This window comes from Acomys russatus, chromosome 5 (assembly GCF_903995435.1).
Source record: "Acomys russatus chromosome 5, mAcoRus1.1, whole genome shotgun sequence".
NCBI classification, from domain to species: Eukaryota; Metazoa; Chordata; class Mammalia; order Rodentia; family Muridae; genus Acomys; species Acomys russatus.
Window position 1 is genome coordinate 77,448,872 of NC_067141.1, and position 71,138 is coordinate 77,520,009.

General features: G+C 46.6%; 3 protein-coding genes across 3 annotated transcripts in view; all 3 read left to right on the top strand.

The window, feature by feature from the left end:
* The window catches only part of LOC127189913 (pancreatic triacylglycerol lipase), a 13,526-nt gene extending 2,309 nt beyond the window's left edge, over window positions 1-11,217 (top strand). The window contains exons 3-12 of the mRNA XM_051146971.1: window positions 128-250; window positions 837-971; window positions 2,063-2,174; window positions 3,271-3,390; window positions 3,507-3,626; window positions 4,391-4,509; window positions 6,636-6,765; window positions 7,173-7,281; window positions 7,888-8,052; window positions 11,093-11,217. Of these exons, the coding sequence (XP_051002928.1) occupies window positions 128-250; window positions 837-971; window positions 2,063-2,174; window positions 3,271-3,390; window positions 3,507-3,626; window positions 4,391-4,509; window positions 6,636-6,765; window positions 7,173-7,281; window positions 7,888-8,052; window positions 11,093-11,156 (1,197 nt within the window). The 3' untranslated portion in view covers window positions 11,157-11,217. The remainder of the gene's footprint in view (window positions 1-127; window positions 251-836; window positions 972-2,062; window positions 2,175-3,270; window positions 3,391-3,506; window positions 3,627-4,390; window positions 4,510-6,635; window positions 6,766-7,172; window positions 7,282-7,887; window positions 8,053-11,092) is intronic.
* A 13,620-nt stretch (window positions 11,218-24,837) lies between these two features.
* LOC127189914 (pancreatic triacylglycerol lipase-like) lies at window positions 24,838-43,842 on the top strand. Its single transcript, XM_051146972.1, has 8 exons — window positions 24,838-25,032; window positions 25,314-25,352; window positions 26,680-26,809; window positions 34,507-34,656; window positions 37,189-37,302; window positions 38,283-38,391; window positions 39,672-39,836; window positions 43,731-43,842. Exons 1-8 carry the CDS (start codon window positions 24,838-24,840, stop codon window positions 43,840-43,842), a joined length of 1,014 nt encoding a protein of 337 aa, XP_051002929.1.
* Window positions 43,843-47,493: 3,651 nt separating this feature from the next.
* On the top strand, window positions 47,494-60,310 carry Pnliprp1 (pancreatic lipase related protein 1). Its single transcript, XM_051147157.1, has 12 exons — window positions 47,494-47,542; window positions 48,603-48,757; window positions 49,120-49,245; window positions 50,511-50,645; window positions 51,802-51,910; window positions 52,942-53,061; window positions 53,152-53,271; window positions 55,040-55,158; window positions 56,253-56,382; window positions 58,140-58,248; window positions 58,721-58,888; window positions 60,199-60,310. The coding sequence occupies exons 1-12, from the start codon at window positions 47,494-47,496 to the stop codon at window positions 60,278-60,280; spliced, it is 1,422 nt and encodes a 473-aa protein (XP_051003114.1). The 3' UTR covers window positions 60,281-60,310.
* The last annotated feature ends 10,828 nt before the right edge of the window (window positions 60,311-71,138 follow it).

Below are 71,138 nucleotides of genomic sequence, written 5' to 3' on the forward strand. Positions count from 1 at the left end.
TGAATGGCTCACCTTTGCGGGCTCTCAGGAATCCTACCTTCCATCTCCGTCTACACACAAGTGATCGTAGAAGCTAGGCTCACTCCTAGAAGGAAGTTGACCGAGAACGCTTTTCTACCCCAAACAGCAAATCACTGCAGATGCATCAACCATCAGAAACTCCAACTTCAGAACAAACAGGAAAACACGATTCATTATCCACGGGTTCATCGACAAGGGAGAAGAAAACTGGCTCTCCAACACATGCAGGGTGAGCCGTGGCACTCTCCTGAGGGAAGGTGTCCAACCAGAAAGACACTGGCCGCAACTAAGGAGGACAAATGTTGGTCATCACCACACTGCAGTCTGAGACGGCCTGAGCCTGGAGCTGGGGGCGGGGGGTGGGCCGGGCCGGGGAGGTAGTGGTGGGCACAAGGGTCCTGGGACAGTTGGGTGTGGGGTACGGAAGTGTGCAGGGCTCTATGACATAGCTACTTAGTAACTGATGCAGAGATATTTCAGGTTTTACCAGGCATTCCACTTAAGTACAGTCCCTTTACTGTCCATGCAGAGACACACTGTCTCCAATACTTTTCTCTATATCAAATGTCTATGCAGTTGCCACAGCAGAAACCCTAAGAATCCAGATCCCCTAGTGGCTGTCCCTGTGGTCTGGAGCCAATGTTAGACTTGAGGAAGAGCAGCTTGCGCAACAGAGACCAGTCTCTGGCCATAGCCTTGGGTTAACATTGCAGCTAATGGTGCAGGCCAAGAAGAGAATTTCCCAGATCTTCAAGTATGCTGCTCACTGGTGAGCAAAGAACCTGAGTGACTTGGCTGTGTCTCTTCCATCACAGAACATGTTCCAGGTGGAGAGTGTGAACTGCATCTGTGTGGACTGGAAAGGCGGCTCCCGAGCTACGTACACCCAGGCCACACAGAATGTCCGGGTTGTGGGGGCAGAAGTGGCATATCTGGCTAATGTTCTTAAGGTAACTGACACTGCCATTGTGTAAAAGCCCCTAGGCACTGGTGTCTGGGCTCTCCTTCCAAAACAGATTTAAATATGATAATATTCCCCTTTAGTTAAAGATGAACTCCTCCCCACGCCCATCCCGACCTCTATTCAGGCTTCATCAATTACCAATTTATTTCAATAACTAGTTTTTATTTTTAGTTAAAATGAACTTAAGCAACTAGGTTAGTGATATTGCTTGAATCCTGCTGGTGTGTTTATTTCATTTTAGTTGTGGGCGGGGACCCTGGGGCTGCTCATGTTAGTCACGTACTCCGCTGCTGAGACAGAGCACCAAACTGTCGGGGCTCACTGTAATTTTGCCCTTCAGTATCAATTTGATATGCCGATATCAGCCACACATTCATGGTTGGTTTTTGTTGTTGTTGCTGTTGTTTTACTTATTTTCACTGTGTGTGTGGGCAGGGGTGGGGCATCCATATGCTCGTGTGGGTATGCAAACATATCTGTGCATGTGTGCGTGGAGTGTCTTCCTGGACTGCTCTGCATTCTGCTTTCTGAGCCGAGGTTGTCACTGAGTAGACATGGGCAGCACTGAGTTCCAGGACCTGCCTGTCGCTGCCTCTCTAGCCCTGGGATTGCAGGCATCCATTGTTTGTTTACATGGGTCTTAGGGATCCTAATGTGGGTCCTTGGGCTCTGCTGACTGAGCCATCTCCTCGGTTGTCATTCATTTCACTGAACAAAAGCACAGTGGTGACAAGCTAGTGTGACCGGGCACTGTAAAGTCTTTAACAACGTCAAACTCAAATGAGCTTGGCTAATTGCCTCATGGATTCCCGATCTACGTACCTGGGTCACCATCTCCTCCGATTATGAGTCACATGTCCTTCACGGGCTCTCTCTCTCGGCAGTGGGAGAAGGCACTGGGATTCTAGACCTAGTGGAACTCATTCCCATTTCCGCACAGTGATTATGGGGGGCTCTGAAGGGAGGAGCGCGTCTTCTTAGAAGCCGAGTGTCGGAGGCACTCCTCTTTGGCTGTCTGGCGTTTTGTATTATTTGCAAACATTTTAATGAAGCTCTCCTTCATTTCGTTTCCAACAGAACGAACTCGGATACTCACTGGACAACGTCCACATCATTGGCCACAGCCTGGGCTCCCACATTGCTGGGGAGGCTGGGAAGAGGACATTTGGAGCCATCGGGAGAATCACAGGTTGGCCCAACTGGATGACTAGACCATACCTACCTATCCTCTGAGAGGCTACAGGGAGGCACAGGAGTGAGCTCTGGGGCAGGGGAGGGCAAGGGGGCGCTCTGATCTCATCACACTTTCTGAATTGTGCCAGATGGTCAGAGCTCAGAGCAGTGTGACCTGGTGGGTTGTTTTCTTGCTTTCAGTATTCGGTCATCACCACATTGTTTAATATATAAACATAGTGCGTGTAACTAAAACATGAACTAAGACTACCCAGAAGCACTATGTCTATCTGTCCATTTTCAGACATCCACAACATTCAAATTTCTTTAACAAACATCATAAATAAGAGTAGACTTTAACCCATGGAGTTAGCGTATAACCAGCTGAATTCCATTTTAATTCTGGTGGATAGCAATCGTAAGCCTCATCAACTACAACTCCATTGCAGTGGGAGGAGGCAGATGGTCAGACTGCCTGGAGCTTCCAGTTCTGGGCCGGGCTAACTAGATCAAAAATGCCGTTTTCAAACTGCAGGCTGCTGCATTAGGCCAGAGCCACAGGCTCAGGTAATGTAACAAGGAAGACATGGCTGCCCTGGACGTGAGACACGGCCACCTCAGGGAACAACCAGTTCCCTTCCCTGTCTTACAACTTTCTGTGCTGTCTTAGTCTATATTTTGGAAAAGTTGGTCACACTTGGATTGATAAGAGCATCCAGAGTCTTCATTGGTTTATTGAAAAAGCATTCTTCCAGAATATTCTTTCCCGTAGTTTACAGTTGCTTACCACAGCCTGCTTTGCCAGGTGTACCAACACCAGGCTGTGGACTCAGTCCCAGGAAGGCCCTGCTTTCCTGGAAGATTAGAATCTGGTGGAAATCTTTGGCCTGAGGAGCCTTTAGTTCAGTGTTTCCTGGGGTCAGCCACTTGATGGGAACTGTTGCTGGTGAGCGAGGCTCTCGAAGGGAGCTAAAGTTCCATAATCAAAGGTGAACTGTCACTTCGCCTCTCGCCATGCGCGCTTTACAACAGTGGCCAGTACTTGTTGGAGAAGGGCGATTGCGCACATTGATATAACTGACATAACTGATAACGTGTCCTGTCTGCTCCAGGGTTGGACCCAGCTGAACCTTACTTCCAGGGCACACCTGAGGAAGTCCGGCTGGACCCCACTGATGCCAAGTTTGTGGATGCAATTCACACAGATGCTGCCCCCATTATCCCCAACTTAGGTGAGCTCTTCCACTCTGTCTCCTGGGCGATTTTAATCTTGGCATTAGGATGTTGTATGGTGCCTTGGTCATGCAGTAATAAAAAAAAACTTTCCATTACTTTTAAAACTCTTCAGGATTTGGAATGAGCCAAACTGTGGGTCACCTAGATTTCTTCCCAAATGGAGGACAAGAAATGCCGGGATGCCAGAAGAATATTCTGTCCCAGATTGTTGACATTGATGGAATCTGGGAAGGTAAGACCATTACGCACGCTGATTTCCGCTGTCCGTGGTTCTCATTGTTAGGTGTGCTAGCCACTCTGGAATTGTACAGAGCTCATACTAGTTTCATATAGCAAAGGAGTCCTATTGTGTCCCCGAGACTCAAGTTCCATTGTGATGAATGATCGTGAGAAAACTTTGGGGCAGCAATTATGTTTGCAACCCATTTTTTTCCCCTTTCTTTTAAAAAGATTTATTATTATTATTATTATTGTTGTTGTTGTTGTTGTTGTTGTTATTATTATTATTATTATTATTATTATTATTATTATTATTATTATTATTTTGTCTGTGTAACATATGTGCCTGCCTGGTGCATATAGAAGCCAGAAGAATTCAGATCCCCTGGAACTAGAGTCACAGATGGTTGTGAGCCACCAAGTGGGTGCTGGTCACTGAACTTGGGTCCTCTGCAGAAACAGCAAGTGCTCTCCACTGCTGGCCTAGCTCTCTGGTCCTTGCAACCCAGTTCCGAGGGACCTAATCAGGGCACAATATTACATATTGTATATCTATAAGGAGCAGTCTTCCCCTTCTCATGTTTTCCTTTTCGCTTAAGAGCCATTATGATTCTTAAGGGTGTTTAATTTCTTATTGCCTCTCACATCCTGCGTACACTTCGTGAGTCACCTTGTGCTGTGCCTTCCATGAGTTTGCCCTGACTACAGCACATGCTCTCATCATAATGTGACTTGGAGAAGTCAAATCTGGCACTGACGTCATGCCTGACTCCACAGGAACTCGCGACTTTGCTGCCTGTAACCACTTAAGAAGCTACAAGTATTACTCTGACAGCATTCTCAACCCAACCGGCTTTGCTGGCTTCTCCTGTAGCTCCTACAGTGGATTTTCTGCAGTAAGTAGCTTCCATCTTCCCTGTGGATTTCTTTTTATGTTTTTTTTTTTTTTCCTTTCATTACTGACGATCCAACCCAGAGCCACATGCATGCTAAGCTCACAGCTGGCACTGTGCCCCGTCTCTGCACCCCTACTTGGATTTGTGACTATCGATTCTTTTATAGCTATGGCTCACTGTGGTGATGTCATTTTCTGACCATTTATAGTTGTATATTTGTTGTATTAGACTCATGCAAATGAATTTCGGTAGCAGAAAAGCCTTAAAGCATTACAGAGATTTAGAACAATGGGCTTTGTAAGTGGAAATGTTTTACCTAATACATCTCTGACTCAAGTAAATGTTCAGACCTGTGGTGGGGCCAGGAATCCTAAACCAACACATAAATGCTAGTTTATAGCAATTGGAAAGCCCTGGCTAGAGGATGCTGGTGACCTTTAAATGCTGACCATTAAACTATAGAACTTTGGACATATGGCTATGTCTTTACAATCTCATATTCATCAGTAGTTTTAATTTGTCACATTTTCTACACTTTCATATGTATAGTATCAAATATGATATTTTTAGACTTCTGTTTTGGAAAATTGATTTTTCACTACAGCTTTTTCTTTAATCAAAAAATTTACCACTGCTGTGAACAAGGAAAATTTCAACTAACTAACATTTCATATAAGTCACAAGTACTAGAGATATACCTTAGCCATTAAGAACTTATTAAGAAGAACTTAGGTGACATCAGACAAAGTATTTAATTTCCCTAAGACGCTCCCTTTATCTAGAAATGTAATGATGTCAGACCCAATGCCCTTGGTAAAGCAATCAGTCACGTGACACACGTTAAGCAATTGGCCCAGAATAACAAGAACAAAAGCGTAATAACCAAAATGCGCGAGAGGGGCGCACACTTTGTTCACAGTGAGTTTGCCATCCAGTGCGAGCTGAGCCCCCTCTGGGTTTAATCTTAACTTTACCTTCCTGTAAACAAATGGTCCAAAAATATTTAGGTCCCATACAATGAAAACAGACGATTCAATGACAAAACGTTCTTTTGTAAGACACCCGTCACTTTTGTAAGGAAACTGTCACAGTGTTCACATTTCTACGCCTTTGGACCCCTTCCTCTTGCTTCCATCCTAACTGCTGTGGGCCCACGCATGCCTGGCAATGGTCCAGCTCCTGCAGAGGGACTAGCTGTGGCCCCTGGGTACATGGTCTCCTGGTCCCTTTGGAATCCAGGTCACATTCCTGTCTGTCTTATGGATGGACATCCTTGGAGACTAAGTTGGGGGCTTTTGTAGTCTTCTTGGGAAATGCCCACAGAAAGCCTGCCGTGCTTCTCCCTGGCTGACCTAGTCGCTTTCAGCTTGCTGGATGTCTGACCCTGAGGCTCCGTGGGCCCATCATCTAATCTTCTGACTGAGAAGTCCTCCGTGAGCCTCTCTTGTGGAAGAGCCTCCAGGGTGGGATTGAGGGAGTTGGGTCCTCAGAACTCTGTCGTTCATGCTCTGTCCCTTTTACCACGATCCCTGGTTTTCCCGTGCCTGTCTTCTTCTGTTCTTCATGCTGTCCCTTTTACCACGATCCCTGGTTTTCCTGTTCCTGTCTTCTGGTGCCAGCTGCCTGGCTAAGTCCTAACATCCAACTGGGTCATTTTCCCAACACACTGGGAGATTCATGTTCTGAGATGTGAGCACCCCTGGAGATGCTAACGGCGGGGGGGGGGGAGATTTGAGCCTCCGCTCTCTGCACGGACTGTGCTGTGCCTGGAAGATGGTTACTTCATTTCTGGTTCCTTCTTATGTGATCTTTCTGAAATAAATTCTAATCACCTAGCAAGAGAGTAAATGTCTTAGAACAAACAGTGAGTTACAGAGGCAAAGGGGGAAATGTGTATAGCAATTGTTCTATGGCATGATTTTTATATTTTCATTAATCTAAGAATGAGACCGAAGGCTTGGCCTGGATGATGAGATACACCATTACCCTTCACTGAGACGCTGTCACCGTCCACCATCACCGTCAGAAACAGAATTAGCTCTGGCTCAGTAATAAAACATATGTGATAAAATAGCACCCCATTAAATGTCAGAATATTCCCAGTCACCACGCCTTTGATCTCACAGAACAAGTGCTTCCCATGCCCGAGTGGAGGGTGCCCACAGATGGGCCACTACGCTGACAGATTTCCCGGGAAAACCAATGGACTGTACCAGAAATTTTACCTCAACACCGGTGACAAGAGTAACTTTGCACGTAAGTTTCTATTTTTTATTAATTTTTCAGTTTAGTTTTCCTTTTGGGGAGGTGTGGACAGGACTGGGTATGCAACCCAGACCCTGATAAACGCCAGCAAGTGCTCTACCACTGAGCTACACCCCAGCCACAGATTTAAACAAGAAGTGCCTCTTAGGCTCTTGGCTTGAAAAAAAGTAAAACGACGCAAAACGCTCTCACTTATCAGCTCTGGAAATGTTCGCTGTGTCCACACTTCCCAGTATCTGACCCTGAACACTGAGGAAAACAACTGTGACATTTAACCAGAAGGACTGCCAATAACATGATAGATTATTCAAATTCTGCATTTGCTGGGCGTATGTTAACCTGTTGTCAATACCTCTTGTCTCCAAGATGACAGCTTACAAGTGTTGTCCCCTATGCAGGTTGGCGGTACCAGGTGACTGTCACCCTGTCTGGACAGAAGGTCACTGGACACATTCTTATTTCTTTGTTTGGAAATGGAGGAAACTCTAAGCAGTATGAAATTTTCAAGTGAGTAAAATATCTAAAATATCACTTGGTGCTTCTTAAATTTTAGCATACTATGAAGGTCTGGTGCACACTGTTGGTTTTTTCTGTATTATATACATGTATATAGAATATAATCGCATATAGCACCAAGAAAGCTGTCTTGTAGCACTTACACATTAATACATTTCAAAATTATATTTATTTTTTCTGATATTTTCTGTGAAAACCATTCATGTTTATTTTGTTGCCTGACTTCTGATTTATAATGAGTAAATAATTATTCTATACACAACAGTAGAGAAAATATTTTTACAAAGACAGCATCATTTATTAAACTATGAGAATCATGACAAAAACACATCTGATTCTATGGTAAAGAAGAGATGACTAAAATAAGTCTGACTCCCTGATGAAAAATCTACCACTGGGTTCAAATACAAGTGAGAATTTACTTCAGACATTTGAGTGAGAAATGTTTTATCAAGAAGCTTAGATTCAAATGGAATGTAAACTGGTTTTAGAAACATATATGCATATTTTATGTAAGTGTGTGTTTATAGGCATAGTTAATTCTGTGTATCTTTGTGTGTGTTCACATAGACTTCTGTTAACATCTTAACTCCTCAGGGGCTCTCTGCAACCAGGCAAAACTCACGTCAATGAAGTTGACTCTGATATAGATGTTGGAGATTTGCAGAAGGTTAAATTTATTTGGTACAACAATGTGATCAACCCAACTCTACCCAGAGTGGGAGCATCAAGGATCGCAGTGGAGAGAAATGATGGCCGAGTGTAAGTAGTAATAAGAGTCAAAACGATGAGAAGGGAAAATGAGTCTATTCACACCAAGTAGTTCACACCTCTCATAGGGGCCACACGTGTCCCAGCCATGTCTGCTTCCTACGACCTCATGTGTCTTTAGGAGACAGTATAGAATGTTAGGATGCCACTTTGATAGACTCTTAGGCAAGGGATAACAGTGGTCCCTTTGGCAGACAGGCTTAGACTATATGAGTGACCCATGTGCACATCACCCCCATATTTCATGGGCTCACCAAAATCTTGGACACTTAGGTTGTTGGGAACTTGTTTGTTTGTTTGTTTTTATCAAGAAACAAAACAGAATATGCTGTTCTGTGTCACTGGTCTTCTTGGTGAACCCTAAGGGCCAGAAAATCAAGTCTCCATTTTTACCAAGACTGGCATGCCCTGAGCTAAGGGTGTTTACAAAGGGATGACAGGAGAGGAGAACAGAGACACCCATGACACCAGTGTCAGCCCCATCGTCTGTGCAGAGCACAGCAAATGCGTGATCATCCTTCTGAAACCAGTGAGACCGATGCTCTTAAGAGGTAGAGTGCAAGGCTCCTCGGATTCCAAAGGAAATGGCCAAAGTTCACACAAAACACGTGGACAACAGTTTTCAAGACACTGAACTCTAAGCAGAAGTAGACAGTGAGACCTGAGAAAGAGAAAGACCAAGCCAGGTGGAGCCTTAGAACTGTCCCACCAGCTGACAGCCCTAAGCTAATCTCTAGGTGTGATGTAGGCAGGCTTGAGCAGTCTCTCACCACTTCAGAGATGGAGCCAAGAACTGGCATCTTGAGTAGCTAGGTTTTGTGGCACAGCCTGCCAGAGAAGACAGGGCTACAGAGGGATGTGGTAGAGTCCTAAAAAGGCCCCTTGGATATTTGGCGCAGTCTGATGGCCTCACATATGTCAGCAAATCAGCCATAACCGGGGCAAAAGCCACTCAGAAGGACCGGAGTGGTGCCCATTTCTCTCCAGGAGTGAGACTAGAGCCTGTCCCCACCAGGCAGACTACAGAAACCTGCCGATTTTTTGATACTGAGTGGAGAATTTAATATGATCCCGTTTCTTGCTAGATTTAACAAGACTTGAAATGGCTTGAAATGACTACATCCCACAGCACACTTATATAAGATGTGAAATTGTGTATCAGTAACAAGATAAAAATCCAATATCTGACATTAACTCACACAGTCCAAGCTACACAAACAGTAGCACAACACAGCCTACCATGAGGAAAGTAATCAATGAACTAGCATCCAATGAGTTCGGATGGGTGTTGGAATAACAGATAAGGGTATTATTATACTTATCAATACTCATTCCATTTGCTCAAAAAAGGTCAGGAGAAGATGGCACATACTGATGGCAGCATTGGGAGGATAGGAGGGTTTGTCTACACGTATATCATATGAAAACGGAGGGGAGAGCATGGTGTGTGTGTGTGTGCAGGAGAGCATGGTGTGTGTGTGTGTGTGTGTGTGTGTGTGTGTACAGGAGAGCATGGTGTGTGTGTGTGTGTGTGCAGGAGAGCATGGTGTGTGTGTGTGTGTGTGTGTGTGTGTGCAGGAAAGCATGGTGTGTATGTGTGTGTGTGTGTGTGCAGGAGAGCATGGTGTGTGTGTGTGTGTGTGTGTGTGTGCAGGAGAGCATGGTGTGTGTGTGTGTGTGCAGGAGAGCATGGTGTGTGTGTGTGTGTGTGTTTGTGTAGGAGAGCATGGTGTGTGTGTGTGTGTGTGTGTGCAGGAGAGCATGGTGTGTGTGTGTGTGTGTGTGCAGGAGAGCATGGTGTGTGTGTGTGTGTGTGTGTGCAGGAGAGCATGGTGTGTGTGTGTGTGTGCAGGAGAGCATGGTGTGTGTGTGTGTGTGTGTGTGTGTGTGTGTGCAGGAGAGCATGGTGTGTGTGTGTGCAGGAGAGCATGGTGTGTGTGTGTGTATGTGCAGGAGAGCATGGTGTGTGTGTGTGTGTGTGTGTGTGTGTGTGTACAGGAGAGCATGGTGTGTGTGCAGGAGAGCATGGTGTGTGTGTGTGTGTGTGTGTGTGTATGTGTGTGTGCAGAATTTGGTGATGGAGTGAATAAGTCCAACATATAATAACAACATCATAGAAGGTAGGAAAGGAGAGTTGGAAAGATACCGTTGGAAGGCCCCGTGTCATGTGTGAACTGGTGTATTGTCATTTGTGTGTTTAATGTAATAAGTTACATTATAGTAGGGTACTATAAGAAAAAAACTATAGCAAACAAATTAAAGTTATAAAATGAAAAAAAGTAAAATCTCAAAGTGGGCATAAAAAGGCAAGGATAACAAAAATAAAACAAAACAACAAGAACAACGAAAACGTGTAGAAAAATGATGGACTTATACCCAACTAGAACAGTAATTATATTAAATAAAAGTGGTCCAAACACCAGGACTAGGAGACAGAGATCATCACCCTGGAATTTTAGTATCAATACCTAATGGGATTATGCCTGTGTGAAATGTATTTTAGACATAAATTACAGTAGACAGAATGAGTTATGCTATCACTCATTAGAAAAATTATAAATTGGAAAAATGATGAATGCCACCATGGACGTATTTAAACAGTTAAGTCTAAAAAGACTGACAATACCAAGGATGTCTGAAGACGGGGGGCGGGGGGGACAGGGGGGGTCTCAAACCCTGGGCATTGTTCATGGCTTGTAAAACAATGTAGGCTGATGACAACTCCCTAAAAGGCAAACATACCCACCGTGACACTGTCAGAGTCCCTCACCGCCACGGCTCTGCTTTCCAGTTTCAGTTGCACACAGTCAACACTGGTCTGAGAGGATATGGCAATGAGCACTTCCTGTCTCTTGTGGGGGGACTGACAGCTCTTCTGTAGATGCTTGTCATCCTGTCAGGAGGTTGGGGTGACATCCTAACGTCTGCTGGAGAAGGGATGGAGGTGTGCGAGGGGACACGTGTGTCTGTCCTCATGCCCAACTCTCCATTTGTGCGAGGAAGAGATGACCTTTGTCTTCTCTCTCCTCAGGTTTAACTTCTGTAGTGGAGAAACCGTGAGGGAGGACGTCCTGCTCACACTGTCTGCATGCTAGGAGGCTTCTGGCGCGCGACCTCTGAGTGCCACTGTAATAAAAACTAACACTAAAGCAGCAATCCTGTCCTCAGTGTCATTATTTCTAGTGAAACTTCTGGAAAAGATGATGAAACCTTAAATTCTCGGTTGCTGCGATGAGCCCTAAGTGACTGACTGTAAGCGTTTGTTGTGGCGTTTGAGCTTGGGAATATTCCTAAATTACAGCACCATCATGTCCTCTGTGAATGTTCCCAATGCCATTCTGGCCACTTAAGACAGAGCTCCAGGCTCAAGGGACCTCCCTCTGGTGACACTGGTGGCTAGAATTAGCCACTTTCCCCATCGCTCTCTGGCCGGACATCTCGGGAGCGATGGGACTCTGAGACACGGCTGATGTTTTCTGTGATCCTGCTTCTGCTGTGGTGGCTCTCACAGAACCTCTGCCTCTCCATAATCTAGTCAAACGTTCAAAGGCACAAACCAAAGCCATCCCGTTCCTGGAAGCCCAGGACAGAATTCCTGTTTCACAGTCTGTCTTGCTGGGCATTTCTCAATTTGGCTTTCACCTAGGACTCCAGTCTCCCAGAATCTTTGAATAAACCGACGAAAGAAAACAATGTGATCTGTGATCAAAATTAACCAATGTCTAGCAGATCAGAATATGGTGGAGTACAACTACGAAGTCAGTGATGAAAACTGACCAGCTCCAGATGCGCAGAATCGGTCTAAAGTAGCGGTTCTCAATCTCTGGGTTGAGACCCTTTGGGGGTTGAACGATGCCTTAACAGGGGCCACACATCAGATACCCTGTATATCAGATATTACATTATGATTCATAACAATAGCAAAACTACAGTTCTGAAGAAACAATGGATATAATTTCATGGGTGGAGGGTCACCACAGCATGCGTCCCTGTATGAAAGGGTCGCAGAGTTAGGAAGGCTGAGACCCAGTGATCTGAAGTTTCCCAAGTGTTCCCTGGAAAAGAGTCTTTACAGCAGCCACGGAGCTCAAGTTGCAGGCCGTTAAGCCACAGCCCTCATGATAAGGTTTGCTGGGTTACAGTGAAAACTCACATTCGAGTCTTGCAGCACGGCAGCAGCCAGAGGCCACTGATTGGTCAAGATGGAATCCTGTAACTTGGGAACAGGAAGTGTGTGTGTGTGAGGACCTTACTGAAGCTGAGAGCTCCAAACCCTCAGATTCTCAAGGCTTTATCTCACCCGAGGAAGCAGCTCCACTGCCCTCAGCAGACCTGCTCCACCCCATCCCTGAGATACTGCCCTTGCTGCCTTAGATTGAGAAAATTAATTCTTCATTGTCTGCTAAGCCAGCAGTGACTGTCCCTGAAGGACATGCCAGGCAAGACAACACTGATGTCCCTCACTGTTCACCAGTAGTTGCCTCTAGACCTGTAACCACGCAAGGCTAATCAGACTCCTAGAGATGGGATAGAGCGTGTGGCCCATGGGGACGTGCATTACATGACTGAAGAGTTTACTGAATTGCTAATTCAGTCAAGCAGGAGTCTGGGGAGTGAAAATGGATTTTAAGGGTGTGGAATGACGGTGGAAGGAAAGGAAAATTGGATCAGGCTGAGTTTATTGACGTGGGCCCTGTGAGCAGAGATTCTAAGTTTAATGTTTAAGCTCTCATAGCTAAAAGGGATCAAAAGTTAGTTTGAATGGTTGGTCGAAGCATTTCTCAAAAGATGCCTACTGAAAAGAAATTAGAGATGCCTGATTCCCTCAGCTTAGTGTTGAAGAAAGGAGTTTAAGGCTGGGGCAATTGTAATGCTAGAGTGGGTACCCTGTGTAAAACTTAACCCTCCACAGTGTGAACACCCAGAAGGCATGGCCTCCACCAGTCGTGTAAGACACAAGATGATGAGAGGAGTGTAGTGGAAGCTTTGGTTTCTTTTACGTGTTTTTTGTTTGGGTCCCAAGTATGGGATGTGGGGGTGTTTTTCCACCACTGACGACAGTCTCCTGACCTTTGTAGGCAGAGAACAGGCCCCTAAGAGGGCAGGTGATGTTTTGCTGGAAACTGTCTTGTGAGAGTGCATGTGATGTTTTGCTGAGAGCAGACATGTGAGAGGGCATGTGGTGTTTAGAAAGAATATAAATAGAGCCCCCCAGACAGTGACAGGAGGCTTGCACTGTCACACTGTGTAACAGATTACATCACTTCGATGGTCTTCTCTTCACAGAGAGAAACATTCAGGAGAACTTCTCGTGATACTCCAGCTGAGACTGGCCGAGTCCGCTGGCTGAGTCATGTCAATTGAGTAGAGTCTTGTGGGTGGATCACGCCACTGCTACTGATTCATGTTGCTGTTTGGTGTTTGCTGTTGGACTGGACTGCTGGTGTCCTGACAACGCAGAGTGGAATTGGCCCAAGGAACTGCATCTAAAACTGGTCCACATCCCTCGCTCCTATTAACCTTCATTCTCTCCTACCTCTGGCCGGTGGGTTGGAAGGATGGTAGAAGACATAGGCAAAGCAATGTATGTAACAGCCTTTAATTAGCCAGCACAGTCAGGGTGAATTTTATGGTGGATGATTTGTGTGGATCTTTGATACTGGCTCACTAATTGCGGTGTTTCCAAGCATGAAATGGATAAAAAGCCGACTGCATTTCTGTTTGATATGTATAAGCAGAAAAAAAAAACCCTCAAACAAATGAAAGAAGCACTATATTAGACCATGGCAAAAGGGAACCAGTCTCCAGATGAGCCAGTTTGCTGACCCAGAACCCTCTGAATGAAGAAATGGACAGGTTCCCCTGAGGAAGGACCTTAATAAAATAACGTTTTACTGTTAGCCTTTCTCCAGTCCTTCTCCCAGAGGGACTTACAGCCTTTTTCAAGGGCAACTGCACACTGTGGGCCGGGGTGCAGGGGGAGGAAACAATCCGACTTTCTGGGTCTGTAGGATACTGCTTCTGAACTGGTGCTGGTTCCGGGAGATGCCAAGAAACACCACGGCCCTCCAGGTAATTAGGGACTCATGGAGGTCAGAGGAATGGTGAAGTTCTGGCTAAAGTCCAGCTCACAGTAGGTCCAGTGGGTCCCTGAACTAATCCTGTGCTTACTTCCCCAGACCTAGAATGTATAAGTGGGATAGATGTGCTGAGAAGTTGGCAGACTTCCCACACTGGTTCCCTAGCCTGTAGAGTGAGGAATATTAGAGTTGGAAAGATTAAACCAGAGCCTCAAGAGTTGCCTCTGCCAAGGAAAATGGCAAATCAAAAACAGTATCTCATCCCTGAAGGAATTGCAGGAGTTAGTGCAGCTATCAAAGACTGGGCGGTGTCTCTGTTTAACTCTCCTGTGCGGCAAGTACAGAAGACAGATGGATTGTGGAGAATGACAGTCGGCTATCAAAACTCAATCAGGTACTGGCTCTGACTGCAGCTGCTGTACCAAATACAGTGTCCTTATGCGGGGCAGATTAACACATCTTCTGGCACATGGTTTTCAGCTATTGATCTAGCAAATGCCTTTTTCTCAGAACCTGTCTACAAGAACCATCGTACACAATCTGTTTTCAATTGTCAAGTCCAGCAGTCGACCTTTACAGTTTTACCTCAAGGATATTTTAGCCCTCCAGCCCTGTGTCATAACTTAGTTTGAAGGGATCTCGGCTATTTGTCTCTTTCAAAATATAGCACGTCAGTTCACTATACTGAAATATTATTCTGATTGGTCCAAATAAGCAACTAAAAGCACTTTGGACTCATTGGTAACACACATGTGCATCAGAGAAACGGACAGAAGTCCAACCAAAATTCAAGGGATTTCTACCTCAGAGAAAATCTTAGGAACCCAGTGGTGTGGGGCATGCAGAGATATTCCTCCTAAGGTGAAGGATAAATTATTCCACCTGACCCCTAGCACCACCAAGAAAGAAGCAGAGTGTTTGCTAGGCCAATTTGGATCCTGGAGACAGCATATCCCTCACTTGGGTGTGGTATTCCAGCACATATACCAAGTGGATTTGGAGCGCCGCTAGCTTTGTGTGAGCCTGGGACAGGAGAAGGCTCTTCAGCAGGTCCAGGCTACTCTACCACTTGGACCATCATCTTCAGGCAACTATTCTCCCTTTAAAAGGGAGCTCTTGGCCTGCAATTCATGCTGAATATTTGACAATGGGCCACCAAGTTTCCATGTGATCTGAACTGTCCATCAGGAGCTGGGTGTTATCAGATCGCCCCCACCCCCAAGTTATAAAGTAGGGTGTGCATAGCAGCAATCTACCATCAAATGGGAGGGGTATATGCAAGATTGTGCCCAAGTAGATCCTGAAGGCACAAGCAAGTTACGTGAAGAAGTTGCCCAAATGCCTGTGGCTCGACTCCTGTTACAATGCACCTGTAGCCTCATGGAGTGCTTTCTATGATTGGTTGACTGAGGAAGAGAAAACCAGGGCCTAATTTGCTGATGGTTCTGTGTGTTATGCAGGCGCCACCCAGAAGTGGACAGCTAAAACATTACAACCCCTTTCTGGGGCAAGCCTGAAAGACAATGGTGAGTGGAAATCCCCACAGCAGACAGAACTTAGGCAGTACACATGGCCATACATGTTATTTAGGAGAGACATCCAGATGTGTGACTGTTCACAGATTTGTGGGCTGCAGTTCATGGGCTGAGAGGACGGTCAAGGACTTGGAAAGAACATGATTGGAAGTTGATGAGAAAGACACCTGCGGGGAAAGTATAGATCACTTGAAATGGGTCAAGGACGAGTAGATACTTGCGTGCCTCACAAATGTTTATCAAAGGATGATTTCAGCAGAGGATGAACTCAATAATCAAGTAGATAGGATGATGACCCATTCTGTGGAGAGCCGGTCTCTTTCCCCAGCCATTCTTATCATCGTCCAAGGAGCCCATGAACAAAGTGGTCATGGTGGTGGAGATGGGTTGGGCATAGGGCTCAACAACATGGACTTTCACTCACTAAGGCTGACCTGGTTACAGCTGCTTCTGAGTGCCTGTTCTACCAACAACAGAGACCAACACTGAGCTCCAGATAGGGTGCTACTCCCAAGGAGACCAGCCTACAGCCTAGGGGTCAGTTGACTAAATAGGACCACTTTCTCCATGGAAAAGAGTAGATATTTGTTCTGTTTATGGATTTGCATTTCCTGCCCATGCTGTTTCAACCAAAACCACCATATCTTATCCACAGACATGGTATTCCAGACATTGTTGTGTCTGACCAAAGACCTTGCTTCACAGCCAGAGACCTGGGCCCACGACCATGGAATCCACTGGTCTTACCATGTTCCTAGCCACCCTGAAGCAGTTGGCTCAATAGAAAGGTGAAACGGCCTTCTGAAGACACAGTTACAGCGCCAGTTTAGGTGGCAGCGGCCTGAGGGCTGGGGCAGGGGTCTCCCGAGGGTGCCATATGCTTTGAGTCAGCATCCGAAGCATGCTAAGATTTCTCCCACAGCCAGGATCCACAATCCAGGCCTCAACGGGTAGAAAAGAGAGTGGTTCCACTCAGTATCACCCCTAGTGATGCACTGGGAAAACGCTTGCTCCCTGTCACATGACATTAAGTGCTGCTTAGCAGAGAAGCTTTGGTTCCAGAGGGGCTAAGTCCCACTAGAAAGCACAACAAACATCCCACAGAATTGGAAGCTTAGACCTTCCCCTGGACACTTTGGGCTTCTGATGCCCTGACACCAACAAGCTAAGAAACAACAGGATTAGAAGGGGTGATTGATCCAGATTACCAAGGGGAAATTCTAAGTAAGAAGGATTGTGTCTGCAGTGCAGGAGATTCTTTAAGGCATTTCTTGGTGCTACCATGTCCTGAGATTAATGTCACAGGAAAACAACAACAACCCGATTCAGGCAGGATGACAAAGGGAACACCAGCTAAGGCCACACAACCGGTGACAGAAATAAGGACTATAATTGACATGTGTGTTTCTGTTCACCTTGTTAATGTGTTTGTACAGATATTACTGTTCCCTTTCTTCAATTTCTTTATCATGGTACATAATGTAATTAACAGAATATCCAATGTTATCATGTTTAAGTTTGAGAATGTCTCTAACAGACTAAAAGAATGTCCCTCAAGGAACATTGCTACCTATTTTGTATTGTAAGTGTGATATTTACAATTATATATTATAATTACTGGTGTAATTAAGAAACTAACAATATAAGGAGATATGGTTATGTGTCAGTTTAACAAGGATATATATATATACACACACACACACACATATATATTTATGGAGGGCAAGAGAGACTGAGAGAGAGAGAGAGAGAGAGAGAGAGAGGGAGGGAGGGACGGAGGGAGAGGGAGGGAGAGGGAGAGGGAGAGAGAGAGAGAGATTCATTCTTTACGTTCTGTTACTCTGGAAAACCCTGACTAATACAATATATAATATAAATAGAAAAACCTAGAACAAAACAAATTTAGTTTAAGTTTTTATTGGCTTTCATTTGCAATTGGTGAGTTGGGCAATCTTTGAAATGGGTGAGCCCTCCAATGAGCTAAAGAGAGGAATTTTGCTTTATGAACCAAAGTGTAGAAGGAAGCAGAAAGGAAGAAAGGGCTGTGGCTCCTTTGAAAATTGGCTTCCCTGCAGAGTTAATGAAAACACAGGACTATTTATTACACTATCTTTGGTTGCTTTGTGTGTCCTGTACTGGGAAACTGTTGGATTTCATGGCATGTAGCACAGGTGAATTTTTTGCTGCTTCAGTCTTTGGGGCCAAGGGTAGACGGTCAGTCTACAGGTACAGTCCTTCACAACATTTGCTTAACAATCCTCCCTTTTCCATCTGTTCCCCTGAGGCATCAGTGCTGCTCTCCATCCCCATCATGTTGGGTTTTTATTCCCATCTCATCGTTTTCTCTTTGCAGTGCACATCACTCCAGCCGCACGGATGGCTCACACAATTTATTCCAGCCACAGCCATAGCAGGCATTGGCAATGTGTTGAAAGAAAACGCACACTAGAGGGACTACTGCTATGCTTATGGGGGGGGGGGAGGACAGAGAGAAGGAGGAGGAGGAGGAGGGGTGGGAGGGGACGGAGGAGGGAGGACGCCAAGAGTTTGAAGTAAGTTCCTCAGCTTGGTCTCCATGACCAAATCAACTAAAACCAAATCCATCAAAGAACTAGCCAGGTTAAAATCTATATAGAAAAATTTCCCACGTACAGCAAGGGTCTTAGCAACTGAGCTGTGCAGAGCCTGGTTCATCCAGTATCAGATAACTTTTAAATTAAGGCAAGTTAAAAAAAAAAAAAAGGTTGTAGAGTTGTTACTGTACAAAGGGACCAGTAGCACAATTTGAACAGTAGAATTTGGGTGTTTTTAACATTAGCCACAAGGTGACCTAACCTTGTAGGCCGTGTGCAGACCTAGGCTGTGCATACCTGAGAGTTGATGCCACAGAAGCTCATCGGGCTTCTATGACAGAGCATGTTCTTCTTCCTTTTTTAAAAAAATTTCATTATTCTCTATATTTATTAACCACTATGCATCCTTTATTGTCATCTTATATAGTGACAAGTTTCACAAAGACACCTTTGTTAGACGAAGTTGAATGCAATGGGCCCAAAACCAAAATAATCTTGGGTCATCTTAGTGTTGTTCTTAATAGTTGGTTTATTATTTTGCTCTGTACATGAATGAATATTATTATTATCAAAGCTATATAATGGGATTACCTTCAAGAAGATTTACAAGCACTCTGCTTCAATTTCCTGGTGCTGGGCTTATAAATATGCCATCACACACGGCTCTTAGTATCTTTTTTTATATGTTGTGAATAGTATGGCTTTTAAAATTTTCTTTCAAGTAGTTTATTCTTGGTGTGTAAAAATGCTAACTTTTTAAATGTTACATTTTATTTTATATAATATATAAATTATATATATTTGTATATAAATGTATATATTATGTATACATTTTATACCTATGCTGTCTACACAAAGGACAACCTAGCTTCTTCCTTTCTAACCTGGACATACAGTATTCTTTCTATTGGCTTCTAGGTCTCACCATGGCATCTGGCACTCTGTTGGGTCAACATTCTGAAAGCAGTCAGCTCTCACTTACTGCAGACCTTGGGATGAGGTTGTTTTCCTTGGTCGAAATCGTGCTGGCCACGTAATTGCTATGCATTGTGTTCTCAACATTGATGGACCAGTCTCAGAATACATCACATGCTAGGCCACAAAGAGCCCTAACATTTTAAGCAAGAATGATATTATAAGACATAAAACAGCAGGAAGAAATTCGGCAATCCTTCTCACACGTAAAAATTAACCAGTGTACTTCATCAAAGAGACTAAAAGGGAAATTAATTTTTTCAGATCAATGATAATGGAAACATTGCATCATAACAATGCAACTTTATTATATTACTGTCTTTGAGAAAATGCTGTTTCATAGGGCACAGGAAAGTAGTTGTGAGGGCAGCTTATAGTAATAAATGTCTATAGTCAAAACTAGAAAGTCAAGAGCACATCAACCCCTAAATTATTATTATAAAGATAAAGGGAAAATATGTGAAACAGAGAGAAAGAAATATTTAAGATCAATAACATGATGGGCTGTTTTATGAAACAAAAGTGAAATCAATAGCGCTTTGTCTAGAATGAGTCATGAAAGATGAAAACAAAGTCAGTCGAAAAAGATGATTTAGCTGGCACTACAGAAACACAAAGCGTGGTAAGAGAGGGCTATGATGACGACAGACCAAAACTCCTATAACCTACGATAAATGACCAACTCTGGCCCATATGACACACCAAGATTTTGCAATAAAGAAATAGAACATTTGAGCACTAGTGAGCCAGGAAATGGAATTAACAGTAAAAAGAGATGTCCAATCAGAAAAACTGAAGGACCACAGGGACCTGGTGTTGAAATGTTAAAACTTACAGATGCTTGTTGGATGAAGGTCCGACGATGTTTTCAGATGCTGATTTCAGTGCCATGGGCATTGTTATGGATGTGGAACTATCTCCTGTAACCCTGTGATGATAAGGAATGTTCCCCAGTTATCCCTGATTGGCTAAATAAAGATGCTGAGGCCTATGACTGGGCAGAAGAGAGGGAGGTGGAGTTTTAGGTTCCTGGGTTTGGGTTTGAGGGAGGAAGGGGAAGGAGAAAAAAGCAGAGCAAGAGGAGGAGGCAGAGAGGAAGCTGGAGGGAGGGAAGCCACCATGAGGCAAGATGGCGGTGAGCACATGACTGCAAGGACAGACTGAACGATGGAGTTATCGGATTGGCAAGTGATTGGTTTTTATGTGGGTTTTAAATGTCCTAGAATTAGAGTAGCTCAGAGTCTGCCCAGCATAGTGCTTATAGCTTAATAATGAATCCTAGTCTCTCTGTGTCAGCCCTTGGAGAACTAGCTGCTTAAAGAAAACTGCTGCTGCATTAATTAATTTAGAAAGAATAATTCTTCCTTCTATAGACCCTTCGAGAGCAATGACTGCCTTCTGGGGTGATTGATTACCTTAACTGGCAATTTGATCTGGAGTCAACTAACTGAGAAGCCTCTAAGCCAGTGGCTCTCAACCCGTGGGGCGTGTCTTCTCTGGCATGCATCTGTCTCCAAAAACACTTACATTACAGCTCGTATCAGTAGAAAATTACAGTTTTGAAGTAACAACAACAGCAACAGCAATTTTAGGGTTGGGGTCACCAGAACATGAGAAACTATATTAAGTAAAGGGTTGCTACACTAGGAAATGTGAGAACCACTGCTCTAGGCAGCTGCGTGAGGGCATTTCCAGGGAACACTGACTGAGACACTCTGTCAACTAGGGCAGTGCCTGCTGGCATGGGCCCGTATTATGTCATGGTTTTGTTGCTGCTGGTGTTGTTCTGGCAGAGCTAGGCATCAGAACGCGTGCCATCCACCACTGAAACACACGTCTCGCCCATTTTTTACATTTCCAGGGTGTCCTGTGTTATATTCCTAGTGAGCAGTGCTTACCGAGGAACCAGACCAGGGAACGGGGAGCCTAGAGTTTGAGGATGGTGACAGGACTGTCTACGCAGCACATCTGACTGTGTAGCCGTACATTACAGAGGGCTGACAAGGGAGCAGCTAGAAAACCCTGCCATGTGGTCCAGCGAGATGGCTCAGAGGAGACAGGTGCTTGCTGCCAAGTCTGGGAAACTGAGTTTGATCCCTAGAATCTACACGCACGGCAGAGAAGAGGACAATTTGTCCACTGACATGTGCTGTGGCATGCAAATACCTACATGTGTCCACATGCAGATAAAGTAAATACATTAGTGAATGTGTTTTTTCAAACATAAACAACACTGGTGTGTGTCTCTAGTAATATATGAACTGTTGACGATGTTCTATTTAACTAAAAAATGCAACTACGAGTTCAAAATGATCATTTACACAGTTTTAGAGAAAAACTACATTTTCCCAGTAGAGATAGCCCTAATGTGTCTTAAATATTAAACATGCCCTAGATATATTTATACCAGTATTTATGAAATATTGCACATGTTCTAAGTTTATCCTCATAATTATGCTGTACAGCTTTCAAAAGTATGTGACTCTCTGAACACACATGGGGGTTCAGAAAATCAGGATCCAGATAAGAATATGGTGTTTGTATGATTCCTTGTTTGGGTGATTAAGACGTTGATGATTTTAATTGCTTTTTTTTTTTAGAAGTAAAACATGTATCTTTTGGTGCTGGCAAAAAAAAAGTAAATTTGTTTTTGAAAAACTATCATGATAGCCTAGAAAATAAATAATTTCCAATATTCAACATCATAGAGATTTTATGTATTTGCTGGAGTTGGCATTTGAGCAGTGAAGAGACATATTCAGCGGCAACAAGACTGTATTCTCGAAAGAGTGTGTGAGAACTGGCTTCCTAGTCTAAAACCTCTTCCGTGCTCGCTCCCTCTTCAGATCAGTTCTGTACTGATGCAACCCTGAGAACACTGGCCTTCTGTGAGCCAACTTCTTTGCCAAACTTTCTGGGTACAACACACACACACACACACACACACACACACACACACACACACACACACAGACAGGCCTGCCAGGCCGACGGGAGGAACATGCGCCTCTAGACTAGGTCCACTTCTATGAACCCACAGAGTGTAAACTCTCTGAACTCCACAATCTTCATAAGAAACAGCTCTGCCTCCCACGGAGACGAGTTGGACTAGCATGAAAGTAGCACGTGTGGAAGAGTCAGTAAAACTTACGCTTATTTTTCTCTTACACATTACGTAGTGTGTCACAGTAGACTATTATCACCTCGCTCGCTGGGGCTGAAGCCCTCGTGTTTAGCGAGATGATATTCTGAAGGCACACTGCACTAACAACCCTCTGTACTGCCCGAATTTTCTTCTCAGGGAACTTTGGGCTCTGAGGCCAACATACCTTCCTTCCCATGGACAGCCTTGGCCATGCAGAGCTAGATAAAGGGAGCTAGGACAGGCTCACTGAAGGCTGGGTAAATGAATGAAACCCAGGTTGATTCCTGGGTCAGTTATCTGACCACACAGGTGTCTCGAGGCCTTTCTCTCCCTCACCCGTTTGGTATCACAAAGCTGCCAGACCCAGGGTGCTGCATGCAGGAAGATTTACCTCCTCTGCAAACAGCTATTGGAGACTTCATAATAAACCAGCATGAGCATTGACTCCTACAGGCCATAACTATATGCTCAACACACAGTCCCCATGAGTAAACGCTATGGAGAGGCAAAGCTTCCGCCCTGAGCTGCTTTGGGAAAGGTTTTGTGTTTTCAGTTTGGGCGTTCCTTCAAGTGAGCAAATGGCTACCGAGAGGCCTTTCGGAGCTATTTGTCATGGGGTGGCATAGGCAATTGCTGTTGCATGCTGCTTTCTGGTTCATTGTGTCTTGGTTTGCTCATTTATTCAACAGTGACTCAAGCACTCAGCCACATGTTTAGCTGGGTCAAAGTGTTCCAGATAATTCCAACCTTCATTTGTAATTCCAGATAATCCCCACATCTTTGTGGCCTGGGACCCTGTGTGATGGGTCTTAAGTGAACAGAGTACTAAGGGGAGGCCTGCTAAGGCCTTGGGTGGCAGCCTAAGGAAACATGGAGACATTGTCATGTGGGCGAAGGGCACAGGCCCAGAGAAAGAGGATAGGGAGGGGATGTGCTAACATCCCCATTGTGGAATTCTGTCCTTATGCCTTGCTTTCATTTGTCCTTTGCCAAACTTTCTGGGTACAACACACACACACACACACACACACTTCCTTTTTTCTCTGCCTATAGATTTTGTCAAGGGACTGAATTATTACTCAAGCATTATAAATCTAACGAACCTACAGATGTAACAAATTTTTGTGATTTAATCTAGCTTCTGTGACACTGAAAGAATTTTTAATTAGCATTAAAGCAATTAGAACAGCAGAGCTCTCTAACTCATAAGTGCAGGTCGGCAGGTATGCTAGCCCAAGGCCCCAGATGATAAGTCACAAAGAATGCGGAGTTAGGAGACAAAGGCCTATTGAGTGTTCCAGGGACCGGCTGGCCGTAAAAGATAGGGAGGATACACAAGGACAAATCCCTGAGAGAAACAGGTACCGAACATGGTCGAGTGAGTAATGAGCTAAGACCCCTCATCCGATCTTATGGTGTTGGCTTAATCCCCCCTTGAGGCCCGCACACAATGTTCCAGGTTTGAGTTTAACCAGATGTGTCATTAGCTCAGATAAACATCTACCCTCGGGTTCCGAGGAAAACAGGAACCAAGGACTGTTCCGTGTGATTAAATCTGACCTTACCCCAGGTCTGCCTACTCAATTTGCTGATGTTCAAATGTTTGAAACAACCAATCGTGTGTGGCCGCGCCCAAACTCTAGGACCCTGGAAGCGCCCAGTGGCCTATCTGTCAAAAAAACTGGATCCTGTGGCCAGTGGGTGGCCCTCTTGTTTGTGGGCGATAGCAGCAATGGCTGGATTGGTAAAGATGCTGACAAGTTAACCATGGGCCAAAATGTGACGGTGGTGGCCTCCCACACCCTCGAGAGTATTATCAGACAACTACCAGATCGATGGATGACCAACGCCCAGATGACCCACTACCTGAGCTTATTGCTGACAGAGCAGGTGACCTTCGCTCCGCCTGCCATCCTTAACCCCGCCACCTTGCAACCCGAAGCTGGCGAGACCCCAGTACATCAATGTAAAGAGATACTAGCTGAAGAAACCGGGACTCGGTCAGACCTCACTGACCGGCCGTGGCCTGGGGCAAAAACTTGGTTCACCAATGGAAGTAGCTTCATGATAGAAGGTAAGCGGAAGGCTGGGGCAGCGGTAGTGGACGGGAAGTCTGTCATCTGGGCCAGCAGTTTGCCAGAAGGAACTTGGGCCCAAAAAGCAGAACTTATTGCTTTGACCCAAGCTCTAAGACTGGCAGAGGGAAAGGCTATCAATATCTATGCTGATAGCCGGTATGCTTTCGCAACAGCTCATGTCCACGGAGCGATTTAGAGACAATGAGGGCTGCTGTCTTCAGCTGGCAAGAACATTAAAAATAAAAAAGAAATTCTCAGTTTGTTAGAGGCTGTCCACTTGCCCCCAAGGTGACAATCATCCGTTGCCAAGGACATCAAAAAGGGACTGGCCCCATAGAAAGGGGGAACCAAATGGCTGACCAGATGGCCAAAGAGGCAGCATAAGGACCAATGACTCTAATAGCTAAGGTTATGCCCCAACATGCTGAAGAGATTCGGGAGAAAAGGATCCTCACAGAAGAAGAGGGGCTAGAATACCTGGCTAATATACACCGCCTTACCCACCTAGGGCCCAAAAAGATGACAGAACTGGTCAATAAGTCTCCCTATCACATCCCCAGACTACAAAAGACAGCAGAGGATCTGGTAAAAAAAAAAAAAAAAAAAACTGCAAGGCCTGCGCTCTCACTAATGCTGGGTCCAGTAGAGACGGTGCAGGAAAGCACTTGCGGGGAGATCGACCTGGAACTTATTGGGAGGTCGATTTCACTGAAGTCTAACCGGCCCGATATGGTAATAAATACCTTCTAGTTTTCATAGACACCTTCTCGGGGTGGGTCGAGGCATTCCCCACAAAAAAAGAAACGGTAAATGTAGTGGCCAAGAAGATACTTGAAAAAATCCTTTCCTGGTTTGGGATACCAAAGGTAATTGGGTCGGACAACGGGCCTGCCTTCGTCGCCCAGGTAAGTCAGGGACTGGCCAGACAATTGGGGATAAATTAAAAATTACATTGTGTTTATAGACCCCAGAGCTCAGGACAGATAAAAAGAACGAATAAAACTATAAAAGAGACCTTAACAAAATTGACCTTAGAGACAGGCGGGGGTGATTGGACAGCCCTTCTCTCCCTTGCCTTGTTCCGGGTATGGAACACGCCTGGACCATTGGGACTGACACCCTTTGAGACACTGTTTGGTGCACCACCACCATTGTTTAAAACCCTAGAGAGTATGGCGTGTCCTGATGATAGTTTTGTGCCTTCCACCCATCTTTTAGCCCATTTAAAGGCTCTCGAGATGATCAGGTGAGAGATTTGGGAACAGCTGAAAGATGCCTACACCGCTAGAGACCCTACAGTTCCTCATCAGTTCGAGATTGGAGACACCGTCTTGGTACGGAGACACCGAGATGGGACTCTCAAGCCGTGGTGAAAAGGACCCTACCTGGTACTGTTAACGGCTCCAACTGCCAGGGAATCCCCACCTAGGTCCATGCTTCACATGTGAAAACGGCTCCTCCTAAGACTAGTCAAGATGAATGGATCCTGGAAAAGACTAATAATCCTGTTAAGCTGTTGATCTGTAAACTAAGAAGGGGGAATAAAAGTCCTCTCTACAGTAAAAGGACAAACGCTGTGTGTTCGTTACAGTAGGCAGATCCTCATTTCCAGTGGTTAGATATGTGTGCTTCTATGAAATGAGAAGACAAGCTGCAAATCTAAGAGGAGCCTTCGTAAAGGTTAGAAAGACATGCTCTGAGGATGAGAGGTGGGGAAGACAGAGTGACACATAAAACAGTAAGATAGAAGCTAGAAATGGGAGTAAGGGGGGGGAGAGAAATGGGAGGTGTGGGATCAACCAAAGCAAAGCATATATGTAAATCAATTGTTAAGCTAATTTATTAATTGATAAGATAATCTAAAAGACAGGGGTTCTGAGCAGCACACAAGCACAGCGCTCCAGAACGTTCCATATCTAGCACTTTCTAATCTTCCCATGATCTCCATGGAACACTCAGCCTACTACCGACCTGGCTTATCTGCGATTAAAATTAGCACTACGTCCTTGGAGCCTCTCTCTTCTCGAACCACTTTTCCATGACACAGCTTGGAAAGATAAGGCTTTCCCATAAAAGGACATCCCGGTGTTCCCTTGCTGTCCGTGGAACCTGACGGATCCACCACGGTGAGTCAGGAGGAACGCAATTTGGAGTTACCTTGCACCCTTTCCCCCCATGGATCCTGGCAATCTTTTGTCTGTTGGACTCAGCTGTGTTTTCCCCCTTGTGCAGATGCTGCCGCTGTGGACCTTTGCGGTGCTGCTGGGAGCCGTAGCCAGTGAGAGAAGATACGTGTGCAGAAGGGATAGGCTGGCCGTGTGGCTCTTCCCAGAAGGCTGTGACAGCCCCATGGCCTGGTCGAGTGAGTTGCAAACACACAGGTCAGATAAGCATAAATGTGTGATATATTTATTTTTTAATTTTTTCTAAAATAAAATTCTGACAAACGTTTGAGTTGTAACATTAACATTTATGTTCAGAGACCAACATTTCTATCTTGGATTCAAGGAGTGGGGTTCAAATTCTTTTCATCAAGTAACTGTGACCTTAAGGATGATTTCTAAGCCTTGCTCTTCTGAGCTTTGGTACCCTCATCTGTGAAATAGACATAATGTAATCTCTACCAAGATGGCACAGGCAGATGGATCTCTGTGAGTTCAAGGCCAGCCTGGTCTACAAGTGAGTACAGGACAGACAAGGCTACACAGAGAAACCCTCTCTTGAAAACAAAAACAAAAACAAAAAAAGATGGTGATGCTTAAGATGAAGAAAACCATTGTGTCCAGCATCGGGCACAGGGTGAGATTTAGAGACGTGCATCCCCCTTACTCTAATCTGCTCTTATTGCTGCTCCAGACCCCTTCATAGGCTAGCACGCCAGCCTGCAGCTGTGGCGAATCCTGTGTGTTCGCCAGTGCTTTCTTCATCACAGGAACCCAGGATGGTCCCCAAACAAATTCAGCCCAGGTTGAAATACAAACTTTGGCTCTTGTGTGAAACTCAATGTTTCCACCTCAAGTACAGAGCCAAACAGTGGCCACTGTTAGCCGAGCTTACACACACACACACACACACACACACAAAGTGACCATCAAGAACTGGGGCACAAGGACTTCTGTTTCTGGGACTCAGTGGTCCAACAACTGAGCTGAGGAGCTGAAATGAGTCCATCCTTGGGGCTAGACAGAGCCATGAGGAGAGCACCATCATTCCTGAGGCAGAAGTGAGGACTAGCAGGGTGTCTACAGCAGACAGAGGCCTTGTCCCTCGCGACTGTTTGTGAGTGTGAGCAGGAGGGTGTTTGGGAAAGCAGAGGGAGAAAATCTACCACAAGATGAAATTTAACTCATATTTTGTCCGAGAGACCTTTAAAGGAACATCTGGTTAAACTAACATCCTTGAAAGACTGGGTGCTTTTAGGACGAGAAGGCTGCTATGATAGACTCGGCTGCTTCACGGACAAGTCTCCATTTGGAGGAACTTTGGAAAGACCTATCGAAGTGTTGCCTTGATCTCCAAATGTTGTCAACAGCCCTTCCTCCTGTATACCAATGAGAGCCCCAACAGCTACCAAGTTACCAGGCAAGAGAAGCCAAGGATCTTTAGGACTTGGCTCCACCCTTTATGTAAAAAAGACACATTTTATTTAGACTTGTTTTCTGCTTCTGTAAGAAAACACTAGAAGCAGTAAGCCATTTAAACTTTGGTGTTTTCTCTGGTTCACAGATGTAGCAGGAGGGCACTCTAGGATCCAAGGTGCAGCCCGCCCCTCAGAGGCCCTCGCTGAGCACTTACACGGTGTGCCACAGTGTAGTGAACAGAGTCACATAGTGGGAAGTGTGCAATGGAGGTGAGGGAGGGTGGATACAGGCACCTACTCCTGCGTTTGCCGCCCCGCTAGCCACTACTGCTCAAGACCACAGAGTCCCTGGGACCTAATCACCCACTAGCAGCCCTCGCTCTTAACATCATGTCGGTGCTAATTAAATTTTCAATGATTTTTAGAGGTGACAATCAAACCACATCAGTAACTCCCTCCTAACTCCCCCAAATCCACTTCCTTCTTACGTATACAACACATTCCTTTGTCCCCCCCCCCCCCCCCCGGCCAGTAGTGCCTCCATCTTAACACATCCTTGCGTACTCTCCAAACCCAAGGCTCAAAGCGCCATCAAAATCAGACGTAGGTAAGACGCAAGGTATGATTCATCCTCAAGGTCCTTCAGTTCCAAGCCTGCGAGAATAAAGCAAGATGTCATGGGACAGGTGTAGGACAGACATTCCAGTCCCAAATGGAAGAAATATGCCAGGAAAGAAAGAGTAAGTCCAAACCAAGCAGTGAGAAAAACACTAAAGTCAAAATAACTGTCTGCCCTACAAACCACCTCCAGATCATTCTAGGTAAGGGTTGGGCTCGAGCCATACTTACTGCTTTAAGGGCTCAGCTCACACAGCAGCTCTTACAGGCTTGGGCCTGACACCTGCAGATCTGGGCTGGTGTGAACACGCTGCCAGTGCTGAGGTCTCAGGACCTCACGAGGCATTGCCCTGGGGGGTGTTCTCTGCAGGGTTCTATCTATCATGGTCTGTCTTGGTCCCCAGGGTACCCACACTGTTTCTCATGTTGAGATAAAAGTTTATACCTCCCAACTCTTGCTTCCTGCAAGCCTAGGGAGACTATTACATGTTTATAACCAAGATTTACTAGGTATGCCTTCCGGAGGGGTGGCCCGAGTCACACTTGAGCCACAGATGAACTCCTAGAGTGACCTCTGAGTTAGACCAGAAAGACCATGGGTGGTGGTCTGGGTCCATCTCTTGTAATCATCTCATCCTTGTAGGGCTCTTGTCCTGTGAAGGGGGACGTGGCCACCAAAACCATGGGAATGTCCCTCCATCCTAATGAAGATCACCTGTCTCTCCTAAAGCCATCCTTTAACTCTTTAAATGCTGCATATTTCCCAGTCTCTCTGTTTTGTTTCACTTCTTGTTATAACTTCTACCTTGAAAGACTCACAGGGTATATACTCACTTATACTTGGACACTAGCCCAAAAGGCATGTCCCAGAAAAGTCTTCACTTACCAGGAGTTTGGGACAGATGTGAGGACATCCTACTGGGACTCTGGTAAGAGAAATATAGGAGATGGGCAAATAGAAGGACCCAGAGGATCTTAGAAACCTAGAAGAAGAACATTGTAACAGGAAGAACAGGGCCCAGGGGGTCTGCTCAAACTATTACACTAACGAAGGACAAGACAAGTAGCAAACATAGAACCCCTACACTGATCTAGCCAATGGACAGGACATCCTCCAGAGTTATGTGGAGAGCAGGGACTAACTCTGACATGAGCTCTGGTGCCCCATATTTGACAACCTCCCCTTGGTGGGGAGCCCTGGTGGCACTCAAAGAAAGAATAGGCAGACTACCAAGATGAGACTTGTTAGCCTGAGACCATAAAGTGGGGGAGGAGGTCCCCCTTGGGCACGGACCTAAGGAAGGGTAATAGGGTAGGGGTGGGAGGGTAGGAGGAACGGGAGGATACGAGTGATGGGAGAACAATTGAGTTGTAATCTGAATAAATTAATAATAATTAAAAATAGAAAAAAAAATCACTTATTTTCCTCCATACTCTCATGAGGTGATAAGGATCCATGTAGAAGCCTGAGCTCTTGCTTCCTTCATATTTCATATGCCAAGTAGGCTATCACTTTCACGTCCTGTAATGACAAAGTCCTAAAACGTGAACACAGTTGAGCTAAGTTCTCTTAACTCTAAAGTGAAGATGGCCTCTTCTCCCAGTTACAATGCACTGCTCCCCATTTCTACTCGACACATTACAAAAATGACCTTTCTGTCCACGTTTCTATCAGCACACTCATCATAGCCACTTTAGTGATCTCTGACACTAGTTTTTGGCTAAATAATAAAATCTAAAACCAAAACAAACTATCAGCCAGCCCTGGGCTAGAATGTAAAACCTATTCATTAGAGGCTCCTCATCAGGGACATTTTTCTTCTTCTTCTCGGTCTTCCCATATTTGCCAGAGACGCACAGTGAGACTCAGTGTTGTCAGAACAAATCAGTCTCATCAGGCTTGTCCTGATAATTTAATAAATGCATAAGGGACTCTTTAAACCCTGTTTATTGGATTTGTTAATGGGAGGTGGTTTGCTTGTATGGATGCCTGTGCACCACTTGCCTGTGTGGTCTCCTGAGAGGTCAGAAATAGGTATTGGATCCCACAGGATGGGAGCTGCCGCTAGTTATGGGTTGCCACGTGTGTGCCCGGTGTCTGCAAGGGCAGCCCGTGATATTAGCCCTGAGCCACCTCTTCACATGCTTGTAGAAATTTTTGATAAGGAGTCTTATACAAGACATTAGAAGCCTTTTAGGGCTAGAAAACCAAGGGGTGCACACAGCGTTTCTCTCTTCAAGGTCCCCGCCATAATTTTAAGGATGTCTAGGACATGGGCTTTGACTCACTATGAGGCTAGAAACCCTATAGTGGAAGTATGTATTCGAGATGTCCGGGCGACTTTTCAGGGAGCAGTGGGCACTCTTGTGGATCCATAAAGGCCACCTCAGTCTCCTCACATTGTCTGATCATGTCAGGAGAATGCATTCTGGTTAAGGCCTTTATCATATAACCGTTGTTACAAAATACACCCTGTTACAAGGATAACAGATTTTTTTCTTTTTTTTTACATATATATTTATTAATGAACTTATACAGAAAACTACCTTACCATAAAAACAAGAATTTGCACAAATAATTTCTGAATCATGAAGGGATCAGTTAGTGGGGGAAAAAAAATAAATGCTTTAATTGTTGTTCACATAAGTGTATTTTACCCAAATTGCTGTAAGATATAGACAACATTTTTTTAAAAAGTTCAGTTAGAAAACTGAAATATAAAAAGCATCAGCAATGCTTCCAACAGAAAGTCTTAGTTTGCCAGTTTCCACCCCTGGAAACCATTTGATCCTGCTAGTGTTGATAGGGCACCTAGTGAAGGCTCCTCTCTTAAGGTGCCCCCACAACTGTAGGTTCCCAGGACTTTAAGTTCCTCTGAACTTTAAGTTCTTTCCCCTCAGGGTATCTCTCTCTCCCCTCTGTGTGTCTATTCACAAATACCTTCTGAATCATGAATGTATCAATAAGCAGAACAAAATTAATGTTTTAATTGTTTTAGAGATAATTTTGGAAAGTGTTTAGATGTGGGAAAGACTGTAAGCTTTGTCACAGGTGAAAGCAGTCTTTACCCTTGGGCACCCCATGGATACCTTGAGATAGACTAAGTGGAGCCATCCTGGGCCTGGAATTCAGGAAGCAGACCTGGGGACTCCACCTGGACTATTGTTTTTCTAATCCAACCTCACCGGGAGAAGGAGACCACCCTCAGCACATGACACAGGCAGGTGGAGAGGAGAGAGCAGCAGCAGTTTCAGACCAAGCTTGAGCGCACATGGATCAGCGAACAGGCTGGACCAGCATGCAGGCCAGAGACACCTAAGGACCTGTCCCATGGAACGGATACTGGAAGGTTCACTCTTTTTTCCCTTCAACTTTTTTTCCCTCTTGTGTAAGCTAGTTGGGTTGTATAATAAAGTTTAATTGTTAACAAACAGAGCCTACATTTAGGTAAAGAAGTCTGCTTGCCTTCGTCCCCAACAGTCTGACTTGGGATGTTCACCCTCCAACGGTCACCTCATTGGCCATAGTCTGGGCACCCAAGTTGCTGGTGAGGCTGGAAAGAGGTTGAATGGGGCCATTGAATGAGTCACAGGTTGGTCACAACAACAAAAGCTACAAAATTAGACCAAAGGAAGGCTGGGAGGGAATCTGGAGCAGTGCTCTTTCTAGCTTGTCACACTAGGTGGCAGGATCAGAGGTCAGGCCTGGTGACTTTGTAACTGACATTGGATCTTGGGTTAGGGCACCATCTTTAAAATACATACAGAGTTACTGTATCTAAAGTGAGGCTTAGCGCCTACCAGACGCTATTCCTTTAAGTCCTCCATGCTCAGATCCTCATAAAAGATGAGGTTCACAATCACAATAGACGTCACAAACAATGGCGTCTAACCCACAGCTAAAACACGAGAAGTTACCGTACAGACACGTGATGACCCTGAGGCTGTCAGCTACAAGGTGGGGGCTGCAGGGAAGGGGAGCGCCCTGTCTCTTCCGGGCACTGCTAACTCTGTGAGTGCCTTCCTGCTGACTGTTCAGGTAACCCTGTGAGGAAGACAGTGGGCGCGGCCACTACAGAAACAACCAGCTCCCTCCTGTCTTCCAACTTTCTGTGCAGATGATTTTTTCTCTTTTTAAAACTTGTATGTATATGTGGAGTGTGTGTGTGTGTGTGTGTGTGTGTGTGTGTGTGTGTGTGTGTGTGTCCCTGTCCATGCATGCAGACCAGACACATTTGGTGTCTCCCTCTATTCCTTTCTCCCCCACTACCTTTCTCTGTAAGACAAAACTTCACTATGAATCCTTGGATGGCCTGGAAATTGCTACATAGACCAGGCTGACCTTGAACACACTGCCTGCCTCTGAAGCCAGAATGCTGCTGTAAAACTTATAAACTAACATGTTTTATTTGTGGCAGGAGGTCACCAGTTGGCTAGAGTAAATGACCAGTGGGTTTTGGGGAGTCTCTTGCCTCCATGTCCCCTGTGCTGGGGTTACAGAAGTGAGGTGCTACAGTTGGCTTTTGTGTGGGTACTGGGAAGCCAAGCCTAACCCACACTGACATGGCAAGGATTTTATCCAGTGAACCAGTCCCTCAGCCCCTCTCTCTTACGTACTTTGGAAAAGTTAGTTACATTTAGACTGATGGGAGTGTCTGGAATTTCTATTAATTTGCTTTAAAAAGGAGTTCTTCCAGAATGTTCTTTCCTGTTGCCACACTGGGGCCTTAGTCTTCCTAGAGTTTACAGTCGGCTGGGAGCACTCAGTCTAAGCATCTCTGTAGTCTGCTGCTAGCAACCAAGATTCTCTCAGGGACCAAACAGCCTTAAGTAGAGGCATGTTCTAAGTTTGAGGGAAATTTACTAGAAGCAGATTTCTCTTCAGAAAATGGAGGTGAGACAATGTCGTCTCTCTCTCCCCCATAGGTAGTTTGGGATTGCAGCTAGCACTTGCACTCAGGTCTGGAACTAAAGGAGAAAGTTGGATGTGCCTGGATTCTGGCATAATTCACAACACTGCTTGCTTGCTTTAGGGCTGAATCCCACTGAACCTCACTTTCAGAATACACCTGAAGTGTTGTCCTCTTGGACCCAATGATGCTCAACTTGGGCATGTAACTCACACAGATTCTGCCCTCATGATTCCTAACATGGGTGAGGCCCAAATTCTGCCTGCCCAGATGTTCGCTGTGCATTTTGCATCATAAGAATGTCCACAGGCATCAATAATAACATAAACTTTCCTTTGCTTTCAAAAACTTCTTTAGGATTATAGGTTTCCACAGGGACACTTGGGCATTCAGAGACTTTGACAAATACAGTGTATTGTCAGTGAATATTTCAGGGGGCTGGAGTAGGTTAGCACACTCTGCTCTTACAGAAGACCTGAGTTCAACACCTAAGTCCTAGCCAGACAGTGCACAGCTACCTGTAACTCCAGGTCCCGTGGGGATCCAGAGCCTCTGGCCTTTATGGCTTCACAGAAACACACACACACACACACACACACACACACACACACATACACAAACAATTTAAAAAATAATAAACAAACATACAAACATTTTGTAAAGACCCTAATTCAGGGAACACATTACTAATGATCATTTATCTCTATACAGACTAATCTCTCTCCTCCAGTTACTTTTCAATTTATTTAACAACAACATTCAATTATTTCCATTTTAAGAAGCGCTGAACTTGAGATCGCATTTCATGTGAACGCACCTCATCGATGGTTTTGTCCTGTGACCTCCGTGATGTCACACCGTTAGGGAGTCTATTCCACACCCTCCATGTTCATCACTGTGGTGACCTTAGGAAAATAAAATCTGTCTCTGATGTCATGTCTAACTTCACAGGAACTGGGGGCTCTGTGGTCTGTCATCATTCAAGAAGCGACAGGTGTGATACAGACAGCATCGTCAACCCTACTGGCGTGGCTGGGATCTCTTGCGCCTCATACAGTGATCTTGCTTTGGCAAGTAGCTGCATTTCAATGAAAGGCCCGTGTGACTCACTGCACATGTTGTCATTCAGTGAATGTCCATACTTTCATTCCCACCTTTAGTCACAGGGACACACTTCGACAGGAAGTGCCCAAGGACTTCAGAGAACTCAGCTGGAAGATGCTCACTTAGGAACAAATGCTCACCCCTGCCACGTATGTAGCACGTATGTAGATGCTATGCGTGTGGCAGGTGTGAGTATTTGCCTTAGAAGCAATCCTAAATGAAAGAGTCTGCAGACATCCAAGCTGTGTTGATACGACGTGATGAATACTGACGGTTTTCCTTGACCCCTGACCTTTACAATTGTGGAGTTACAGTCATGTGGACATGCTAGAAATTCTCGCAGTAGCCAGACTGTGTCTTGGCATTTTCAGTTTGTTGTCTCGACACCGAGGCTGGAGTCCCACCTGTGCTCTATGCAGCAGGCCTGGCTGTTGCTGCTGTTGCTTATAAGACTGATTTTTCTTCTCACTCTAATTTCTTTCAAATCAATGTTTCTAATGTGTGCCATTTAACATAAAGAAAATCTCACATGAGCACATCCAGAGGCCATCAGAGTCACCAAGAGGAATGCCCTGGTGGTGCAAAGAGACTGAGGTGTAGCTTTCACTGCCAGATAACTGAGCAGCTCTCAGGAGAACCCACCACTTCTTTTAAGGCATTTCTTCGTCTGCGTATGCAAATAATGAGGGCAGTTTAAACATACTTGAGAGGAAATGCTAATGAGAGGCTCTATGTTAATTACTTACCCTAAAGCAGAAGTGGTGATAATTATTATTAAGTAAGTGTTGGTTATTTGAGGAAATGGCACTGTATTCACAGTCAAGTACAGGAAGCATATAGAGTGACTAGAAATACCCTCTGCATCCCCAAGCATGGAAAATAGAGGACACAGACAAATGAAAGCTTTAGGTCTTGCCTGGCTGGTACAGGGCGGGTTCAATAGCTTAAAGATGCTTTCAGAGGGCGCTTGGCACATTTATATAATGGTGCTTTGCTTTCACAGACGTCTCTGCCTTGGACCCACTTCTTCAGCATCTACAAAGTTTATTCTGGGTCAGGTCATCCTACCGGTGATTGTCCGTGTGTGTTGCATACAGACAGTAGTCCCCTAGTACGTGGTCCCTTGGCTACTTTGGGCTCTGAGCCATATCCCTGTCTGTCTCACTGATGTTACATTCTTGACAGTTCAAGATGAAGTCTAGCACCTGCCTACTCTTCTGGCTTCAGAAATGCCCTGGGTGGGTGGGTGGGGGCGGTCATTGAAAGCATCTCAGATGTTAAGGAAAACAGAGGTGGAGAGGGGACCAAGGGAGGAGGGGGAGATATTTTATTTGCTGCATATATTTCTGCTGCAGATTCAAGTAGTGATTTGAAGAACATCTACTCCAGTGAACATCGGAGTGCGTCCACTGTCAGCCCACTGGTCCTTACGGGAACTTTAGGGGGTCAAAGACTGTTTATGACTAGATAATAAATGAGCTTTATAGTTCACTCTTCCTGCATGGCCCTCCTAAGGCCAATCCCCAGGTCTACACAAAGTGCGCCTTAGGAAATAACTTTCTTTCAGCACCTCAGCAGGTTCATAGAATGGCGAGATGAAGACCGGCTCATAAATAGGAGCACTACTGTCCCCTCCCTTCCAAATGCACTTAGCCACTGAATGGTGGCACGGACCCCTCTTAGCCTCTGATCCAGAGACTCTCTCAGCCCTGTCATCTTGCCTCCCTTCAATTCTCCATGTGCCTTTCCTGTGGAGATGCCTGTTGTGGGGGGAATGGGGCTGCCTGTATCTCTGCAGGCTGTTCCTCCCTCTCCATCTTTGTTTTCTGAGACAGGGTTTCTCTGTTTTCACCCTGGCTGTTCTGGAACTCACTCTGTATTCCAGGCTGGCCTCGAACTCACACAGATCAACCTGCCTCTGCCTCCAGAGTGCTGGGATTAAAAGCATGTGCCACCACCACCACCTGGTTCCCTCCGTCTTTTTTACCATGATATTTTTGTCCCAGCAAGAAAGGACATTATCTTCTGTCTTCTGCAGTCACTGGCCACCTGGTTAAACTTTAACATTTAGCTACAATTTTTCTCTACGTGTCAGGGAGGATTCTAAAAGGTGAGTTTGCAGTCACCTACTGAGAAGGTCTGACTATACTGGAGGCTCTCCCCTCTGAGCAGCACCCACGGTTCCCACCAGACACTGACTGTCACCTGCTCTTGGTTCCCAAAGCACGTTCTGAGGACGCAGCTCCCGCCTGCCATGCTGTAGGTCTTGGGTTCCATGACAAAGGCTCTGGGTTGTGTCTTTTATACAAATATGAATGAATGAATGAATGAATGAATGAATTCTAACAATTCTTTAGGCAGATGCTATAGACAAGGAGGCTGAGACAGAGAAGCAAAGGAGAAGATAAACACACGCAGAACGTCAGAACGCTTGCACTGTACCAAGCTGCGCAGACAGTTCACCATTGAGGGAAGAGCTTCCCCAGTCATCATCATCGTCTGCTTGGACAAGCGCTTCCCCTGTCCGAGGGGTGGGGGGAGGATGCCCACAGACGGGCAGGTATGCTGACAGGTATTCTGGGAAAACAAGCAGAGCCAGCCAGAAATGTCACCTAAGCACTGGTGAGGCCGGTAATTTTGCTCGTAGGTTTCTATTTTATTTACTTTATATTCCAAGTACAAAAACTATTTTATCGTGTTCACTGATAATGTGTGAAACTGGTTTCCATGTGGCAGCTTTAAACACTGCTCCCCATCATGAGAAGTGCCCAGTGCCACACAGTAGCACCACAGAGTACAAGCCCCTATTAATGAAACAAAGTTACATTTCTTTATGTTTGATGACGGAGCAGAACCAGAAGGCCTTCCTCTGGTTCGTCTAAAAATTTGTTGAGCATCATTCTGAGATTTTTGTACCAGAAGAAAGCAATGTCTGAGAGGTGACTGGGAGAGTTGAATTAGGAAGGGATGGACAGGGCACGGACGTTACTTAGGACAGCTGACCTATGGGATGTGGGCCTGAGGGGGAGGGCAGGAATGGTGAGGTACAGGGCTTGCCTTGTCTCTTCTCTGGGTAGAAGAATGGATGGGTGTCAATGGGGTTAACAGCCTTATAAAAACTGCATGGCAAAATATAACAGTTCACCTCTGACTGGCACCAATGTAGCCTCCTTTTGATTGCCAAACTTGGTTTATTTCCACAGTCAATGCAAAATGGAATTATAGAACTTCAAAAATAAATACAAATTGCTTACAAAAAACATGACAGGACCCTAAAACTTGGTGATCAATAAAAATAAAGCAAAAAGAGCCATTCTGCTATTTTCTAATGCCTTTCGTAGGTAGAGTTCTTAGAATGTTGAACAATGAATTGACAGGTTACTAAATTGAAAGCAAAATATATTTCCTATTCCTTTGACTTGAAAAAAAGAACTGTATGAATTTTAGAAGTTTCTGCACAGCCCTCAGACCCCTAAATGGGAGAGGCCTGTGGCTGTGCCATCAATGGGCTCGCTAACACTGTGTACAAATTTTCCAAAACTGATGCAATGGGATCTAAATTCATCTAGTTTTTACTGTGTCTTCTCTTCAGTTGACGTTCTGTGACAATTTTACCCTTGAAGGCTGGAGGTACCAGGTGGCTGTCACCTTGTCTAGACAGAAAGTCATAGGACACATACTGGCTTCCCTATTTGGAAATAGAAAGGACTCTAAGCAGTATGAAATTTTCGAGTGAGTAGTGTAGTGGATGTAAGCATGTTTTTGTTTTGATCCCAACTGTGGGATGGGAAACAGACTTGTGAGGGAACAGGTGATGTTTATCCACCAGAAGAGGACCTGCCTCTTTCGTGGGCTTGGTCTTTGCCAGCTGAAAAACATCTGAGAGGAGATATAGATATGAGCCCAAAACAAGAGGCTGGGCGTTTTGGTCTTTCTTGGCATCTTTTTCTAAGGTTTGGCTGTTCATCACTCTACTTTGAGACACTCCTAGAGAGAACCACTCCAGAGAACGCTTCCAGGCTCTGGGCACTGCCTGCTGCTCTGGGTTCCACCTACTGTGGTTGAAGTCTCCTTTGCTGAATGGCTGGTTTGCTGTTTAACGCGTCTGCTGGAATCTTGCCGACTATGCCAGAGAAATCGCTCCCAGGAACTGAGTCTAAAAAGGTCTCCTCCTGTTCCCATTAACCTCTTTTCTCTCCTATCTAGGGTAGGTGGGTTGGGAGGGAGATATAAGCATTAAAGAACCTCAAATAAAGTCGGTTTGAAAAAGTTCAAAGCCTAGAGAGTAGACTAGTTCTCTGATCGCCTTCACTGTTGTAATACACTGCGTAAGAGTTTGGCTCCTCATAACCGCACAGCGGTTTAGAAATCTAAGTTGTCTTTTCTGCCGTACCTTGAGAGAACCCTTTGTGCCTCACGCCTGAGTTGTTAGTAATCATTTTCCTTTCAGAAACCTGGAGAAAGATGATACGATGATGTTATGAATGAATTATATCCTGTGAGAATTGTGCAAAAACCCTGTCTGCAGTTTTATTGAATTTATTGATGCCCTTGAAGCAATTAAAATCAGCAGCAGCTGTCCTTCCTCTGAGTGCCACCAGGTCTGACTTGATACCCTATGAGAATATATAGGGGGACGTAATCCCCCTCAGGAACAGTCATAGAGGAGGGGAATAATGGGAAAATGGGGGGGGGGGAGGAATGGGAGGATACAAGGGATGGGATAAACATTGAGATGTAACAAGAATAAATTAATAAAAAAATATATATATAAAAGGAAAAAAAAATAATAAAATCAGCAGCAGCAAAGCTCCCACTAGCATACAAGTACTCCTGTATTTAATACAATGAAATGACAGACTCCTATTAACAAGTTCAACCCAAGAAACATTCTAGGCCTTTTAGAAGCACACACACATGCGCACACGTGTGTACACACACATATGCATTACACTGTTTATTTACGTACATGCCTCTGTGTGCTGCACATATTTTTGGTACCTTCACCCCAGGGGCTCTCTCCAACCTGGAAAGACTCTTACCCATGAGATTGACTCTTATGTGGATGCTGGAGATTTACAGAAGGTTAGATTTATTTGGTACAACAGTGTGATCAGCCCAACTCTACCCAAAATGGAAGCATTGAAAATTACAACAGAGAGAGATGGTGGCAGAGTGTAAGGAACAGTGAAGAGGAAATGAGGAGGGCCAAGGGGTGGCGATCGTTCTCTCCTCCCTAAGACTCTCTGGAGGCCACAGTTCCCCCGCAATAAAAACTTCATGGGCTCACCAAACTTAGGTTGTCAGGAACTTGTTAACGTATCAAGGAGTCAGGCTCTCAGAGTTTAGGCCATTGAGCTAAGTAGGGATCAGAAGGTTCAGGCAGCTGGATTTCAGAGCACAGTCTACTAGGGAGGTAAGAGGGAGGGTGGGGTGGGGGTCTACAGGGTTCCCTGGACTGTTTAACACAGTCCTGAGAAGCACGCTCTCAAGGAAGCCCGCCATGGCCAGGGAACAAGCCACTTGGGAGGATGAAAGGTAGCTCAGGCCCGTCCTCCCCGGCAGAAGGACTAAGCCCTGTCCTCCCCGGCAGAGGGACTAAGCCCTGTTCTCCCCGGCAGAGGGACTATGGCCCGTCCTCCCTGGCAGAGGGACTATGGCCTGCCACCACTCAGCCAACTGCAAAAGCCTGTCATTCCGCTGACACTGGACACTGACCTGGGTTAGTCCCACTTCACAGTATGGAATGAATAACCTAGACTGAGCATGATTTGACATGACCAAACTTTCCAAGCTACCGAACTGTATCTTAGGACAAACGTATATTTGTAGAGACATACAATTACCCATCAGGGAAGACATGAACAGGCACATGTGGACATGTAGCTCAAAGGCTGACAGCTCTACAAAGAAGAAGAGACCAGTAAAATGTGTATAGTCAGAGCTGACATTAACCTTAGACAACACATAAGAACATCTAAGAAGTTATCACACATCCATTTCACTTATTCAACAAGTTAAAAAGAAATATTACAAGTGTTTTAAAAAAAAAAAAAAAAAGACCCAAGTTGAACCTCCACAAATTAAAATTACAATGTCTCACATGAAAATACAATTAATGGCTTAGAAACTAAATTAGAAATTCACAAAGACAAATTAGAAACTATACTAAATGAAACATAGATAAAGACAAAACCATTTCTAAACTGCAAACAGTATCAGCTAATGTAGCTGTTTTTGAAGACCAGATCAGCAAGAGGGACAGAAAAATCAATTTGTAAAAGTAATGTCTCCTGAGTTGTGCAAAGTATTGAAAAACTATAAACCAGCAGATCCAGAGAACACAGCTAACATACATCCAAACCAAACCATTCAAAACCAGATATAACGGCGACACAGCCAGAGGGAGAAGATGCCACACAGGGAGAGCAGCGATAAATCCCACGGCCAGTTCCTCACAGAAGTATGTTTAATAATCTGAAGAGAAAGACCCTTCACTCTGTGGGAAACCCTGACCAAAAACAGCTTGGGGAAAAATTGGTTTATTTGGCTCTCACCTAGGCTCACAGCTGCCACTGAGAGAAGTCTGGGTAGAGCTCCAAGCAGGAAGTCCCAGGGAATGGTGAGGCCCACAGTGCGCTGGGCCGTCACGTTCTATTAAGAGAACCCCTCTGTTGCTGTGTCCATAGACCAACCCGATAAAGGATTTCCCAATTGAGACTTTTTTCTTCCTTCAAGTAATTGTAGGCTGTGTCAAGTTGAAAGTTAGTGCCAACTTTCTGACTTAACTAACACTTAAACTTAGGCTATTCCCACATGAATACTTTTCAAAAATGAGGGGGCAATGTTTTCCAAACTCCCAACACTTAGACAGTTTGTCAGTACTACAAGAAATGCTACAGAGAGCCTTCAAACAGAAATGTTATTCTAGTAGCAAATTAATCTACAGAAAGGAACCATGAACACCAAATAAAAAGCAAGTACTTTGAAAATGCATGGTATATTAGGCATTCTTTAAATCCCTTTAAAGCAATTGAGTATTGAGAAATGACATTCAGGGGCTTATATGAGAGGCATGAGCAAAGTGTAATTTACCAATGTCATGTAGAGCAGGAAAAAAAAGATGGAAATCCAGTCTTGGCGGTCCTCATTCTGTAGGTGAGACTGTAATATCACTTGGATGTTTACTGTGCTAAGTTTAAAATGTGTGCTTTTAACTCTAAAGCAACCAGTAAATCAACAAACCTGGGGGAAAGAAACAAAATTACTTCAAAGTATGACATGCAAAGGGGAAAGAAAGTCAAAAGTTACACATCAATAACAAACACTGAATGAAAATGCCACAACCACTGTTGTTGTTGGCAATTTCTTTAAAAGCCAAGCGCACAGTAGCCCGCCATGTAGCCACACTACGCTCAGGTTCAGTAGACTTTCCTCGTTTGAAAATATTAGCTGGAAATTCCAGAGAGGAAGAATTTAAATTGCACACCCCTCTGAAGTGTGTAACGCAAGTTCATGCCACCCCACTTCACACCAGTATGTGAACTGTCTGCCTGTCTGGTGTATCTGTGCATATACACAATTCACTCTTGTTACTCGTGCACAGCCCTCGTGAACATGAGCACATGTCTTTATTGTTTGCCAAATATCTAAAGCTCCAGGATACAGCTGTTGCATTTTCACTATAACACCGTGTATCACTCTAGTTATTACCTTTATTGTTTGTTGTTGATATTTTATGGGAAGTGTGTGTGTGTGTGTGTGTGTGTGTGTGCACGCACATGTGTGTGTGTGTGTGTGTGTGTGTGTGTAACACACAGGATTCAGCTCTTTCTTTCTACCATGTGGATCCTAGAGATCACACTCAGGTCACCAGGCTCAACAGCAAATGTCTTTACCCACTGAGCCATCTTCCAGTCTCTAAGCTTCTTTTCTGTTACTTTTGAATTTATTTTTATTTTATGTATAGGAGTGCTGTTTGTATATATATGTGCATCATGTGCATGCCTGGTGCCTGTGAAAGCCAGAAGAGGGCGTTGGATCTCTGGAAATAAGAGTTACAAATGGCCGTGAGCTGCCATGTGAGTACTGGGAATCAAACCCTGCTCCCCCGCAGGAGCATCAAGTGCTCTTAACTGCTGATCCATCTTGGCAGCAGTTTTATATATATATATATATATATATATTTTAAGCTATCCTCCCTGTACCTTCCACCTGTTCCCCCTTCTCCCCCTAAATAGTCCTCTCTTTTGCTTTCTTAACATATAGATTCCATTGAATAGACTTCTTAATTTCAATGTTCAGGATTTATTCTCTGTCAACCAATGCTCAATAAAGCTACTGCAATAAACATGTCTGCCTTTGAGGCAGTCCTCACTGTCACCCTCATCCTTCAAACAACTACATACAAGTCAATACTGAATTCATGTGGAGCTTAACTGCTGCTATAACACACCAGTACATCCATATTTATTCACATATAGATGTTATGTACCCTTCATTAATATTAGCTCTTAACCTTTACCCTGACATTTGCAAAGCCATCAGACCACAGGGTGTTAACTAATGAAGAGAGAGGAAGGGTTTTCTCAACACTTTCTAAAGGCCATGTACTTTATACATGCTAATATGTTTCATTAGGGAAAATTAAATCCAAAGTGTCATAAGTATTGCTTACAGAGAAGATTGAGTTATTGCAGCTCAATGTTGAAATAAAATAAGAACAGCGAGCCAGCGTACGACCTTGCAAGCTCTGCGCAGGGCTGGTGCTGTGCGCTGCTCTCCCCTGTTGCTCGGTTCCTTCGGTCGGTCAGCGTTCAGTAACTAACTGACAGACTAGACAAAAGAGATCTCCCTGGTCTTTAGGGTGCTCACTGGTAGCATCTCTTGTTTTCCATTTGTACAAGTGTAAAGCAAACCTGGACAGGACAATTCAGTCCTTCAGTCAGGCCTCATCTGCGAGTGAGCCCCTCACTCAGACTCAAGCAGGCTTGTGATGGTCTCTGTGCTCAGTGCTGTAGGCCCAGTGGTGTGCCAGGAGGAAGCCATCCTACAGTGCTGTCTTTCCCCAGGTTCAACTTCTACAGCTCCAACACCATGAGGGAGGATGTACTGCTCACCCTGACCTCATGTGAAGAGCCTGTTGACAAGGGACCACAACGTGTAGCTGCTAATAAAACCTAGCAGTGCAGTTGTCCGTTATGTCCTTTGTTGTCAATTTCCTTGTGCACACAGAAACTTAAATACGGTGGTTAAAATTCCCAGATCTGCAGCTGATGTGACTACAGGTTAGGGTTATCCTTCCTATATATTGTATGGTAGTCACACTTGAGAACAGGACATACACGGCAACCTTCATGGTGCCCACTTAATACTACTGACATCACTCTGCCACTCAAGGCAGGCTTCCAGGCTCAAAGGGGTGTCTCTCTTGGTGGGTGTGCAAGGGAAACACCAATTCTAGCCAGGCAGCAAGGATGGGGCACAGGGGACTTCCTACCTGGTCTCCAGACCCACCCCACGCCCAGTGGGGCTTCCCCAGTGCCCTGCCTTTCTGCAGGCCACGTGGTCTTCCTACAGGATAAAGATCTGTGCCATCTGATGAGAAACACGGGCCCTTTACTTCATCATCCGAAAACACAGACCCTCCACCTGTCGGTGCGGAAGGCCAGTCTGCACCCATAGGATCTTTCAGCGAGTGATGCTATCGCAGGATGGTGTCCCCTTTGTCCAAGACTGTGCGGTGGCCTGTCCTGTCCAGGCTGATTCACAGGAGACAGCTGACTGCCCGCTCTGTGACATCACTTTCCTCGGGGCACGCCTTACACTTAGAGAGCTTTAGGTTCTTTCTACATGCTCTGTGCACCAGTTACTCAACTAGCCAGATGATACCCTGTTGCAGTTAAATTACCAGTATGGCCTAATGATGCTCATTATTAGGCCTATAATTATTACTACGGCAGTATTTTCTAACCCGTTAGCAATTAATCAAGACACAGATGCTTGTTATATTTACTTAACCTGGAGCAGCACACATATGAATCCCCTAAACTACTTCCCATAGTGGGGCAGGTATGGGATCCCTGTCCCAATCCCATGCCATCTGCTTCTAATAACTTCTATCAAGCTACCTCCCACCCATAATCCCAAACACTTGCTAATTATCATCATCTGGGCCAAATCTCCATCCACGCTGGCCATGTGCTTCTCCTCCACTTAACCCATGATGGCCTCCTTCTTCCTCTTCTCCTCCAGTCCCTCCTTCCTCCCAAGATTCCCCCTGTCTCCCCCTAGCCTGGGAACCTTAGCCATGCCCATCCTATTTGCCCTGCCCAGGTGTGATGGCCTTTTATTGGCAAGGTACAAGTGGGGCAGAGACAGCAAGCAGTAATTAGCATCAAAATACATCAGGCCAACCTCCAACATTCCCTGTGAGCCAACTCCACTCGCTGTTCCCACTTTCACCTGAAGCAAAGGAAGCAGAATTGAGCTACAGAACTCTGGTGTGATCCCTGGCCATTTCGTGGTAGATCTGTTTTCCTGGGACCATTTTGGAGGCAAATTTGTTTTCATGAAGATGTCTTGGGTTTTTTTGTTTGTTTGTTTGTTTGGTTGGTTGGTTTGGTTGGTTTTGTTTTGTTTGTTTGAGAGAGGGATTCTCTGTATAGCCCTGGCTGTCCTAGAACTTGCTCTGTAGACTTGATTCCAACTCAGCAATCTGCCTGTCTCTGCCTCCTGAGTGCTGGGATTAAAGGCATGTAGATGGACTTTAATGAAGATATTTACTATAGGTTTAAGCACAAGGCTTAAAAACAAACAAGAGGAACCAGATGAATAAACAAGACACACCCATGAATATATCCAAGTGTGGGCACGGGCCATTGTCTTTGAAGGTTGTAGAGTGCTAAGGAATTTAACTGAGATCTTTGGTAGAGTGGCTCCTGAGAGGTGTCTCACAAGATCACAGCTGACAAGGTTTGGGTTACAGAGATACTAGAACGTAGGATATCTTTACTGTAAATGGTGTTAAATGTTTTAAAAATATGTATTTATAATTATTAAGTGTATGTATGCATGCACTTGAGTGTATGTATGTGTATCTCATGTGTGCAGTGCCCATGGAAGCCAGCAGGGGACACTGGACCCCTTGGAACTGGAGTTACAGGTAAGCCTTCCAGTGTGGGTGCTGGGAACTGCATTTTTACTCATTAGCTGAGTGACTTATTTCTCTTTGTGCCTCAGTTTCCCTGTCTGTTAAGGGAAGCTAACAGCAAGCCCTGCCCAGTGTGCTTGCTGTCAGGCTTACATGAGATTATTTGGAGCACTGGCTGTGCTTGAACCACAGTTACTACAGGTTGCCATTTCTGTTTTGTGTTTTGATAAGGCCTCGTGTAGCCCAGGCTGGCCTTGTTCGCTGGATAGCCAAGGAAGACTTCGAAGTTCTGACCTCCTGCCTCCGCCTCCCCAGCGCTGTAATTGGTGTGCTCTACAATGCTCTGTGTGTAGGTGCCAAGGGAAGAGCCCACAGCTTCATATGTGTTAGACAATTACAACACCAAGTGGAGTGCGTCCCCAGCCTGGCTCTTTATTGCTCTGGGGGATGGGTGACCTTTCTGCTTTCTTTACAGGAGGGCCTTTTGGCCTTTACCCTAGTTCTTAGGCTATTTTGGGGTATGAACTTGACATGGAAACATGTTTAACTTAGGCATGAGTCTGGGGCCCTCACGGTGCTTGCTCTACAAAGGCTTATCTGCCTCATGTGAACTGGCCAGCTGCTTACAGGTGCACAGATCTAAAGGTAAGGCAGGGTCCCGTGTGTCTTGCAGCTGTGCGACCTTTCAAGGATCTGAGAGAACAGTACTAACATGCTTCAGACTGTTGGATGGGGCCTGGGGTGTCCTAAACCCCCACTGTTCAAGTTAGAGTGAGATACCACTGTTGGTGCTTTAAGCACTGTTTCAGAGTAGTTCACAGCACAGCAACAGGAACAGGCTAATGGGGCTGGAGACTGTGGTAGGGCTGTTGGGGGAGCCATTCATTCTGTCTTCAAGGCTCTGGGTGTTTCTAGCCTGTAAGGGGAGGGGGAGGTTCTTTTAACAGATGATCCCCTTTACTTTCCACTCTTTGGGGGTGTTCCCATCTATTGTACATGAGAGGGACCCTCAGTAGTGGGGCAGGAGGGGAGGGCTTCACATTGGAAACAGAAACCAAGGTCTTGCACATGCTAAGAAAGCATTCTACCATTGACCTACAAATGGACCTTTTGTTTTGTTTTGTTTTGTTTTTATTTTGAAACAGAACCTCACTGAGTCACCCCTCTGCAGCCCAGGCAGGCCTCGAACTCACACTCTTCCCAGGGCAGCTACATGCTGGCCGAGACCTGCACACTAAACAGAGAAGCAGAGCCCACTGGGCTCCTGCGAGTCTCACAGATGCATAATGAGAATCTCCCGCATCTCTCAGTCAAGCACGCTTTCATCTTCCCAGGCTTGTGGGAAGACCTGCCCGCCATGCCAATGCTGTGGTGTGTAAATTTACACACAACAGGTTGAAGGACGGATTTAAGGGACAGATTAAGGGATAAAGTTCACACACACGGCTTCTGTTCTCATCACGCACTGTTTGCTTGAACTAGAGTCTGAACGATAAGGCCAAAATATAAAGACGGCCCTGGTGGAGCCCGAGGGAGCAAGTGCCCCGCTTGGCCACAAAAGCCACCTTTGGGTCTGCTCCTCCACCAGCTAAGAGGCAGAGGTAAGGCGACCAGCCCTGACTGACTTCCCCAGAGGTACTGCTCGTGAAGGAAGGCTGAGTATGTTTGTTTGGCTTTTGTAGATGCTGAACCTCTGGGCAGTCCTGCTGTTTCTCCTGGGAGCAGCCCAAGGTAAGCAACCTCCCTGCTCTCTGCAGGGCTGGAGAGAGCCTTAGCCCAACAAAGCTTGCAGGAGCCCCAGACTTTCCCAGGATTCTGGACAAGGTCGGAGACCAGCCTGGGAGAAAAGGGCTGGGCAACTGGGGGGGGCGGTGAATAGCCCCTCCCTGGAGGAGCTCGTGGCCTGAATTTGGGGGTGGGAATTCTAGAACAACTAGAAGTGGCAAGTGGATTTTTGCTAGTTAATGTGGCGGAGGGGGTACTCTACAAATATGCTGGAAGAGTTGGCGAGGCGATTTTGAATGTTGTAGGTTTTTTTTTAATAGATTTTTTTTTCATGCAGTATATTCTGGTTACAGTTTCCCCTCCTCCTACTCCTCCTAGTCCCTCCCCACCTCCCATCCAGACCAGACCCACACCCTTTCTGTCTCTTGTTAGAAAACAAGCAGGCATCTAAGAAATGATAATAAAACAAAGTACCAAAATCAAACAATGCCCAAAGTAACAGACAAGAAAAGAGAGTCAAATAAAAGGTGCAAAACCCGAATACAAATACAGAGACCCACATGTTCTCACACACAGGAGTCCCATAAAAACCCCAAACTGGAAGCCATAATATATGCAAAGGACCTGAACAGTTAAAACAAATCCACTGCGAGGACAAAGGACCTCAAAAGACGCTGTTGAGTTCCTTCTGTGCTGGGCATCTCCTATGGAACCCACACTAAGAGCGGTTTGTTTCCCCATCGGGACTCTCTTGGAGGAAACTAGATTTTCATCTGCAAGCGGCTATGAACTTGACATAGCTTCCGGGTTAGGTGCCTTGCACAGCCACCACCAGAAAAGCTTCCTTCTGCAGAGATGGGAACAATCAGCCAGCCAATCTGCAGAGCATGGGAGACCTAGGAACACTTCAGCCCTAAAAGGGATGTCTCCATCAAACCCACCCCTCAGAGCTGAGGGACCTCTGCGTTACACAGCATCCTCTTGAAACTACCCATTCTCTCTCTCTCTCTCTCTCTCTCTCTCTCTCTCTCTCTCTCTCTCTCTCTCTCTCTCTCTCTTTCTCCAGGAAAAGAGGTTTGCTATGATAACCTCGGATGCTTTTCTGACACTGAGCCCTGGGCAGGGACCACTATCAGGCCCCTAAAACTTCTCCCTTGGAGCCCTGAGAAGATCAACACCCGCTTCCTGCTCTACACCAATGAGAACCCAGATGTTTTCCAGGTGAGGCTTCTTTCCATGAACTCTGGGACATCTCCTTTGTCCCTTCTCCCCAGGCCCTGACCCATTTTCTGGATGAGTGGCTGGTCCACAGCTGCCACACCCTGCTGCCAGCTCTGTGCCTCTGGTCTGGGCACAAGGCTACTATGCAACAGACCCACAGCAATGAGAACCCTGCAAGCCCCACCCCAGACCCAGTGGAGCCGGGGAGTCGGGAGAGGTCAGGACGGGCCTCCCGAAGAGCTGGCCTTGGGCTCATCCTTGAGAGGCCGACACACTGGGCCACACAAGGATGGAGACAAGGGGGGATGACAGGCTTAAGGGACAGGTTGGCAAACAGCTGGGTCCTTTCCCGTTTGTCACAGCTTCTCCAGCTCTCTGACCCATCAACCATCGAGTCCTCCAATTTTCAAGTGACCAGGAAGACGCGCTTCATCGTCCATGGCTTCATAGACAAAGGAGACGAGAACTGGGTGGCGGACATGTGCAAGGTGGGGCCTCCTCTGTCCGCGCAGCCCTGGTCCCAACCCGTGCATCCCAGGCAAAAGCGGGGCTCTGCTACGGGAGCTCACCCCTCCCCCACCACGGTAGAGGAACACTTGCTGTCATTTTTAACACGAGTGTTTGTATTTCCGCAAGTGAGAGACTGTGTGGGGTTTCGTTTGTCCAACTCCTCCCCCCACATTCCTAAGACTCGGAGGCATGTGGCCGTGACCATTTATTTAAGACATGAAGGCCTAAGATTGACGGGGTGACTCTGAAGAGGCCCTGGTAGAGCGTGGTGCAGTAGAGGGGGAGATCCGATGAGAGGACAGCCACAGAAGGGCACAGACACACGTGCACATGGGACACACACATGGCTGTACATGCAGAGTACACACACGTTTAAAAGACACCATACTCTTTTCTTACTACGTACAGATTCCATTTGTTTGTCTAAGAAATTATACGACCACGCACCTTCCACATACACAGAAATAATAGTACCCGGTGATAATGTTGAAAAGAAAAATTGCAATGTGTCACCATGTGTTGTCACGTTCCTGCCCTGCCCTTAATAAGCATCTTGTAAATCCAGCTTACAGCCCCAAAATTTCAAAACCTGGAAACTTCTCAGGGCTGCTTTGAAAATGGAAAGTCCCAGGAGATGCTACTGTCAGAAACTCGAGACATCACACACGTTAGCACTGTTAGAAGAGGGTCTTGGATGCTGATGCCGAGGTGGCCACACGCACGACCTGGCTGAGGTCACAAGGATGATCTCCTTTCTAATCCCTCCGTCTCCCTCACATTAATGCCCTCTTTTACATCCCTGCAGTGTGTGTTCTCTCCATGAAATGTTACATTATCCCAACTGTGGAAAATAATGCCTCCCTCCCTCATTACAGCTCAAGAAACACCCAGTGCTCTGACCTGTCACCTAAAGGACCCCTCACGAGCAGAACCAAAAGGTCACCAGACACGACACTGAGGGCTTTTCCTGCCACACCAGATTCCTTTAAGGATCCACTTTGTCAGATTTGGTTGAGGGAATCAGAGGAGCTGGCTTTCTCTCTGTCTTTAGCTTTTTCTCTGCTGCTAAGATTTGCCCCGTGGACTGCAGGATCCTCTGGACAGAGCCTAGCCCATGTCAGCACCCCAGCTAGAAGAAGAGACAAGTGATGTGTCTGATCCCTGGCATTCCCTGGAATCCCCAGTTCCCTGGAATCTCCGGTTCCCTATGCCCTATGGCAACACTGTGTCTCCCCAACCCTAGAACATGTTCCAAGTGGAGGAAGTGAACTGCATCTGTGTGGACTGGAAAAGAGGCTCTCAGACTACCTACACACAGGCTGCCAGCAACGTGCGAGTCGTGGGTGCCCAGGTGGCTCAGATGATCGACCTCCTTTCGGTGAGTGGGCCAACACGGGGTGGGGCACAAGGGTGAATTAGGCAGTTATAAAAGAAGTGACACGAGAAAGGTGCCAGCTAACACTTAGTGGTGGGGTGTGTTATCCTCTTCGCTTTACAGTTAAGGAAACTGAGGCACAGAGAGGCTAACTAGCTTGCCAGAACATAGAGTTGTTGAGTGGAAGAAGGGTTGCCTTTGGGGCCCAGATGACCCAGCTCCAGGAGCTGCCCACCATACAAGTGGAATCTGTGCAAGGCAAAGCCTGGCATCGCCAAAAAATATAAGCCAAGCAGAACCATGGGGCAGGACATGCAATTGACAAGCGTGGGTTCCTGTGACTATGGGTCCCACTGCCGCTGGGAAATATTGTCTCACCATAATCATTTCAGTCGTTACTTCCTACCCTGGTCTTTGATCTTAGCTAATACTTTTAAGTCTCTCCTTTGCTATGTTAATTCAGGAATTGTCTGTGGCTAGTTTCTGTACCAGGTCAAAGCCCCACTATTTCATGTCTTATAGGTAATAGGTCTATAAAGAACCAAGTGCTTCTTCACCCCATAGAAACCAGAACCTGGGGTTTGCACAAGAAGCAGTGTAGACCCATTAGGAGGCCTGTCAGGGGACATCACAGAACAGTGCATGTAAAAGCCTTGGTGGCCCCGCGCTTCTAGAGAGCAGGGCCGGTAGCATATGAGGCCAAGGAATTCAATGAGGTCCAAGCTCTCTACAGGGCAGACGGTTAGAGGGTTCTGGGGGGCAGGGGTGGGGTGGGCTGGGGTGGGGTGGTAATCAGGGTTTACGCAGGCACATGGAGATAGTTGATCTGCCTTGCCTGTGGGGGTGGGGTGATATTTGGGGAGTCTCCCAGCAAAGGGCATCTGGATTGCTGAAGACAGAGTCTTTAGATAACAGCTGGGCGAGTAGTTAGGAAGATGGCCTACAACAGTATGAACTCGGGCCAGGGGACACAGTGAAGGAACGGGACACTGTTTGAGGCCACAGTGGGTTCCAGCTACGGAAGAGTCTAGGAAGAGCCGTGTTCAGTCTGGAAAGTTCTGAGGTTCCTATCAGGAGCTGGAGCATATTCCTGAGGACCCAGAGAACAGGGGGACCCAGAGCACATGCCTGTCCTGAAAGTGTGATCTCTCCTCTCTAGTCAAACTACAGCTACTCACCCTCCATGGTCCACCTCATCGGCCACAGCCTGGGAGCCCATGTGGCAGGGGAAGCAGGAAGTCGGACTCCAGGCCTAGGCAGGATCACTGGTAAGGCCCCAGGTCACCATTCCACTGACCCCAGGATAGTCACAAGTCCACAGCCCCGCTTAGAGCTGTCCCGAATCCCTTGGCCGCGGCAGGGATGGGTACAACCCAGACAGGGGATACATGGGCCATCACTGTTGGCAAGGAAAATGGTGGCTCCAGTTCTCGGATACTTCTGCCACGACCATAATCGTTGCTCTCCTCATCGTGGGTCAGGTAGCAGCTTTGAACACCGGGAAGGAAGAGGGTAGGTAATATGGACGGGGCGAGTGTACTTGAACAGGACTACGCCACCCAGTCCTTCCCTTCTTTTTGAAGTCCCAGGAGAGTGGAACCTAGAAATTTCTTCCCAGCTGTTATAACTACCAAAACACTTTAACTGGCACCATCAAAGCAGCCTCCAAACATAGCAAAGCCTCTGTCCTAGAGAGCAATAGAGTGTGTCCACATGAGAGTTTCAGAGCCATTATTAAAGAAAGCACAGGCTAAGTGCCCGGTCACTCCAAATACTGCACGAAGCACTTTGTGTTCCTCATGTGATCCTTAGAACCGAAGAAACTCAGTCAGGGAAACAAATAATTTGCCTAAGAACACATTGCTTCTCTGATTCCATGCCGGTCTCGGTGCTACACATTGTATGTTGAATTACTTAACCAACAACAACCAAATAAAATTGGTGCAGTTATTACTTTCAATTTGTGAAATAGGGAAACTAAGATACAAAAATCATACAGAGCACTGTTTTCTTCACTAAAAGAAAGGAAAATGACAATATTAAATATGAAAAATACATGGGAAGATATGATGCAGAAAGAAATCCTTGCTCAAACAGGATCTGCATTCCTTCGCTCGTGTGCCTTCTTCTCAGTGTTAAGTGAGTAACACTGAGACTCCGTGTCCATGTTCCACAGACAGACAATGTCACTGCACTGCTACAAGTGTGGTACCGTTCAATTGCATGATGCCCAGCTGTGCAACCATACACCTTGGTCTTCATGGGCCTACTGTTTGACGTTGTTGGCCATCTCTTTTAGGACTGGATCCTGTAGAAGCCAGCTTTGAGGGCACCCCGGAAGAGGTCCGGCTTGACTCCTCAGATGCCAAGTTTGTTGATGTGATTCATACGGATGGAGCTCCCTTGATCCCGTTCTTGGGTGAGCCCCGCGGTGCTCCGGCCTCTGGCTGTGGACATGAGCGGTGATGTATTTCCCAAACCTGTCTCATTGCTGTTACAAACATTTTAGGCTTTGGAACCAACCAAATGTTGGGTCATCTTGACTTCTTCCCCAACGGAGGACTGAATATGCCCGGGTGCAAAAAGAATGCTCTGTCACAGATAGTGGACATAGATGGCATCTGGTCAGGTAAAGCTGCTTCTTTGGGGTACTCAGCCTTTGCCATAACAGCTCTCGCTCTGTCTCTGTTTTTGTCTCTTATGCTGCACATGCGTGCTTGTGGAGGTGGGGGGAATGCATTGTTTAGGCCAGTGGAAGACTCTGTCATTGCTTAGATAATATGTACCTTTTTTTAATGTATACAGTGTTCTGCCTGCCTGTACACCTATAGACCAGAAAAGGGCATCAAATCACATTACAAATGGTTGTGAACCACCATGTGGGTGCTTGGAATTGAACTCAGGACCTTTAGGAAGAGCAGGCAGTGAGCCATCTTTCCAGCCCACTATGTACCTTTTTTAATGACATTGGTCTAGAGAAGTGTCTCCACCATGCCAGCATTTTCAAAAGCACACACTGGCCACATTTAGCTTGCTTTTTTTACACAAGTTTTGGTCATAAAACTCAGGTCCTCATGTTTCCGAGGCAAGCAGTTTCCCGTCTGAGCCATCTCCCCAGCGCCATAGCAAATCTTAGTAATGAAAATGTACTTGCTTTTATATCTTCCTTCCTGCATATTATCTCTGAAAAATAATTATGAGTTCTCAGATCTCAGATCTACTAATTCTGTATTTCCTTAAAAATTGCCATAAATGTGCTGGAACACATAAGCAATAAAGAGTCACAGCACTCTGGCTTAGAGTTATAACCCTAATTGTCGGCTGGTACTCAGCTCACAGAGAAGGGGAAGTGACCAGAGTGGCCATGCAGGATGTCTCAAGAGAATTTCCCTGCCAGTGTTCCTTGTGAATCGATGTCACAGTTCAGTCCTAGGTAGCCGGCTGTAGTTCAGCATCTAGAATAAGGGGATCCCAGAGGCATGGGCGGCAACGCCATCTTCACAAAGCAAGTCGTTGCTCACTTACACTGAGCAGGCATGGGGAGCAGTCACATGAGGAGGGCTAAGGTGGGGGTGTTTACTTGCCAATGACAAGCATACCTAAGATTAAAGGGCACCTGTCAGTCACAGCTCCGATTCATTTTTAGCCATCCCAGCCAACTGGCACTACTCAAGTTAAAAGCCTTAGAGGTATGATAAAATATTATGAGTGTCATTTTTATTCAATAAAAATGCCTTGGATGTCCTCTATGCAAGCATTAAGGGTACATGTTTGGCCTTTGCCAGCTCCATCATCAATGGACCGTAAAGTTCAGGCCAGGTCCGGTTGGTATGTGGGGACATTTGTCAAGTGGCCTGAGTCAGGGCATAAAAGAATGCTGCAGGATGCTCAGGTGAAGCCACTGAGAGCATCTTTTACCTTCATTTGCATAAGACCCTTATGCTAATGTCCTAGTGCTGATGGGGTCACGTCTGGAAGAATATGGCACATCTGGTTGTGTCTTGGAGGATTTCCAACCCTATACCTGGGTACAGAGGCTAGAGGGACAGTAATGAGTGCAGATAAACTTGTGTTCTGCACAAGTTCATTACAACTCTCCCCCTGGCTAGCTGTAATCTATGACTCATCTGTGGATTCTTTTATGAAAGTGACACTATGACACCTTCCTCCTAGGAAAGGGGGTGCTTAGTAGCTAATGTCGATGAAGTAACCAGAGAATTACCCCCAACACCCAAAGCCATGTTTGTTTACTGTCAGCATTGTGAATGAATTATGAACTTAAATTCTGAAGATAACAGCCCCACGCTGTGCCATTACACTGGGGAATAAGGCATAGATGCTGTCACAGCCTGCCACCAGTCACCTGCGCTGACCTCCTTCCTGCTTTGTTTCCCCAGGAGGCCGGGACTTTGTGGCTTGCAACCACCTGAGAAGCTACAAGTACTACTTGGAGAGCATCCTTAACCCCGATGGCTTCACTGCATACCCCTGCACTTCCTACAGGGACTTTGAGTCTGTAAGCTAGTGTTCTGCCACGAGCGGTGGGCATCACACACTGAGGTCCTACTGTGTGAGGATCCACAGTGCCTTCTCTCTGCATGCTCCACCCTGTCCCTCAGGGTGCACACTCCTGTGGAGAGGAGGAGGGGGGAAGCCTCAACAGTTTTAGACAGGAAGTGGCAAAGAAAATATCTAGAACAGATGAGCGACAGAGGACAGGAAAATTGTTAAAGATCGGAGAACAGATTCACACTGGCATGAGCCTGGGGGGCATCCCACAGAAGGGCACAGTGGAATATGACTTGAAAAATAGGGATTATAAAGGAAGGGAACATGCCTTCCTGTAGAGCAAACATAGAAGAGAGTGTGTGGGGACAGTCACCCCTCAGCCCAGAGTGGAAGAAAGGCAGGTGGTAGGATTCTATGTGTCAGGCTGGCCACAAGGAAGGGGTAGCCACTACGACACACTGCAGCCTGCCTCTTTCACTCAGGGGAGCCAGTAAGAACATCTCTCATTAGCTCTACAGTTGTGACATCATGTTGGCAGCCTGAAGTTGGCCAAGGGTGAAATATTTACACTACAGAAATCGGCAAACTCTGGGGCTGGAGCTCGATTGGTAAAATACTTGCTTGGCATGCACAGAGCCCTGGGTTCAGTCCCCAGCACTTTGTAAACCAGATAGCAAAGCCCTAATTTGGGATCTCAGACAGAACTTGCAGGGCAGAAGCAGGATGATCAGAAGTTCCAGATCATTCTCTGCTGAATAGTGAGGTCAAAGACAGACCAGGAAACATAGGATTATGTCTAAAAAGGAAAAAGAGAACTATTGGTAAGCTCTACCGTTTATATGGAGAGTTGACACCACCAGCGACCCCCTACCTGGGAAATACAGCTGATGCAAACTGGAACCAAGATGGCAGGGCTATTTAAAGGTCCCTGGTAATTCTAATGTGCTCCACGTCAAGGCTAGGAATCGAGCTGAGAGGAAGGGAGTTTGCTCCAGACCCCTTCTCATTGCAAAGGAGGAAAATGGAGGGCCAGTTTTCTCTAGATCCCATGAGAAGACAAACCTGCTTCACAGTACCCCCTGCCCCCGTTCTCTTCCCCAGAACAAATGCTTCCCCTGCCCAGATGAAGGCTGCCCACAGATGGGTCACTATGCTGATAAGTTTGTCGGCCGGACAAGTGAGGAGCCACAGAAGTTCTTCTTGAACACAGGAGACACCAAAAACTTTGCACGTAAGTTGACTACCTTGCCCAGGTCAAGAAAGATCCGTCGTGAGGGAGGGCTCGCCTCCAACCTGAAAGATTGCTGAACACGTTTTGATTAGAGAAGGGTGTGTTTGCCCTGAGCATCCCATGCATGACTCCACTGAGGCACAGGCAGTGTCCAAATGTCTTCCATTCTGTGGAAGGACTGGGAGCCATCAGTGTGATTTATGGGGATGAGGCAATTTGCACAGCTTTGGGAACAACTAGCTTGAATTTTTACCCCTCTACAGTTCATTGCCCCCCCGACACACACATACACACACACACACACACACACACACACACCTCTGTATCCATTCAACAGACAGACTTGGTACTAGCTCTTTGCCAGGCAGTCTCCACAAGAAGCTCAACCCCCATATTGGTACCTGCTTTTCTCTGTCCTAGAGTCCCTGGTGCCTTTCTGATGTACAGGGCCAGCTGAGGGAGGGAGGATTTTCCTCCTAACCATGTTGAATGTGCTCAGATGCTAGGTCCAGATTAGGCACACGTGGGCCATTTATAACCATTTAGCTTAGTGAGTTCCAGGAGGTGTCACTCAGTAAAAACAGCAACTGTATTTATAAGATTCCATAAAAAACCAGTATGCCTTGTATAGTTTCTGAAATTGAGGTATATTGAGGTATAATTTACATATAGCAAGAGTCATCCTTTTTAATGTATACTGCTGATCTGACAAGCCAATGGATGGGTAGCCAGCTTCCATGGAGACCTGGGGCCTTCCCAGCACTTGCAGATACACACAGCTGTCATTTTTTTTTCCCTAAAGATTTATTAGTCAGCCCTCACTGATGTATCAGTGCTTGGAATGATTGGCTATACAAGGCCATGTATTCAATCCCCCCTAACACAACACTCACAGTGTCACAGATATGGGATGCTAGGTATGGGGATGGAAGGATGCTCGAGACATTGATTTGAAATGTATGAGTCCATGGCAGCACTGGTCTGGTGGGATGCTGCTGGGATTGGAGGATGGGGAAACCTCTCTGTGAGTGTGAAATGTGAGTGAGACTTAGAGTGAGCGTGTGTTTGTGTATATATGTATGTGTGTGTATAGATACCTGGGTGATTTTGTGTGCTTATATGTGTGTACAATTGGAAATACATATGCATAACTGTGTATATGTGTGTATTTGTGTGTTTGTATTGCTATGCCTCTGTGTGTGTGAGGGAGGGCGGGAGAGAGAGATTCCTGTGTGTGCATGTGTATTTGTGACCACACACAGGCCCCGGGACAGCGCCTTAGGGATAAGGTTACTTGACAACTACCTGAGCACCAGGGGTCCTAGGGATGTAGAAATGATGGCATAGGGATGGATGCAGGAGGTGCTCCACCGGCTGCACCCCTGAGCTGCCCTCCCATGAGTGCCTGGCCGCTGGGACATACAGCACCACCACTCTGGAGCAGAGCTGCCCTGCGGAACTTCCTCCCACAGAGGGCTTGCTCAGCCCTGTTGGATACAGAAACCATCAACTCCACACGGCAGCCTAAAGCCCACAACACAGCTAGTGAGCCTGAGGGAGTGGACACTTGTTTTGTTTTTCATGAATTTAACTGTAAGCTGCCATTCGTGTTCTTACTGGGCAGTACTGCTTACATGTTGAGTGCTTGTATAAGGTGTGGGTTTCTCGGTGCCTCTATGTAAGGGGTGCAGTGGAAATTTGGGTTTAGGTCACCTGTTTTCTGTATGGTATGGTGATGTTTCTCTTGTTTTGCCCAGGTTGGAGGTACCGGGTCTCCTTGACACTGTCTGGAAGACTGGCCACAGGGCAGGTCAAAGTGGCCCTGTTCGGAAGTAAGGGTAACACTCGCCAATACGATGTCTTCAGGTAACCCCTGTCCAGTGTGCATAGCATGCAAACACGTCCTTACACGTCAGTAGGGTTGAAACTCCCTTATATACAAAACTAATTTTATATTCTAACAATTTCTAATTTAAAACTAACCATTTCTTTCTTCCTCAATAGATTGTTTCAGATACCCTGTACACTGATTAGCATAACAACACGTAGAAGATAACTTACTATATAGATGATTCTTCCGGGAAGAAACTAAAATAATTTGAGAGTTCAGTCAATTTTTATTTAAAAATAATAACTTGAGTTTGAAAAGCAACACTAAATAATCGATGGTGGTTGCCAGCTTATTGCCAACTTTTCATCCCTCCTCCTCTTTGATTTGAGGATACATTTGGAAGAAGGCTCATTATTTTAAGACAGATAATGGGGGAGGGGCATGGTCCTCTGTGGTCATGGCAATGTGCCTCTCTAAAGGGGAATGTTTCTACTTCTTTATTTCAAGTGGCATTATGAAGCCAGGTGCTACACACTCCAACGAGTTCGATGCCAGGCTTGATGTGGGGACGATTGAGAAAGTCAAGTTTCTTTGGAATAATCACGTGGTAAATCCCAGCCTCCCCAAAGTGGGCGCAGCCAAGATCACCGTGCAAAAGGGAGAGGACCAGACAGAGTACGTACTATTCTTTGCTGAGTTGTCTCATGACATTTGCAGAGTGTAGGGGAACCCCTCCCCCTAGGACAGACAAGGGGAAAAGAAATCGTTTAGATTGGGACAGGGAAAGCCAAGAGGGGACAGTACTTGCCGAATCCCATCCTCAGGCACAGCTTCCCCCCAGCCTTCACTGTAAGACTCTGCCTCTAGAGTCAGGTCCTAAAGTCAGCTAAGAAGTGTTGCTAGGCCTGGGCACTGCGTGCGTGTGGATAAAGTCACACCAGAGTGTCATTGTAACCCTGATGCTTTCTGAAGAGAGATGCACACTTTCTGGAAATCAAACAGGCCTAGTGGAGGCTGCCCCTGAGGCTACCCCTACAGCCCCGAGCCCATCTATGTCTGACAGACTCTTCAGTAGGTAAGCCTTACAACTTTGCCTACTCACTCTCTGGTGAATCACGTCTTTAATCCCAGCACTCGGGAGGCAGAGGCAGGCAGATCTCTGAGATCAAGGCCAGCCTGGTCTACAGAATGAGTTCCAGGACAGCCAGAGCTACATAGAGAAACCCTATCTTTAAAATTTTTATACATTTATTTGGGTACATGTGGGCATATGCCATGGTACACACAAACTCAGAGGACTACTTGCTCAAGTCAGTTATTTCTGCTATGTGAGTTCTGGGCCTCAAATACAGGCCAGCAGGCTGGGCTGCAAGTGACACTACCTGCTGAGCCATCTTTACTGGCCTAGGAATCTCTCTTAAGAGATTATGACACCAAGTATTTAAAATATAAGAAAGCCAAAACCCACTTCAAATGTCACAAACTGACTTGGGGAAAGGAAAACAACAAAAACAAAAAAAACAACTGGTAAACTATTTAGACATTGTACTGTTAAGAGAACTTCCAGGAATGCTAGTTATTAAATGACACTACTAATAATTATAAAGTTAGGAGCAATCAATCTTGTGACTCAACTTCTTCTTGGTTCCCTCTCGCATGTAACCTGATGTAGCCAGGACCTGCCAACTGGAATTTCCTCCAGTGACATAGACCCACCTACCTTTCCTACCCCTGTCCCAGTCAGCACTCATTGTAGACGTGGCTTTGACCAGGAGCCCATCAAGTACCTATCCCGTCAGAGGGGTGCTGCCTTAGGAGGCCACAGTGTGTGTGTCACCTGCCCTGGGTTGGGTGGGCTTCTTACTGGACACTCAGTGGCTGCAGCCACAGCCCTAGTGTGCAAACTATGGCTTAACACCCAGAGAGCAGTGGTTTTCCTAAGCGTGACAGAGCGCAGCAGTACCAGACGCTGTGTCTCCTTACAGGTACAACTTCTGCAGTAAAGATACTGTGAGAGAGGACATTTTGCTCACACTCCTGCCATGTGGCGCCCCGGACACAATGTGACCTCTTGTTACCACCAATAAAGTCCTCTGTTGCACGTACCTACATAGTGTCTATCTCGGATGTCAGTCGCCACCGATGGGGACATTTAGCAACTGAATACTGAAGGCACTGGTGGGCATGTCTCTGTACGTGGGTCTCTCAGCTTGCCATGCCATGAAGTTCCACGTTGGTCTCTTCCCACACCCACTGTTCTCTCTTCCTCAGAGAGGGTGGAGATTCGCAGAAGTAAAGCATGAGTGGTGAGGGAACTCTACAGAATCCTTGTCCTCACTGCGTCAGGGAGAAACTGAGGCAGGGAGTAGGAGGTTCTATACGCACACGTGAATTCATGCCCCCATCAGGACTGATGGCCGAGCTCAGTTCCACTGTCAGTGCTCTGTCCTGACCCAGCTGCTGACTTTGTGGGGTCACAGAAATAGCCCATGATGTTGATTTCCTGGCACTTTAGAGGTGCTTAGGGAGTTTTGGTTTTGGCAGGGGAGAACTCTATGGTAGCTCTTGCTGAGAAACCCAGAGACACATGTAAGTTTGTGTGCACAGACCTTCTAGGCTGCAAGTCAGGCTGCCTCGAGGCCCTCCTTGCGTGCCTGGCTGCCTGCAAGTTCTGAAGAAAGATTGAGAATGGATCCTGGGAAACACACAATGCAGATTTCCTGCTAGAATTGCTGGGGAGCCCTCAGTCAGTGAGTCCTGACATGGGTCACATTCACACACACTCAGGCGTAGGTGGGGACTTTCAAGGTGACCCAGCCTCCTGAGCATGCCGTATCTGAAACAACGAGACACACCTGTGACTTTACACAAAGTTAGAATTCATGGGATAATAATAAACCAAGCCAAGCAGGCTTTTCTGGCTGGAGCTCACTGAGTGCCCCCCGGCTTTGCGGGACCACCACAGCCATGGCCACGGGCAATCACAAGGCCTTTCATTCTGGTATTAATTATCGATATTATCTCTCAGATCTTGCTTCACACTTTACACCAGATAAGTGGACTGGATCTGAAGTTTCATGAACCACAGCACAAAGCTGTTCTGAGTGTAGAGCTGTCAAGTGTGGGTCCAGGTGGCAGGAGGCGATGAGAAACCTACACTCCAGCTGGATCTGGGGACAGGGGTGTCAGGCCTTCCTTGTGGCGATTTTCCTGATGGTGGCTCATGACAAAGGAGCAGATCTGAGCCAGCCTGCCTGCCACATCTCAGTGCTGGAGTGCCCTTACATGTCCCCGCCCTGGGTCTGGAGTGTCCCTTGCATGTCCCCCTGAGTCTGAAGTGCCCCCTTGTATGTCCCCGCCCCGGGTCTGGAGTGCCCCTTGCATATCCCCGCCCCAGGTCTGGAGTGCCCCCTTGCATGTCCCCCCAGGTCTGGAGTGCCCCTTGCACGTCCCTCTGGGTCTGGAGTGCCCCTTGCATGTCCCCCTGGGTCTGGAGTGCCCCTTGCATGTACCCCCTGGGTCTGGAGTGCCCCTTGCATGTCCCCCCGGGTCTGGAATGCCCCTTGCATGTCCCCCCGGGTCTGGAATGCCCCTTGCATGTCCCCCCGGGTCTGGAATGCCCCTTGCAAGTCCCCCTGGGTCTAGAGTGCCTCTTGCATGTCCCCCCGAGTCTGGAGTGCCCCTTGCATATCCCCCCGGGTCTGGAGTGCCCCTTGCATATCCCCCCGGGTCTGGAGTGACTGGTAAGCCCATGTGTCTAGAGTTTCTGGTGTGACTTGGTGTATTCACAAGTCTCATTACTCACTAGCAGAAATGAATAACCTAATCTGTGCCTCGTCGGGGGAAGGCAGATGGAAGCTGTTCACTTGTATAAACAAGACGTAAACCTCATCCTTCCTGGTCCTTACATTTAAGTGGGATGCCTCGGGTTCAGGCTGTTATCTTAAGATGGAGTAATTCAAGCCTAAAGGCTGTGATTTCATATACTATACCATAGCCTAGAGAGGACCTATTCTCTTCTTGCTCAGCCTAGCCAAGGATTGTCCAGGCAAGCCACACCCTCTCCAGAGTGTGGCTCCTTCAGTTAGCACAGCACAGCAGCCTTAGTACCTGGCATTGTTTCTGTCCAGCTGACTACACCAAGGCTTCCCAGAGCTTCAGGCTTGGATGTGAGTTCCTGGGCGTGGTGCTGTAGCAGGGTCTGAAGAGGCCGCTGTAGGAGAGGGCTTCTCAGTATAACTGAGAAAACCTAAGCAAACCCTGAAGCCCCGCTGGTGATCGACATATGTCTTTAAATGTTATTACTTCTGAGAACCGGATAGATGGCTTAGCAGCTACTAGCATTTGGTGTTCTCAAAGAGGATTCAGGTTCAGTTCCCATGTGGTGGCCCAACAACCAACCGTAACTGCAGTTTCAGAGGCTCTGATGCCCGCTTCTCAGCCCATAGCCAACAGGCATGCATGTGGTGCGTGGACATCTAGCAGGACAGACAGACACACAGGTAAAACAAATTCTGTTGCTGATACTGCACATTACACAGCTGAGCCCTTTCTCCCGCTGGCTTTGTTAGGTGACATCTCCAGTGTGTGTGTTCTGAGGACCACTGCTTTTCAGGGACCTTGTGGTCACATCTGTCAACAGCACCTACATTTCCCTTGGGCCTGTGCAGGTGCCCTGCAAGAGACTAAAACTGCAAATGGCTTCTCTCTCTCTGTGTTCATCTAGTAATATCGTCCCCACAGTCACCTTAGCCTTTAGAGACAACTATTTATGCTCAGCTGTGTATAGATAGAGGCATTTAGGGAATATTTGTCTGGAACCAAGAGCTCAAGCTTAATTTATCTGAAACTTTCCCAGGCTCTCTCATCCCCCTTCAAGACCGAAGACAAGATAAGGTTGCTTAAAATTTTGTTGAGACAACAGAGGCATTATCACCAACAAATCCCCAGCTCAGCATTTTAGCCTCTGGTTCCAGACGCTGCAGGGGCATCGAGACTTCCCACGTTGTATTCTCCCAGCTGAAGCTCTGTCCTTGCCCGCTGCTGAAGGAAGCAGAGCTTGAGGCTGGCGCGGAGAGAAGACCGCCATGTTAGTGCACCTTTCCCAAGTTTGTTTTCCATCTACTTCGCCTCTTTTGAAGTTGTCAAATAAACAGATTTTGGCTGGCTAGAAACAGCACAGGACACCAGTGAAGGCTCGATAAATCAGCTGCCATGCAGGAGGTGACAAAGATGATGGGAGTAACACTCAGCTCCTTGGGTAGGGGGCCTCCAAGCAGTGAGGGCGGTAGCTGCTACATGGCCTCTCACAGCAGGCCAGTGGGAGCCAGCTGTAGTCCTGACCACACAACACAGGAAGGTGGCACCATATTATCAGAAGGACTCAATCGATGCAGTAAAGACTCTACAGTTCCACAAGGATGCCCCACACACCGACTCTGTGCATGTGGCTGTGTCAGGCAGGGGGCACAAAGGAAAGCAGAGGTCACCAACCGTATCTTGGGAGAGTGAGTAGCGGTGCTGAGCCCAAATGGGCACTGCTATGCCGCTGTGCTCTGGGTGCACAAAGCGAGGTAGGCCCTGGGACGGGGTGACCGGGAAAGGGACGGACGACATCAGTAAAGTCTTTACAGGCTGGTAGTTTGGGGCCCACGTTTGATGAAAGACATCCCCCAGAGATGTCGGGCTGGCAGGCTAGCGGGAGGAAGCAGCCCCTGTGGATGCACGAACTACAGGACACAAGAACTATCTGAAGTGACTGAGTAGAACCAGATGTGGTTGAGGAAGTCATGGATAGCAGCCCTGTTCCTGGGTCAAGGGTAGAAGTGGCTTTGTATCACACTAGAGGCATAGAGGTGTAGAGTAATGGGTTTTAACGTCAGGAAAAGCAGTGGCATGCTGGCCATTCCACTGTCACACTACTTGTATCAGCCCTGAGCCTCAGGGACTTCAGATGTCCTGAGTCCTAACAGATAGAGTGGTCACATGTTCCAGGAGAGGGAGAGGCAGGGGCCCCAAGTTGGAGTAATGCCAAGCCCCACCCTCTTCCTCCCAGCCCTTTTCCTAGAGTGTGTGTCCTCACATGCAGTGTGCACCTGGGCATGGTGTCCCCATAAGAGATATGCACCTGGGCAAAACTCACAGGAAGGCAAAGGGCAGGTCCCAAGGTTGCACTGATCGATGTGGGGGTCAAGGGCTCACTTCCTGACACTGCCAGATGCTGACCCAGGGAGACGGACAGACTCTGGTTCTAGTGATGACTCCACGGAGGGCCTGCCAGGTAGATCTGCTCTGGACAAGTGTGATCGATTTTCCAAATTCTAAGGGGCACATAAAGCCAGTTTCATTTGGCTTTGTTTCTGTGTGTGTGTGTGTGTGTGTGTGTGTGTGTGTGTGTGTGTGTGTGTGTTTAATGGAAAGCAAGCTCTGAAATAACTACAAACACTTACATAGTTTGCTATGTGGCATTCGTTTTGAGAGTATATTTCCCCCTTCCTCTAAGATCAGACCCCATGTGCGAACTTGGTACAGCTCTTCTTTCCCCTTAGGAATACGGCATCAAGTCTTGTCTGACCTCCCATGGAAAGTACATATAAACCCAGGAGTTTGATGACACTTTGGAAGCTTGGCCCGTAGCAGACAACACCTTCCCTGTTCGCTTCAGAACCTTGCAAACTTGCTCTCCATCACAGGTTCTGCCTGTGGCATCACAGGACACGTGTCTTCCCAGATTTCCACTGTGGAGGTCAAATTACCTTTCCTCACGAACCACTCATATGAGGCACTCTCCAAGCTGAACTAGACGTGGCTTTCCACTGGGACAAGTGTCACCCAGATGGAACTACTAGACTAACAATTCTGGGAGCCGCTCGCTGTGTGGCTAACAAACATCCAGTGTCTTCTCTGTGAACTCGGTGTGTACGGTCTTCCTCCTTCACCACTGCAAACCTCAGAAAAATTCTGTCTGTATGTGATCAGCTCTGTGACTCATGGAAGCGCATTAGATCATCTTCCTGTTTCCACCGTGCTCAGATCAATGTGCGATTTATGAGCGTAAAGCTCAGATGGGCATTCAGACTGTCTGGAGGCAATATAATAGGGCCACGGGTCGGGAGTGTATGTACTCAAGCCAGGTGACTTGTGCGAAGGCTGCTTCCTCGTACAGGCAACGGAGGCATTTAAGTGGGCTGGAATCCTACTGGTGTCTACAGGCTCTAAGACAAAGACCATCAGCATGGTGAACTGTCACGCTTTACCCTTAGCTGCTGCAAGCTAACTTCAGGGTGTGGTCACGGGCAGGCTACAGCCCTGCAGGGCGAGGAGGGCTATTAAGATGCCTGGATCTAAGGAGCAGCAGTGCTTGTGAAGATAATCTTTATGCACACTCAATCTACACCCATAATACAACCTCCCAAGGTATACAAGACCAGCCCTGGCCTGGGGTATCAAAGTCTAAGGACTATTGAAAACATGTCAACAAGTTTTGGGTATCCTCTATCTGGGCTGCAGAGCAGAATCACATAGAGGCATAAAAGGAAACCCTACGTGAGCAGTTAAAAACAAGATCTGACCCTTGGAGAGCCTGTGGCTCACTCCCACATCCGTGCAGGCGAAGACCCAGTGTGCTGCGGGAGCTTTCCACTCCCAGGGCTTGATTGCGCCGTAAAGAAAGCTAAGTTTGCATTTCTTTGGGAAGTTGCCTACTTGGTGTATGTTTGTTTGTTTGTTTGCTTTGAGGAATGGTTTTCCTGTGTAGCCTTGCCTATCCTGGACTCACTTTGTAGACCAGGTTGGCCTTGAACTCGCAGAAATCCACCTGCCTCAGCCTCCCGAGTGCTGGGATTATAGGTGTGTACCACCACGCCTGGCTTAGTGTTTAATTTTAATGATTATTTTAACCAGTTGAAGAAATGGAGGGCTTTCCTTTTTCCTTGTGATAATTTGCACTAAAACTTTTGTTTCCAGTTGGATACAGTGGCATGTGCCCGAAATCCCAGCACTTTGGGAGGCAGAGGGAGGCCTATCTCTGTGAGTTCAAGGCCAGCCTGGTCTACAGAATGAGTCCAGGATAGCCAGGAAACACTGTCTCTCTGTGTAGAAAGACAAACAAACAAACACCTCTGCTGATGCTTGATGAAGTAGAACAGTCCAGACCACCATGAGCACACGTTAGGGAGAACAGCATCTACACATCTACCAGAATCTGAGAAAGGCTGGGGAGTCTGGCTGAAGACCAAAACTAGGACAGACGTAGCCACAGGCTTTGCGAGCAGACACTTTTTCTGGGATCCTGGATGAAGGAGCAAGCAGGACAGGTGTGAGGATGCGGCAGCTTCCCTGACAGGGCGACTGTAGGCGTGAGCGTTCGTGTCACTGTGATAAATGCCTGCTCCACGGTGGTTTATAAAGAAAATTAGTTTATCCTGGTTCTGGAGACAGGGGAACTAAAAATGAAGTCCCTGGCTTCTGGTAGAGCCTGGTCTCTGAGAGCAGCAGGTGCGCCCAGCAGCTGGTTCCTCTGTAAAACTGTCAGGCAGGAAGAGAGCTGAGTGTGGAGGCCACGCCCACTGGGCAGGAGGCCATGCCCACTGGGTAGGAGTGCCACAGCAAAGGAACACAGCTGGGAGGCTTAACTGGCAGACACCCTCATCTTTTAGAGACCAAGAACACCAGGGTGTAGACAAGCTTGGTCCCCGCGAGGGACACGAGGGCACATCTGCCCAGTGTCACTCACAGGTAGTTTGCCTGCAGTGGGCCAGGGCTAACCCTGACAACTCCATCTTAATTTACTTAACTTGTGTGAAGACCAAACTGTAATTAGATTCTGTTTTGAGGCACCCAGGGGAGGGGTCAGGGTTCCAACACTTTGGGAGTGGGAAAGACATGATTCATTATACACAGGCAGTCATAATTTGAAGGATCGTGAGCCCCTAAATTCATGTTGAAACTAATCCCCATTTGTTGGCACTGAGAGGTGGGTTTTTATGAGATGCTATAATGTGCCACAGAATTGTCCCCAAGAAAGGGACTGGTGTCCTAGAAAGAGGCTTTGGGTTGCTGTCTAGTACACCCACGTCTTCTGCCAGGTAAAAGCAGTCATGCCTTTCTGTCCCCTCTCCCATGGGAGAATCCAGCAAGAAGGCACCATCCTGGAAGCAAAGAACAGACTTTACCAGACACCAGACATTTCATTCTGAGTTCCCCTGTCCCCACAACTATGACAAGAAAATCATCTTCTTTATAAATTCTCCAGCATCAGACGTTAGTTACAGCTACATGAATGTGCTAAGACAATGCCTCTCATACTCAGTGTAGGAGCTCGGACTTGGCCTTCCTTCTGACCACTTTCTATAGTAATCCTTGGTATAAAAAAGCTCAACTTGCATGTACTGTAGCCCAGATGGGAGGCCTGATGGTGAGTTTTCTATTATTAGAACTCTTAATCATTGTTAATCATGTATTTACTTGTAAAGTGTTGTTCATGTCTCCCGTAAGAGCTAGGAAGCTGGGAGCGTAATCGGCTACTGCTGAGCCTGCCTCCCAGCTATGTGAATAATCCCTGAGAGAAAGAGATCATGAGTGTGGCATGGCCACTTCTGAGTGGGACATGACCGTCGCCCTCCTGAAACGGGCAGATATGACTCACACGCTCCCTCTTCTCCCCAAGATGCACTATAGACGAGAAAAATGATCGACGTAGGTGAAGCATCACCAAGGTTTCTGATAGAAAATGAATAAACTCCCTGTCACACCAAGCTGGACTTTCTTATGTCTCTCAGTTCCTGAGGACTATAGTCCATGGTCACTCGGTCCTGCTGCTTTGAGTCTGTGGTAGCAAAGTACATCACAGCAGGAACATGCGACAGAGGATGCTTGCCAACCTCAACCTCATACACGAAGAGGTCAGGGTCCCAGTACCCTCTGAGCACATCCTCGATGACCTCACTTCCTTGCTAAAGACTCTGAAACCTCCCAATAGCCCCAGAGACGGGGCACCAAGCCTTTAACACTTGGACCATTGGCAGGACATCAAGATCCAAACTACAGAGGCGGCAGAGACGCAAGCACATTGTAGTCCCATGGGAATGAACATGCGCAAGCAAGCCGGTGTAGGACTAGGGCATCCAAAGGACTAGAGCTGAGTGCTGGAGCTGAGCTGCACAGGAGTATGCAATGTATTAGAGAGGTGACATAAGTTAACAAGGGCAACAAGAACAGAGAGGGGATAGAAGACAGGCAGGCCCCAGGTGTGAGGTGGCCCGAGCCAGTCCCAGGCCCTAGGCAGCTGCAGTGCTGGTTGGCAGGGATCATAAGGCCCCATTCCAGCTTTGTACCCACATGTGGTTGGCAAAGGGCTTTTCCCACAGGGGCTGGCCTTCACCTCCTTCTTACAGCGGACAACTGGCAAAACTCCTGGTCTCCTGAGAGCCTCAAGGAAGGGCTTGCAGCTGAGAGGGGACAGCCATGGGCAAGTAGGGGGAGCTAATGAGTGTTCTTAGGTCCAGCTGGATTGTCCTGTGCAGGCCACTGCGCGGGCTCTGAGCTTCTCAAAGGCGCTCCATCACCACTCCAACAGCCCTTCACTGTGTGCGTAGGGGAGGCAGTTTAGTGCAAGTACAGGGCTCCTAAATTCCACCCATTCTGTGCATCAACAAACTAAGGCCTCTGGGGATAGAGAGAGAGAAGAGGCCTGGTGTAAGAGACTCTTGCACATTTAGACAATGTATAGGATTAAGGGTCCACTTCTCCATTCCCTCGTCCTCGGGTCTTAGCCGTTCTGTGTCCCTGTTTTTTTAGCAGTGGAGAGGGACTTGGCGTCTCCGTTTCATGAGTCTCTCAGAGCATAGGATCAGTCCCTGGCAGGTTCTCTGAGGACACCTTTGAATGACCACCATCTAACTCCCCCCGTCCATACCCAGCTCCCTCTCCACCTGTCCTCTGGATTGTGTCCCCCAAATGTTCAGCTTGTTTCTCATCACCTTGCGCACCATCACCTCTTAGGCAGGTTTCCTACCCACTTCACAACCAGGGATGAAGGTGTAACAGGCCTGCAAGGGAAGGAGACAGTCTGATGAAGCTGCTTCCCTTCGCTTTGACTATCAGACTGTCGAAACAGTGAACCCCCAGCAATGAGAGAACCCCAGAAAGGAATCTCACAAGGGAAAAAGAAAAAGGCTAAACCTGGGTCAGTCAAGAGGGGAATTTTCTTTTTCCAGAAAGAGATCTGCAGTTTGTCAGTGAACCTTGTAGGGGAGTGAAGCCAAAACAAGGGTGGGTCACCTATGGGAGGGACCACACCTTGGCGAGACTGCTTGGATCTGTGCAATTCTGGCTCTCCCCTTAAATCAAATCCTTATGTCAGGATCTCAAAGATAGATGTGTGTGTGTGTGTGTGTGTGTGTGTGTGTGTGTGTGTGTGTGTGTGTGTGTGTTCTGGGGGAGGGGGACGATGCAGACAGATGGACGGATGGTCAATGGGCCTCCTTATCCCTCTTCCCATGTGGCCTCATTGAATAAGGTGTATTCTGCTTTTAATTTGGCTCTTTTAATTGGCTTGTCAAGTATGGGTGCCTGAGCCTGGCTTGTTGGGGCATAGACTGTGACCCTAAGTATGGTAACGAAGTGATGTCCTCCTTTGGGGCGGCTCTCGCTTGAGAGGGAAGACGATGTCCTTTCACTTGACTGTGATTTCCAAATCTTCTTGTAGAAGCCCCAGATTTAGAGACAGCCAAGGAAATAGACAATACAAATGAAGGCATCCCTGAGCCATGACTTCCGTCCTGAAGCGAGGCAGAGAGCTCAGACTCTACCGCCAAAACCCTCTCCTGTTTCCTAGAGAGAGTAGCCTTTGGGAAGTGGTTCCTTGCATGGTGCAAATCTTTTTTTTTTTTTACCCAATTCCTGGAGGTGACCTTCAGAACAGAGCCTGGAACTTGGGAATGATAAGAAAGATTTCTCACATTACGGGAGCCCTGACTCTCTCTGGTACCTAGCCCTCCCCCCACCCAGGGCCTGGGGGTGGAGGGTACCAAGTGAAACACCACTGTTCTCTTTAGAGAGGTCTCCCTGGGTTCTGTGACTGGTCTGTGGCTGGAGCAAGGGAGCATGAGTGAAGACAGCTCAGCACTTGGAAGTTCCATAGCTTTTTTTTTTTTTTTTTTTTTTTGCAAAGGCCACAATCTAGTCACTAATGTGGACATCAAAACCAAAATGTAAAAAACTGCAGAATCCAAAGCACTTTCCTAGTAACTTAGGAATTCAGCCTAGAGTCAGGAAGGGGAGGTATTCACAGAGGCTGCTGGGTAGCCCCCCTAAAACAGGCCACGGTGCTCAATGATTCAGTGATCATTCTTAGTGGTCAGTGCAGTACCTAGCCACGTCTGCCAAGGGACTGGAGGTGGTCTATGGGATGGCTTACTGAGAGGGCTGCTTATGGGAGTAGCCATAAGCAGTGGGCAGGACTGAGGGAACCAGGAAGATGGTAACCAAGTAGCGGTGGGAAACTTCGTCTATGGCATGAAGCACAGGGAGGGGGAATGGTGACCTAAGATCTGGAGCTAAGGACAGAGAGTCTGTGGCTCTTGGGAAAGGAGTGTGGCCCAGGTTAGTAGCAAAGTTCAGGGGTCTGTGGTAAATATGCCACCCTCTCCCAATCTGCTCCTAACCCTCCAATTGTGGGTGCCTCCTGTTGGCCAACTCAACCAGAAGGTCAAGAGCAAGTCGCTCGGAGGCCGTCTCAGGATAGAGAACAAGGCAGCAGGAGGTAGATACAGAGAGGCAGGTGGGAACCACCCAGGTCTCCACTAAAGCCAGCATTTATTAGTCACCTGCTGCACTCCTGACGCTATCGCTAGGTTTGGGCAACCCAGAAATCACTATCGGCATCTTGACCCTGCTATAAAGGCAAGTTCTAAATAAACAACCA

Excerpts from the sequence above, each read along its gene's own strand:
- LOC127189914 (XM_051146972.1), top strand. The coding sequence starts at position 24,838 with ATGACTCTAATAGCTAAGGTTATGCCCCAACATGCTGAAGAGATTCGG. Across the intron at positions 34,657-37,188 it reads CATTTCAATGAAAGGCCCGT|GGGTGGGGGGAGGATGCCCA; the intron begins GTGACTCACTGC and ends CCCCTGTCCGAG. Across the intron at positions 38,392-39,671 it reads AAGCAGTATGAAATTTTCGA|GGGCTCTCTCCAACCTGGAA; the intron begins GTGAGTAGTGTA and ends CCTTCACCCCAG.
- Pnliprp1 (XM_051147157.1), top strand. The coding sequence starts at position 47,494 with ATGCTGAACCTCTGGGCAGTCCTGCTGTTTCTCCTGGGAGCAGCCCAA. Across the intron at positions 56,383-58,139 it reads AGACACCAAAAACTTTGCAC|GTTGGAGGTACCGGGTCTCC; the intron begins GTAAGTTGACTA and ends TGTTTTGCCCAG. Across the intron at positions 58,889-60,198 it reads AAGGGAGAGGACCAGACAGA|GTACAACTTCTGCAGTAAAG; the intron begins GTACGTACTATT and ends GTCTCCTTACAG.